Source organism: Salmo salar, chromosome 09 (genome assembly GCF_965601325.2).
Source record: "Salmo salar chromosome 09, fSalSal1, whole genome shotgun sequence".
In the NCBI taxonomy this organism is placed as follows: Eukaryota; Metazoa; Chordata; class Actinopteri; order Salmoniformes; family Salmonidae; genus Salmo; species Salmo salar.
Window position 1 is genome coordinate 7,296,417 of NC_138299.1, and position 60,948 is coordinate 7,357,364.

Consider the following 60,948-nt stretch of genomic DNA (forward strand, 5'->3'; position numbering starts at 1 on the left):
ATTCTCTCAAGCTCTGTCAGGTTGGATGGGGAGTGTTGCTGCACAGCTATTTTCAGGTCTCTCCAGAGATGTTCGATCAGGTTCAAGTCTGGCCTCTGGCTGTGCCACTCAAGGACACTCAGAGACTTGTCCTGAAGCCAGTCCTGTGTTGTCTTGTCTGTGTGCTTAGGGTAATTGTCCTGTTGGAAGGTGAACTTTCGCCCAGTCTGAGGTCCTGAGCGCTCTGGAGACGGATTTCATCAAGGATCTCTCTATACTTTGCTCCGTTCATCTTTCCCTTGATCCTGACTAGTCTCCCAGTCCCTGCCGCTGAAAAACATCCCCACAGCATGATGCTGCCTCCACCATGCTTCACCATAGGGATGGTGCCAGGTTTCCTCCAAAAGTGACGCTTGGCATTCAGGCCAAAGAGTTCAATCTTGGTTTCATCAGACCAGAGAATCTTGTTTCTCATGGTCTGAGAGTCCTTTAGGTCCCTTTTGGCAAACTCCCTTTTGGCAAACTCCAAACTCTGTCATGTGCTTCCGTCTGGCCACACTACCATAAAACCACTACTTCTAAAATTGAATAATTTTAGTTGACCTTGCCTTAAGCTAAAAGAACAAGTTTGAAGTGAAACATGGTTTTATGTAACCAGTATAATTCACACACTTTGACACACACGAGCTACATGCTCCCACCTGTACCCACACGCATTTCACACGTCCCGTCCCTTCTCTCTCTCTCTCTCTCTCACACACACACACACACACACACACACACACACACACACACACACACACACACACACACACACACACACACACACACACACACACACACACACACACACACACATCTCAGCCCCTGCCACGATGGCATTGGAACAAATTGGCAGGTATGGTTTTGATCAAAGGCTTTGAGTGTGGAGGGGTCTCTTCCCTCTCCTACCCTCTCTTCCCTTCCCTCTTCTCCTCACTCTTCCCTTCCTGGTGATGCAACAATGCAACCCATGGAATCATGCAGGCCCACCAGCCTCATCACAGCACCCCCTCCGCACATCCGCCCTGACAGCCTGCTGCTCTGGCAAAGTAATCCCCTTCCTCCATAATGTCATAGCTGAGAACATTGGGGCCCGATGGCTCACTAATGCATTGTGAGAGAGAAAAGAGGTTAAGAGGAAGAATGCTCACGTGCGCATTAATGGGGTTCTATTATACAATGCTCAAAAAAATAAAGGGAACACTAAAACAACACATCCTAGATCTGAATGAATGAAATAATCTTAATAAATACTTTTTTCTTTACATAGTTGAATGTGCTGACAACAAAATCACACAAAAATAATCAATGGAAATCCAATTTATCAACCCATGGAGGTCTGGATTTGGAGTCACACTCAAAATTAAAGTGGAAAACCACACTACAGGCTGATCCAACTTTGATGTAATGTCCTTAAAACAAGTCAAAATGAGGCTCAGTAGTGTGTGTGGACTCCACGTGCCTGTATGACCTCCCTACAATGCCTAGGCATGCTCCTGATGAGGTGGAGGATGGTCTCCTGAGGGATCTCCTCCCAGACCTGGACTAAAGCATCCGCTAACTCCTGGACAGTCTGTGGTGCAACGTGGCGTTGGTGGATGGAGCGAGACATGATGTCCCAGATGTGCTCAATTGGATTCAGGTCTGGGGAACGGCGGGCCAGTCCATAGCATCAATGCCTTCTTCTTGCAGGAACTGCTGACACACTCCAGCCACATGAGGTCTAGCATTGTCTTGCATTAGGAGGAAACGTTTTGTTTGCACTCATCCCTGTGTCCTGCGCCTGACTCCGATACTTCTCCTATGAAAAGCATTAGAACTATGACGATACATTACGTATATCATAAGGCTTTATTTTGATAGACTAGTTTTATCCTAACATAGTGGTGTTAGGAGAATCCTGGTTTACAAATTACAGGCCGCCATCAGGCCTGCAAGTCGCATTATGCTGGCTGGTAGTGATGTTACGTTTGATAAAGCAGCCCTGAGGCATTTGTCAACATCATTAAGCAGCTAACTTTGAACCAATGTGCCGATGCGTGTCACTTTATCAGAAGTACGTCATCAATGACATCTGAAGCTTTGTTTGATCAACGTGCTTTTTCAAACCGTTAGTCCCACAGATATCGCTGTGGTTCCAGTGCTTTCTTTGGTTCCAAACTGCTTTCAAACACGACCTCTACTGGACACCATACTTATAAATATAGGTAGGATTTTGTACATAATATTTCATATGACTATGACCTTAGCAGGTAGAGTAGGGAACTATGGAATATTCAGGAACCTGAGGGATTGAGGTCAAATCCTGTTGAAGACACACTATTTTGAAAATGTTTTATGTGAAACCACACTTTCTGCACTGTTGTTCAAATAATTTGTTTAATTTTGTATAGTATAAGCTTCTTTTTTAAGCATCCTAAATAATTCCATAGATTTCGTTTTTGAAAAATAGTAAACTTCAAGGCAAAAACAGGCTAGGGACTCTGGTAAAGGGGTGCAATAAATATAACTAACTGATTGGATTAGTTTATAAAATGGTATGTTATTTATCTTTGTGTAGCATAAGAATGATCAATCAATCAATGTATACTGACCAAAAATATAAATGCAACATGCAACAATTTCAAAGATTTTACTGAGTTACAGTTCATACAAGGAAATCAGTCAATTGAAATCAATTCATTAGGCCCTAATCTATGGATTTCACATGACTGGGAAGGGGTGCAGCCATGGGTGGGCCTGGGAGGGCATAGGCCCACCCACTTGGCAGCCAGGCCCACCCACTGGGGAACAAGCCCCAGCCAATTAGAATGAGTTTTTCCCCACAAAAGGGCTTTAAAACAGACAAATACTCCTCAGCACCTCACTAACCCCCTCTCTCTCTCTACCAAGCTAGCCTCCGTTCTCTTCTATTTCCTCACAGCTGTGTCCTTGGAAGATAGTAAAAGAACAAGATGGACTGAAGAACTGTGTTCAATCTCAGAGGCTCTTTGTCTTATGCCGGGCGCCTAGGTTTCTCAGAAGCAAAGATGATTGTAAACAATACAGGTCAATCTGTTCCTCAAGTTTATCTCTATCCCATGTACTTGACTACACGCCTAGACCACCTGCGGGAAGTGAACGTGTAAGAGATTAACCATTCTTTCTCAGAAGCACATCATTGGCACTAAATACATGTATTTACTATTGTTAAGCATATTAGGTGTTAACTATTAATATTAAACAAATCAGGTAAGTGTGTGTGTGTGTGTGTGTGTGTGTGTGTGTGTGTGTGTGTGTGTGTGTGTGTGTACACGAGTGTGTTAGTATAATTGTGTGAATGTGTTGGCATTTTTATTGCTATTTACCAGCTGAAAAGGGAAGCTGCTTCCATTCCACATCCCTGGCTTGGGCTCAGCATACAGAAGTAATTGCACCTAAGGGCTATTCCATGCACACAGACTTCTAAGCAATTACTCCCGGGCTAGCCAATTTTTATACTGACTTGCTATTGAGTGTGTGTACCTGACTTTATCCCACACATGCTGTTAGCAGAAGACGCAGGAGGACAAGCCTCTTCCAATTTCATGGTTTTCTACCACTGACTTCTACTTAATTATTTGTCCGAATAAATTACCCATGGACCACAGCAGTGTCAGTGTGCCAACAGGGGGCAAGGGCCGGCAGCTTCAAAGGGGCCTTTGCCAGTCCTATGGGCTTCATTCCACTTAATAGGAGTCACATAGTATATACTGTATATGTTCAGTCCTCAGCGCTTAAACAGCACAAGGTTCTCAAGGGTTATCCCTGTTCCTCTCGTGATACGAAGAAGTGACATACATGTTAATTGGCCTGCTTGGCCCAGACTTTCCAAATTGAACAAGGAGGGTGTACAACAGGGATACATTTTGGGGCCCGATTTAAATTATTTGCATTTCAGTGGTAACTCTTTCAGAGGTTAATTCCTATAGGTAGATAGTGTTTACCATCTTCTCCCATGCTATGCCAGGATAGATTATGCTAGTGTTGGGTAGTGTAATTTGGTTAAAAAACAACTATTTCTTTCAGCTACTATTAACATTCTGTCATAAAGGGTTCAACATGTTTTCCCATCTCATCTCAAGAGGTTAAATTAAGAAAAAATACTAAAATAAGTGCCAATTAAAGAAACAGGGATGACATACAGGTAACAGGGTTGACGTGTTATGCTCGACCCACTCAGTTTTCCACTACAAAACACGAGAACATTTACAGAAAAAGTAGAACCAGCTCACCTGATTTGACTACTGGATGTTCAATGTTTCTTTTGGAGAAAAAAAACATCTAAGGAATAATTTCACCATATTAAAATGAGAGTTCAGTTCACATAACAGATCTTAAAATGAGGGACAAATGTAAATGAATCACTAGTCACGTGAAATGACTTTGTCAAAGTAACGAGGGCTTTACTAGGATGGTGAAAAGTTATTATTTTGGTTTAAATGTGTTAAAATCTATTGTCAGGAAAACTTGAGGAGCGACATGTCAAAATGCAGATTTTTGGCGCTTCAGCAAGTCTTTTATTCATATAAAAATGTTGATTTATAGAATTTTCCATGTGGTCTGTATATAGTTATATCCATGTGGTCTATATTTCCATATGGCACTTCATTTAATATAACAGGCTTTTAAAATCCAATATTGATGCACAATTTCTACATGGAACAACCGTGTTACCTACATGTAGTTTGGCTAAGATTCAATGAAGCAGTTGCTTCTTGCCCCACTCTTTTCTAATGCCCCATGTTTAACTGTTTTAGCCATTTATGAGTGCTTCCTGTGCTCATGCCTAATAAAAGAGCAAACATTGTACAGCGGATAACGAGATAATACGTCGTAATATAATATTGACTTTATGAGGAATTACTTTTATGAAATCAGAGCATAGTGTCTCAGGGAGAGGTAATGGGGAGAAGAGAAATATGTAAATGTGAATACTTCTTCGATTGAGAAAGCAATTAAAAGCCTCTGAATCTGTAAAGCAGTTTAAATGATCCACCTTTGCTATCACTGGGATTGTATTTAAAATGTTTACACATTCCAAGTCTACTGAGTACTTTTAATTTTAAGAAGTCAAACATATCAGATTAACCTTTCTAGGGTCGGGGCAGTATCCTGAATTTCCGCCTGTCTGATGTGCCCAAAGTAAACTGCCTGTTACTCAAGCCCAGAAGCTAGGATATGCAAATAATTGGTAGAATTGGATAAGAAACACTCTGAAGTTTCTAAAACTGTTAAAATAATGTCTGTGAGTATAACAGAACTGATATAGCAGGCGAAAACCCGAGGACAATTGATCCGTAAATTAGTTTTTTGGAGCTCCGAATGACTTCCAATGCAATGCTATTGAAAGATCTAATTACCGCCTCCCAGATTGCAGTTCCTATGGCTTCCACTAGATGTCAACAGTCTTTGTACAGGGTGTTAGGCTTGTTTTTTTGAAAAATGAAGAAGTATTTGTCAAAGTACACTTCGATAGCAGGAGGGGTGAAGTCAGGCGCAGGAGACTGAAGTCCGTTAAACGTATGTTTAATAATCAAAATAGAAAAATGCCGCAACAAGGCAGGGTGCACAACAATAAGGCATGAGGACAGCTCCAAAGATCCAAAAGGACGGGGCGCAGCCCGGCAACCCTAATGACAAAAATTACGCAGAGTAACTGGGAAACATACAAATATTCCCGACTATCACAAAAGGCATGACAATCAACAATCCCGCACAAATCCCCAAACGAAACAGACAAACTAAATACCCCACTAATTGACTAACACAAAACAGACAACCAAACGACACAGAAACATAGATCGGTGGCAGCTAGTAGGCCGGCGACGACAACCGCTGAGCACCGCCCGACCGGGGAGAGGCGCCACCTTCTGTGGACGTTGTGACAGTACCCCGCCCTGACGCGCGGCTCCCGCAGCGCGCCGACGCCGCCCTCGAGGACGACCCGGAGGGCGAGGCGCAGGGCGATCCGGATGGAGGCTGTGGAATTCCCGCAGCAGAGCTGGATCCAGAATGTCCCCCACCGGGACCCAGCACCTCTCCTCCGGGCCGTACCCCACCCAGTCCACGAGGTACTGCAGGCCCCGTACCCGACGCCGAGAGTTCAAGATGGACCGGACTGTGTACGCCGGGGCCCCCCCGATGTCCAGGGGGGGTGGAGGGACCTCCCGCACCTCAGCGTCCTGCAGCGGACCAGCTACCACCGGCCAGAGGAGAGACACATGAAACGAGGGGTTAATACGGTAATATGAAGGAAGTTGTAACCTATAACACACCTCGTTTATTCTCCTCAGGACTTTGAACGGCCCCACAAATCACAGACCCAGCTTCCGGCAGGGCAGGCGGAGGGGCAGGTTCCGGGTCGTGAGCCAGACCCTGTCCCCAGGGGTAAACACGGGGCCCTCACTGCGGCGGCGGTCAGCGATCTCCTTGTGCCGTCCTACAGCCCGTTTAAGGGACTCCTGGACGGCACTCCAGGTCTCTTTTGAGCGCTGTATCCATTCCTCCACCGCAGGGGCCTCCGTCTGGCTCTGATGCCATTGCACCAGGACCGGTTGGTAACCCAACACCACCTGAAAGGGCGACAGGTTAGTAGAGGAGTGGCACAGAGAGTTCTGCGCCATCTCGGCCCATGGCACGAACTCGCCCACTCCCCTGGCCGGTCCTGGCAATAGGACCGCAAAAATCTGCCCACATCCTGGTTAATACGCTCCACTTGCCCATTGCTCTCGGGGTGAAAACCCGAAGTCAAACTGACCGAGACCCCCAGTCTCTCCATAAATGCCCTCCACACCCAGGACGTGAACTGGGGACCTCGATCAGAGACGATGTCCTCGGGCACCCCGTAGTGCCGGAAGACATGCGTAAACAGGGCCTCCGCGGTCTGTAGGGCCGTAGGAAGACCAGGCAAAGGGAGTAGACGGCAGAACTTCGAGAACCGATCCACAACGACCAGGATCGTGGTTTTCCCCTGAGACGGCGGGAGATCCATGAGGAAATCCACCGACAGGTGGGAACATGGTCGCTGTGGAACGAGGAGGGGCTGTAGTTTCCCTCGAGGCAGGTGCCTAGGAGCCTTACACTGGGCGCACACCGAACAGGAAGAGACATTGCGCCTCACATCCTTAGCCAAAGTGGGCCACCAGTTCTTCCCTTTCAGACCTCGCACCGTCCGTTCAACACCAGGATGACCCGAGGAGGGTAGAGTGTGCGACCACCGGATCAGACGATCGCGAACACCGAGCGGGACGTACTTCCGACCCGCGGGACACCATGAGGTTGAGGGGTTCTGACTGCACCGCCCGCTTGATGTCCGCATCCACCTCCCAGACCACTGGTGCCACCAGACAGGAGGAAGGGAGTATGGGAGTGGGATCAATGGCCCGCTCCTCGGTGTCGTGGAGACGCGGCAGTGCATCGGCCTTCAGGTTCCGGGAACCTGGGATGTACAAGAGGGTGAACTGAAACCTTGTAAAAAAACATGGCCCACCTGGCTTGACGAGGGTTAAGTCTCCTCGCTGCCCGGCTGTACTCCAGATTACGGTGATCAGTCCAGATGAGGAAAGGGTGTCGTGTCCCCTCAAGCCAATGTCTCCACACCTTCAGGGCCTTGACCACGGCTAGCAACTCCCTGTCCCCCACATCATAGTTACGCTCCGCCGGACTCAGCTTCTTAGAAAAGACGCACAGGGGCGAAGCTTCGGAGGCGCGCCCGAGCGCTGCGACAGCACCACTCCTACCCCAGCCTCGGACGCGTCCACCTCCACTATGAATGGCAAAGAGGGGTCCAGATGCACCAGCACCGGAGCGTCGGTAAACAGAGCCTTCAGACGACAAAAGGCTCTGTCCGCCTCTGCCAACCACCGCAGCCGCACCGGACCCCCCTTCATCAGTGAGGTAATGGGAGCCGCCACCTGACCAAATCCCCGGAAAACCTCCGGTAATAGTTGGCAAACCCCAAGAACCGCTGCACCTCCTTCACCGTGGTTGGAGTCGGCCAATTACGCACAGCCGCAAAGCGGTCACATTCCATCACCACCCCAGAGGTGGAAATGTGATATCCCAGAAAGGGGCGGCTCGTTTGGAGAACTCACATTTCTCAGCCTAGACGTACAGGTCATGCTCCAGCAGTCGCCCAAGCACACATATCGTTTATTTAGATATTAGACAACCTGAGGATTAATAAAAAACATAGTTTGACTCGTTTGGACAAACTTTGCTGGTAATTTTTTGGAATCCTTTGTATGCATGTTGAAGGACTGGATTATTGAATTCAATGGCGCCAACTAAACAGCGTTTTTGGGATATAAAGAAGGACTTTATCGAACAAAACAACCATTCATTGTGTAGCTGGCACCCTTGGGATTGCAAACAGAGGAAGATCTTCAAAAGTAAGTGATTTATTTTATCACAATTTGTTATTTCGTGACGCCTTTGCTGGTTTGGAAAATATGCTAATGTGAGGCGCTGTCCTCAGACAATCGAATGCTATGCTTTCGCCGTAAAGCCTTTTTGAAATCGGGCAATGCAGTTCGATTACCAAGATTCTAAGCTAAAGAATCATGTATGACACTTGTATTTTCATGAATGTTTAATATTACCATTTTGAATTTGGCGCGCTCCGATTTCACCGGATGTTGTCGAATTTGATCCCGTTAGCGGGATCTCCGTGCTAATTATCAAATGCACGTTTTATCAACATCTTACATGTGAGTGGCCTATACTGTCAGTGCACTGTATGGAATCTGTAACAGCTGGAGTCAGGAACATGTAAGTGGCACAATAGGGAAAGTAACAACCTTATGATGTTACAGTTTTTCTCATACAGTCTTAGAAGTAAAGGAGCCTGGAAGAACCCACACGGGGAACCTTTTCAGTTCAAAAAACCTCTGAAAAATGTCTTCTTCTTCTTTGGGATTGGGTTGGCGGATCGCATCCAACTTTAACCTGTCTGGGCTAGGGGGCAGTATTTTCACGGCCGAATAAAAAACGTACCCGATTTAAACTGGTTACTACTCTTGCCCAGAAACGAGAATATGCATATAATTAGTAGATGTGGATAGAAAACACTGAAGGTTAGCATTGTGGTTAAGGTTAGGGTTAATTTTAGGTTCAAAATTACATTTTAAGATGAGAAATTGTAGAAATAGGCACGGTTTAAGACTTTGTGGCTGTGGTAACTAGTGACGACCGCACACAGTTCCTCCATGCTGTTTATTCTCTCAGCATGCTGTCAATTCATGCACAACAGATTCTTACAAAACAAGAATGATGTTGCTTTCCACGTTGCTTGCGAGCATAAATCCAGATGTTTTCTCTATTATAAGCTACTATTAGTTTCTGTATATTTCTCTCTGCAAAATGTGACATGAGCCAAACATAATGCTAATCACTATTATGGCTGGCTAGCTAAATGCCATTTAGCTAAATGCATTATCTAGGACAAAGAAAACCTTACATCTAATACAGGTTGCTACCAGTGGTGGTGTAGATCAGCATTGTTTGTGCAATGGCATGTTCTGAATCAAATAGCATATTTTAAAATCTTTGTTTAACCTGTTGGGGCTAGGGGGCAGTATTTTCACGGCCGGATAAAAAATGTACCCGATTTAAACTGGTTACTACTCTTACACAGAAACGAGAATATGCATATAATTAGTAGATTTGGATAGAAAACACTCTAAAGTTTCTAAAACTGTTTGAATGGTGTCTGTGAGTATATCAGAACTCAGATGGCAGGCCAAAACCTGAGAAGATTCCATACAGGAAGTGCCCTGTCTGACAATTTGTTGTCCTTCTGTTGCATCTCTATCGAAAATACATTATCTGTGCTGTAACGTGACATTTTCTAAGGCTTCCATTAGCTCTCTAAAGCCGCCAGAAAGTGGAATGGGGTGTCTGCTGTCTCTGGGCAAAGAACAGCAGCAGAATTTGTAAGTGGTCAGCCTGGGGACAGTGAGACTGAGATGCGCATTCACGAGACTACTCCATTTTGTTCTTTCAGCCTTTGAATGAATACAACGTTGCCCGGTTGGAATATTATCGCTATTTTACGAGAAAAATAGCATAACATTTGATTTTAAACAGCGTTTGACATGCTTCTAAGTACGGTAATGGAATATTTTGAAATTTCAGATCGTGACCTGAATGCACGAACAAAACGGAGCTATTTGAATATAACTATGGATTACTTGGAACCAAAACAACATTTGTCGTTGAAGTAGAAGTCCTGGGAGTGCATTCTGACAAAGAACAGCAAAGGTAATCCAATTTTTCTAATAGTAATTCTGAGTTTAGGTTGTCCCAAACTTGGTGGGTGTCAAATGAGCTAGCCTGTGATGGCCGAGCTATGTACTCAGAATATTGCAAAATGTGCTTTCGCCGAAAAGCTATTTTAAAATCTGACACCGCGATTGCATAAAGGAGTTCTGTATCTATAATTCTTAAAATAATTTATGTTTTTTGTCAACGTTTATCGTGAGTAATCAAGATGCTGAGAGTAATTAACCCCCGGATAAACCTCCGGTAGTAGTTGGCAAAGCCCAAGAACCGCTGCACTTCCTTCACCGTGGTTGGAGTCGGCCAATTACGCACGGCCTTAACGCGGTCACACTCCATCACCACCCCCGTGGTGGAAATGCGATAACCCAGAAAGGAGACGGCTCGTTTGAAAAACTCACACTTCTCAGCCTTAACGTATAGGTCATGCTCCAGCAGTCTACCAAGCACCTTGCGCACCAGGGACACATGCGCGGAGCGGGTGGCGGAATATATCAGAATGTCATCGATGTAGACAATCACGCCCTGCCCGTGCAGGTCCCTGAGAATCTCGTCAACAAAGGGTTGAAAGACGGCTGGAGCATTTTTCAACCCATACGGCATGACGAGGTACTCATAATGGCCTGATGTGGTACTAAAGGCGGTTTTCCACTCATCTCCCTTCTTGATACGCACCAGGTTATACGCGCTCCTGAGATCCAATTTTGTGAAGAACTATGCTCCGTGAAATGATTCCACCGCCGTAGCGATAAGAGGTAGTGGGTAACTAAACCCCACCGTGATCGCGTTTAGACCTCTATAATCAATGCAAGGACGCAGACCTCCCTCCTTTTTCTTCACAAAAAAGAAACTCGAGGAAGCGGGTGAGATGGAGGGCCGAATGTACCCCTGTCCCAAGGATTCCGTGACGTATGTCTCCATAGCCGCCGTCTCCTCTTGTGACAAGGGGTACACGTGACTCCTGGGAAGCGCAGCGTTAACCTGGAGATCTATCGCACAATCCCCCTGTCGATGAGGTGGTAATTTAGTCGCTCTCTTTTTACAAAAAGCGATCGCCAAATCGGCGTATTCAGGGGGAATGCGCACGGTGGACACCTGGTCTGGACTCTCCACCGACGTGGCACCTATTTAAACTCCTAGACACCTCCCTGAACACTCCTCCGACCACCCCTGGAGAACCCCCTGTTTCCATGAAATGAGGGGATTGTGACCAGCCAGCCAGGGGACCCCCAGCACCACCGGAAACGCAGGTGAATCAATAAGAAAAAAGTTAATGCTTTCCTTATGATTCCCCAGCGTTACCATGTCCAGCGGCACCGTAGACTCCCTGACTAGCCCTGACCCTAATGGTCGGCTATCTAAGGAGTGCACGGGGAAGGGGGAATCTATCGGCACCCGTGGAATGCCCAGCTTAATGGCAAGTCCACGGTCCATAAAGTTCCCAGCTGTGCCTGAATCGACTAGCGCCCTATGCTGGGAAGAGGGAAAAAATTTAGAAAATGAAACAGGCAAAAACACATGACCAACAGGGGGTTCTGGGCGAATCTGGTGCTGACTCACCTGAGGTGACCGAGAAGTGTTCTGCCTGCCTTCTCGACTCCCAGACTGGCTCCTCCAGCACCGGTCGGCCGTGTGTCCTCTCCGACCACAGCTGGTGCAGGAGGAGCCACCTACTCCGGTGCCCCTTGGCACGGCCCCCCCTACCTCCATAGGGGTAGGGGCGGGGGTGCACGGGGGTGGAACGGGCAGGACCCTCTCCGAACACCCGCGGGCAGCCAGCAAATTGTCCAACCGTATGGACATATCAATGAGTTCGTCCAGGGATAGATTGGTGTCCCTACAGGCCAGCTCACTGCGGACGTCCACCCGGAGACTACACCGGTAGTAGTCTATGAGGGCCCTGTAATTCCACCCCGCTCCAGCAGCCAAGGTCCTAAACTCCAGCGCGAAGTCTTGAGCGCTCCTCGTCTCCTGCCTGAGGTGGAACAGCCGTTCACCCGCCGCTCTACCTTCTGGGGGGTGGTCGAAAACAGCCCGAAAGCGGCGGGTGAACTCTGGGTAGTGGTCCCTCGCCGAGTCTGGAGCGTTCCAGACCGCATTAGCCCACTCCAGAGCTCGGCCCGTCAGGCAGGAAACGAGGGCACTCACGCTCTCCTCTCCTGTAGGAGCAGGTCTGACGGTGGCCAGGTACAACTCTAACTGGAGAAGAAACCCCTTGCACCCAGCCGCCGTCCCATCGTACTCCCTCGGGAGTGCCAGGCGAAGCGCGCCAGAGCCAGACGTCGTAGGAGGAGGAGATGGTTGTATCGGGGGGGGGGGTGTAGGTGGAGAGAGGATACCACTCCTCTCCCATCGGTCCATCCTTTCCATCATCTGGTCCATGGCGGATCCGATGCGATGCAGGACCGATGTATTATGCAGGACACGTTCCTCCATCCAGGGTAGTGGAGTGCCCGCTGCTCCCGCTGATTCCATGCTCCATGTGGTGCGGGATTCTGTAACGTCTTGTCGGTAGTGTGGCGGAAAGAAGAGCAGGAAGCAGCGAACACTGTGTGGTAATTTTAATAAAACCACCTGTACAAAATAAAATGTCTCCCAACAACAGGGAAAAATACAATTGACAAGCACAGTCGAACAAACGCAGTCGACACACAGAAAAACAATCCCGCACAATAGGGTGCGGGCCAGCTGAACTAAATAGCCCTCTTAATTGCCTAACTCAGGGCAGGTGAGAAAACATTAAAAAAAGGGAAAAACAAAAAGGGAATCGGTGGTAGCTAATAGGCCGGTGACGACAACCGCCGAGCGCCACCCGAGCAGGAGGGGGCGCCACCGTCGGTAGGAATCGTGACACTTATGTACTACAACCAAACAAAGGTATGTCAAAGTGTGTCAAGCAATTGAACATTACGAAAATTGTGTCAACTGTTAGTACAAGGGATAACAGCTACATGATATCGAACTGATGCCATTGCATGAAGATGCACACAACCTGACAATAATTGACTATTTTTGACTGCTTTCATATCGACATTTATGTTAAATATGATGCCATTATTGCTTTTGTACCGAGTTTCAGTATTTATCAGGGCCACTTGGCGTCTTTTGACCAGGGAATTTAAATGTTGTTAATAAAAATAAGCTGTTACTGTGTTCCAACACATATGCTTTCTGTTTCATAGTCGTAACAAAGGCACTCCACAAATAAAATTGACTGAACACATGAATTTTTCTTTTTTTTTACATATAGCCTACAGTAACAAACTAATAAATGCTATTGTGTTATTTGAAATAAAATAAAAATCGTATTTTAATGTTACCCAAGGCCTTCATAAACACAACCAAGTTATTATTTTTGTGATAGCATATATGAAATATATGAATTACACTATATTACAATCAAAACCCCTAACTAGTTTCCCGGTTACTCCAAACAAGTTTCATTTTTTTTTAAACACAGTATTTTTTGCACTACAAGAATACACCAGTTTTGGATTTATACATGGCATTGTCATGCTGGAGGGTCAACAAAACAATATGTGTAAAACAAAAAGAAACAATAATAGTCCAAATTGTATGCCCGGGGGAGAAGAGGGCAGGAGAAGAGCAGAGAGATGAGAGACCAGGAGCGAAGTAGAGAGAGGAGTGGCTGAAAGGAAAAAGGCAGGACAGGAGGGTGAGGAGGTCAAAAGAGGAGCAGAGAGAGGAGGACACGAGGACTTCTAAGGAGAGAAGTCCATAAAAATAAATCCCAGTTGAGGGATTCTTCCAAAATACAGAGCGAATGGGCCAGCGGCTTCCATGCCAAGTGTGTGTGAAGATATGTAAGCTCACGTTGGAACCAGAGAGAACCATCAAAGTTCTTAGTGAGATGGATATTCTATACAGAGGGCTTCCTCTCTTGGTGCTGTTGTTGTCGTATCGGCTTCCATCTTTCCTACTTGATTCAGTATACAATTGAGATCCAATCCACCTTATTATTGTCATCGTCACAGAAATTTATTTTACACATTACTTATTACTTATGGGCCCTACTTGAATAGGGCCCATAATGTCTGCCTGTCAGATGTGCTTAAGATTCCCAGCTACATGAAAAGGGGTGGGAACGTAAACTCCTGCATTTAACTTTTTTTTGTGCTAAAGTTCCTGTCACCCCTGGGTCAATTCCACATATCTCTCCCTCTATAGCTCATCCTATGTGGAACCGAAGTTCAACCAATTAATCATTGTAGTGCCAAGCGGCTAAACAGTCTCCCACTGAACTGACAAGAGACACCATTAGTTTAGTTGCGATAAATGCCAGCTTCCTGACCGAAACGGCAAATCCAATTCTTGCTTACTTATTCTTCTTCACTGGTCATAGAGATCCTGTCTGAGGGTCACTGATCCCTCCCGATCCCAACTTGTAAGTCGCTCTGGATAAGAGCGTCTGCTAAATGACTTAAATGTAAATGTAACTGACCTTGGTCCTGAACATCCAACCGAACCACTACTGATTTAAGAATAGACCAGCTTTTAGAGTGGTGCAGGAAATACTTAGTCTTTGAATACAAAAAAACAAGGGATGTTATTTTTTACTTCAGAATCCAGACTGGATGGAAAATCTGGATGGAAAATTACTGAGGATGATAGCAGACGATATTGCCACATCTTCAATTTATGCCTGCTACAAAGTGTGTGCCCTCAGGCCTGGAGGGAAGCTAAAGTCATTCCACTCCACAAGAATAGTAAAGCCCCCCGTTACTGGCTCAAATAGCCAATCAGGCTGTTAACAACCCTTACTAAATGTCTGAAAATAATTGTGTTTGACCAGATACAAAGTTATTTCAGACTTTCAGCATGCTTATAGGGAAGGACACAAGGACAGCACTTACACAAATGACTGATGATTGGCTGAGAGAAATTGATGATAAAATGATTGTGGGGGCTGTCTTATAAGACTTCAGTGCAGTTTGATATTATCGATCATAGTCTGCTGCTGTAAAAACGTATGTGTTATGGCTTTACACCCCCTGCTATAATGCGGATAAAGAATTACTTGTCGAACAGAACACAGGGGGTGTTCTTTAATGGAAGCCTCTCAAACATAATCCAGGTAGAATCAGGAATTCCTCAGGTTAGCTGTTTAGTCCACCTTACTTTTTCAATGTTTACTAACAATATCTGGTCAAACCTTTTTAATTCTATGTGCTATGCATTTCGCCAGGATTTTTGCATCCCAACATTGAAGTGTAAGATGCCTCCAGTTTTTAAATGGACTGAATCTTTATAATTACCACCTGGGTCCTGTTTCAGTAATATTTAAAATCAGACCTTCTTGATGGGTAGCTGATAGTATACCATTTTTTGTGTAGGAAAAAAACATGCTAATAATGGATCTTTGAGTACATCAAAAAAGGTTTGATATACCTCTACTGATATGCTATCAAGCCCTGTGGCTTTTCCCAAATGAAATAATTTAAATGTCTCAAGAGGTTCCTCCTCTGTAAGTTGGCCTTCACACAGGTCTTTCTGTATAATTGTTAATTTTACATCATTAATATTAGGGGAAAAATAGTTAATATCATTCAGTGGAGAAGGAGGATACTGAAAAGAAAACATTTGCCTAAAATAATTTGCTTCCTCTTTCAAAATAGTTTAGTTTATTAATTCGACCATTTTAAAAAACAAGCACACATAAAACTTAAAAGCCGTACATGCACATGAATAAAATCATCGAGGATAACACACAATAAAGTCTGGGACTTATTTCCATTGTGGTCCTCTTTAGACAAGATGGCTAGACAAGATCAAACACAGTATGGCAATAAAATAATAAAACAAAAACATAGAACATCTATCTCGTCATTCCAGTTACATCATAGGGGTTATTCATATGGGCACGGAAGACATCAAACATATTTTTACTTTATTTTTAAAGCTGTCCAGAGAGGACATTGTTTTCGATGATCGATGATTTCGATGATCCTTTTGGTTTGTGCCAAGGTGCTATGAAAATTTGGTATATAACATTCCTTCCAAATCCGAAGTTCTGGATGCCATCAAAAGTCTTTGCATGACTGAGAAGTTGCTGAGAATTTACTATTCTTTCATCTAAATAACATTTAAAACAAACACATAAAGTAAAAGTGCTGCCATCATGCCGAACTTGCCGGTCGCCATGTTGTTTTCATATGGTGAATCATGGATGACTCCGTCATTTGTACATTTTCTGTAAAAAAAATTGGTAGCATTTCGATGTTGAATAGTCAAGAAAGATTGTGCTTTTTTTTATCATCCAATTCACTTTATTTTTGTAATAGATGACTATAGATCGTTTTTAAATAAGTTCCTCCAGTTCATTTAGTTTTTCATTTAATAACCTTAAAGGGAATGAGTCTGGTCCGAATTTCACTTGACATTTTAATGGACATTTTTAGTATGTCTGACCATTCTTTCTCTGAGAAAGTGACCACTTCCCATTATTAAGTAGAGGTCTCAATGCACTCCTTTATTAGCAGGCCATAATTAACTCAGAATTTGTAAATGTCTCCAAAGTTGTTGCCTCAGTAATCCAAATTCCTCCTGCAGGTCCCGAAATGATTTAATGTTACCTTCCAGGTAGAGGTCATCTAAGACCATAATACCTTTCTGCAGCCAACCGTTCCAAAAAAAGGGAGATTCGGTAATACTCCTGGCTACCCCAACACCGACCAACAGCTCCGCACCCCCCGCGGCTACTTGCCCAAGCCTACCCAGGTTCTCCTTCACTCAAATCCAGAGAGCAGATGTCTGATAGAGCTGCAAAGCCTGGACCCGTACAAATCAACTGGGCTAGATAATCTGGACCCTCTCTTTCTAAAATTATCCGCCACCATTGTTGCAACCCCTATTACTAGTCTGTTCAACCTCTCTTTCGTATCGTCTGAGATTCCTAGATTGGAAAGCTGCCGCGGTCATCCCCCTCTTCCAGACCCAAACTGTTACAGACCTATATCCATCCTGCCCTGCCTTTCCAAAGTCTTCGAAAGCCAAATTAACAAAACAGATCACTGACCATTTCGAATCCCACCGTACCTTCTCCGCTGTGCAATACGGTTTCCGATCTGGTCACGGGTGCACCTCAGCCACGCTCAAGGTACTAAACGATATCATAACCGCCATCGATAAAAGACAGTACTGTGCAGCCGTCTTCATTGACCTGGCCAAGGCCAGACCCTATCCCCACAGTGAAGCATTGTGGTGGCAGCATCATGTTATGAGGATGTTTTTCATCGGCAGGGACTGGGAAACTGATCAGAATTGAAGGAATGATGGATGGCACTAAATATAGGGAATTTCTTGAGGGAAACCTGTTTCAGTCTTCCAGAGATTTGAGACTGGGACGGAGGTTCACCTTCCAGCACTACAATGACACGAAGCATACTGCTAAAGCAACACTCGAGTGGTTTAAGGGGAAACATTTAAATGTATTGGAATGGCCTAGTCAAAGCCCAGACCTCAATCCAATTGAGAATCTGTGGTATGACTTAAAGATTGCTGTACACCAGTGGAACCCATCCAACTTGAAGGAGCTGGAGCAGTTTTGCCTTGAAGAATGGGAAAAAATGCCAGTGGCTAGATGTGCCAAGTTTATAGAGACATACCCCAAGGGACTTGCAGCTGTAATTGCTGCAAAAGATGGCTCTACAAAGTATTGACTTTGGGGGGGGGGGGGGGGGGGGGGGGGTGAATATTTATGCACGCTTATTTCTTGTTTGTTTCACAATAAATCATATTTTGCATCTTCAAAGTGGTAGGCATGTTGTGCAACTCTAATGATACAAACCCCCCCGAAAATCAATTTTAATTCCAGGTTGTAAGGCAACAAAATAGGAAAGATGCCAAGGGGGTGAATACTTTTGCAAGCCACTGTAAGTAGCATAGTTGTAATATTTTATTCCAAGAAACACTATGTTTCTATATTAAAAAAAGAATCTAGTTGAGGCCTACTTACAGCAAATATGTTATTGGGCACAACATGGACATCTATAAATGATCAGTTCTTCCATGTTGAGTGAAGTCCACGGGGTTCCTTCTTCCAGCCACTTATTTTTTATGACGAGAGACAATGGAACTACAACTTCCGTTTAAGAACGAAACGAATTCAAACCTTGATTTTCAAGCAGATTTAAGTCAGGACTGAGAATGGACCCCTTAGGAACACTCATCACCTATTGGAAAGCCATTCTGGTGTGTCTTTGGCATTACAATGTGTGTACAGTCTGGACGAGACTCAGTTTGTTGATGCAATATTCGCCCAGAAATTGATCGAGCTTTGATTGGTTCTGTCAAACTTTTTTTTTTTCTGGCGGTTGCAACCTCTTTTTGTTTGAATTTGAAAATCCAACAGTTGTAATGGAAGGGGGCAGCACTCAGATCCTGTGTGTGGGTGTTTGAGTGAGAAAGACACAGAGGCTAATCAACCATTAAAAGCGGAGCCCCCTTCACTAACGACACATCATGCCGACAACATAAAAGCGCCGTTCCAGACTATGAATTCAGGAAGACTAGGTATTTGGTGTCAGCCAGACTAATTGCCATCTTCTACACTGAAAACCTGACCATGTTGTATGCAATACCAGAAGTTTCAACTAGATGACACCATTCTCACAAAAGATAGAGGTGCAGTGTTACTGACACACCTACTGTCAATGCTTCAACAATAGATAATGTGTAAGAATCAAATAATAACAGTTTCAATTTAATTGTGAATCTCCACTGAAGATGTGTCCTAGCCAATAAAGGGCGGTAGACTTTGTTTTGTGCTGTATACATGGGATGTATACTTTGTCTGGGCTGCTCCTCTATGTACATTTGAGCACGTACCCTACATTTTAATCTCGTTCTTTTTCGAGAACATAATTTACATTCCCCTTACATATTTTAATTGTTTATATGAATAGAAAGGATTGAAATTGAGGCGTGAGAGGAATACATATTTAGTTGTGTTACCTATTAACCCAAACTCTAGCAACCTTGCTATGTAAATGACCAGCGGCCTGGCCTTGGTCTCAAGTCAGAGCAGGTCCACTGTGAGACACAGGTGCCGGGCCGTGGAGGTGGAAACACAAAGTCTGAGCCTTTTTGGTAAAACAATGGGATAAGTCTCAGGTGGAAATTTGCCATTAGCTGTAACAAGTGAGTTGGTGTGTGTTGGTGAGAAGAATTTCACCAAATACAGTCAAACTCCAAAATCACAGTACAACTCCTTTAGCAGCGTCATCGGTCTGCATTCATGAATCATTGACAACCTCCTAAGTTTGTAGCAGATTCTATAGCTGTGTATTCGTTACGCCTGTAGGGTCTTTTCCACTGATAAATTAGGCCAATAAGTGAAAATATACATCTATAGGTGGAGCATTATTGGATGAACTGAGGACACATTTACATTATAACATGGAAGAAGTCGACAAAGTTTACAGCACAATATATTATTTAGCATTTGGAGGAATGTGAATAATTAATGCATTAGTGTTCCTGCTTCACCCACTAGGAGTGTCTCTTTGTATAGTATTTCTCTAGTTGTTTAATGGAGATTTAAGTGACATAAACGTCAGCACGGGTCATCGTTAAACTTTATTATTGGTTACATAATAGGCTACAAGAGGACCACAATGACTTCTTGACCATAATAAGTCAAGAGGAAACAAGTCTTCTGACATTTTTGTGTACAGTAATATTTGTATATGTTGCCTGGTGTAACATTTTTATGTATTTTAAATTGTCAAATCAAATACAAAACCCTGATTGGTCAGCTGACTTTGAATGACAGTTGATGTGGAGAGGGGTGGTAGGTGGTGGGGATATATATATATTTTTTTACAGCTTCTTTAACAGACCCATTCCCCCCATGGAGGTTCAAACACAAAACTTAAAACAGTATGTCACCAACAGGTGCTTTCCCTGCCCTATGCTTACCCTTGTATATTTATTTTATATCACTGAATCTACAGAATGACTCAGAAAAAACATGTAGCCCTGAACAGTATGATAGAACAAGAGTTATTGCCTTCCCTTGTTTGTTAGGGCTTGTTGTCACATAGTTCATAAAAAACATTTGTTAAGTGCCTCAGTTACATTTTTCCAGCACCATTGTTAGATTATCTCCACTTGCAGACTGCCCGTCCCAAATGCTTTCAATTCACAGTCAATTATTGTCTCAAATCGTTTTTGAAGGCTCCTCGTCATTTCCATGTAGGCTATCAATGAATTACACAATTGCTCTTAATCAGACTTCAGGCTGTTTGTAATGACTTGTATGTTATTCTATAGCAGCCCATTAACGCCAATGTCACTAGCTATGTTTCCATTAACTTAGGTAGCCTAGTGGTTAGAGCGTTGGGCCAGTAACCGAAAGGTTGCTGGATCAAATCTGCGAGCTGACAATGTAAATATCGGTTCTTCTGCCCCTGAACAAGGCAGTTAACCCACTGTTCCCCGGTAGCCCGTCATTGTAAATAAGAGTTTATTTAACTAGGCAAGTCAGTTAAGAACAAAGGTTAAATAAAATTAAAATAAAAACTTGTCCAGTGATTTTCTTGTGGACATTTAACAAGTTTTCTTAGAAAATAGATGTGACAATTGCCTGCTACGGTGCGTTTCCATTGAACTGTCTTGTGTCGATAAAAACAGCTGGATATAATGACGTCACACCTATTAAAAAAGCACTTTTTTGCAAAAACCTAGTGTTGAATAAAAATTAAGTGGTTGAAGTGTTTACATTATCCATAGCAAATCTGAAATAATTGGATGGTGAAACAACCAGAAAGCAAGGCGAAGAAATTCAGGCATTCTTGAAAGACAAGACAATCTTTGTCCTGCAATGAAACATTATTTGTGACCCGATTGCGGAAACTAGGTGTATGTTGCAAGTCACGACTTCACAGGAGCTCCGTTTGAACGTAAAAAAATATTTTTTTTTATCAAAATGCGTTTTTTTGGCAGAAATGCCTTCTCGAACATATGAACTTTCATGTGCCTTAATATCAAACTTGTATGCCATCTGTAAATACAATTGTTAAATTACGAGCCTAGTTGGTTAAGCCACAGAAAAAGTGAGCAACCTTCCTGCACGCCATGATTGGCTGAGATAATGAGTGGGCTGGACATGCCGAGAGATGAGTTTGGATTGGTCTACCACAAAGCACGCGTCTGTCTATTGGAGCTGGTCAGTATGTTTAGGTAATCGTGTCGAATGTGGCTTTAAACATTTTTTTTTATTGCATAGTAAAACTGCATAAACCTAATGTCAAGTTAAAGTGTACAGTTAGCTGGCTGGCTCGCTAGCTAACGTTATGTGTATGCTCTCCACTTTCTGGAGGACCGAGTTTTGAAATCAGTGGAATTCGAGTATTATAGCTAAGGAGATAACACCAGTCTGGACTACATCGTCAAACTAAGGCATCAGACAGGAGACACGTCCAACCATGATGTATACTAATGGTAAGATTTTCAGATATTACACGTTTCTAATTTTGACAGAAAGTGGTTTCATTACAAGTGTACTGTTAGCTCGCTAATGTTAGCTGGCTGGGTCGCGAACTAACGTTATGTGTATGAGCTTATTCTTCGTATCTCAGACACATTTGCTTGACTAGTTATAGCCATAGAACCTGGTTGGTTAGCTACCTGCAGATTCACGCAGTGTAGTAACGTCATGAGTTATTATTATGATTATGGTCCATTGTTTAGCTAGCTAACTAGCTACATGACTTAACAAAAGATTCCACTCTAATTGTGACAAAGTATTTTAATTTCAAGTGTACTGTTAGCTAGCTAATGTTAGCTGGTTGGCTCGCTAACTAACGTTACATCATGCGTTGGGATTCATTGTTTCCCTAGCTAGCTACATTTCTTAACAAAAGACTCTTGTCTTAGTGTGCCAGAGCGCAGAATAACTGATGCAGTTCTGAACGCTCAACACCCTTGGAATATGTCCGGTGTCAGTAAACGTCGGCAACAAAGCATAATTCAATTGTTGCCAGCAGCACAGTTACAGTCACCAATGCTCTGGATAACATGAAAAAAAGCCTAACCAGCTCTGCTAGGGCGAGTAAAATGGTCAGAGTGGTGTGTTCTCTCATTATGTGTCTGGAAGTAGCTACCCAATGTTAGCCAGTTAGCTTGGGTGCTTGACTGTAGTTGTGAGGTCAGAGCTTTCAGAACAAACCTACTTATTGCCAGAGCGTCCAGGGTGCGCTCTGAACTCGAAACCACAGATAGGGCGAGTAATGTTCAGTGAGTTGTTCTCTCTCTTTTAGATGTCTGGAAGTAGCTGGCAAGTCAGTTGAGAACAGTTGGATCAACCCTTAAAGAGATGGGTGGGGCTAAGGCTTAAGAGGGTGTGAACAATGCATGAATGAGTGTAGACAAAGAAGGGCTCTTCAATAGTAGTATCAAAACATTGAAAGACGGTTTTCTCAAGTGAATTTACAAGTTGATAAACTTTCAAAGCAGAATTACTTTCCCATTGTTTCCTCAAATGCAGTGTATGATATACCATTTTGTAGCTCTGAGTCTCTACTTTTATCCAATGTAAAAAAACAGAAGTTCAAACGTTGCTTCATAAGACCGAATCCAGGATCCATTCATGTGATTTTTGGTCAGAACAATTCTTCAAACAATACAATTTTAACTAGTGAGGTTACTTATAACATTGCTTGTAATAAAGTTATCTAACTTGCTTAACATTGACAATATGGACCCTGTCTTTCAAAGAGAATTCATGAAAATCTAAATAACTTCACAGATCTTCATTGTAAAGGGTTTAAACACTGTTTCCCATGCTTGTTCAATGAACGATAAACAATTAATGAACATGCACCTGTGGAACGGTCGTTAAGACACTAACAGCTTACAGACGGTAGGCAAGTAAGGTCACAGTTATGAAAATTTAGGACACTAAACATTCCTTTCTACGGACTCTGAAAAACACCAAAAGAAAGATGCCCAGGGTCCCTGCTCATCTGCGTGAACGTGCCTTAGGCATGCTGCAAGGAGGCATGAGGACTGCAGATGTGGCCAGGGAAATAAATTGCAACATCCATACTGTGAGACGCCTAAGACAGCGCTACAGGGAGACAGGACGGACAGCTGATCCTCCTCGCAGTGGCAGCCCACGTGTAACAACACCTGCAGGATCGGTACACAGGATCGGTACATCCAAACATCACACCTGCAGGACAGGTACAAGATGGCAACAACAACTGCCCGAGTTACACCAGGAACGCACAATCCCTCCATCAGTGCTCAGACTGTCCTCAATAGGCTGAGAGGCTGGACTGAGGGCTTATAGGCCTGTTGTAAGACAGGTCCTCAGCAGACATCACCGGCAACAACGTCGCCTATGGGCACAAACCCACCGTCGCTAGACCAGACAGGACTGGCAAAAAGTGCTCTTCACTGACGAGTCGCAGTTTTGTCTCACCAGGGTTGGTCAGATTTGGGTTTATCGTCGAGGGAATGAGCATTACACCGAGGCCTGTACTCTGGAGCGGGATCGATTTGGAGGTGGAGGGTTCGTCATGGTCTGGAGCGGTGTGTCACCGCATCATCGGACTGAGCTTGTTGTCGTTGCAGGCAATCTCAACGCTGTGCGTTACAGGGAAGACATCCTCCTCCCTCATGTTTTATCCTTCATGCAGGCTCATTCTGACATGACCCTCCAGCATGACATTGCCACCAGCCATACTGCTCGTTCTGTGCGTGATCCTGCAAGACAGGAATGTTAGTGTTCTGCCATGGCCAGCAAAGAGCCAGGATCTCAATCCCATTGAGCACATCTGGGACCTGTTGGATCGGAGGGTGAAGGCTAGGGCCATTCCACACAGAAATGTCCGGGGACTTGCAGGTACCTTGGTGGGCAACAACATTTCCTCAGAGTTTCCCACTTGTAATTCTGACTTGGATGGTGTTCCAAGTCAAACTTCCCAGTCGAACCTAGGAACTTCCAATAACTCCGATAGCATGTGAACACAGCATGAGCTCCCACATGCTGACCTCTGACATCACTTTCCCCACATGCTGAGCTCCCACATGCTGACCTAACCACCATGCTTCTACACCTGCATTGCTTTCTGTTTGGGGTTTTAGGCTGGGTTTCTGTACAGCACTTTGTGATATCAGCTGATGTAAGAAGGGCTATATAAATACATTTGATTTGATTTGATCACCTACTAAGGAAATTACCTCGGTAACAGCATTTTTGGCAGTTAAATGCAACAATAATTAGTCTATAATTAATTCATCACTATAATTAGTCTTCAAGCATGATAGCAGTACTTTAGTTTATGGTTTACATAGCTTGTTGGTCATTAGCCAATCAGCGTTTCTCAATGAGTTCAAAGCATCTGAATGCATACATCTGGTATTTAGGACTTCACAACTGGTAAATTCCCACCTCCCACTTGGTTACGAACGTAGCATTATAGTTAAGCTATGTGATGACCTAACATGCCCTGCATACCTTCAAAATTATTCGGCAAATATATTTTTTTTATTTTTTTTAAACACACTTTCCATCATAATTTGTAGCAGGAAAGAAAGTTAGACAAAAGAAAAATCCACCTCTGCTGAACGGATAAAGATTTTGTAAATCTTTAGAACAGTTCTATAGTTGCCGTTTGTTGTTTTTGGCGACGTTGCTTTTGTGGAATAAACCTGACTCAATGGAAGGAAACCTGTCTTTGGTAAAACTACACTTACCAGACGGCAACAAAATCGAGGTTTCAAATGATTGGCTGAAGCTGCCCACTCCCCCTCGAATATGACTGCAGTGACTCTGAAGACGTTATGCGATCCTCCGACATCACCATTGGATGCGAAGTGTCTTCCTTTGATACTTTTAGGACGATTAACATCGAATTCCACTGCTACATTTAATTTATGCGATGGCTTTTCATGCCAGCAAGTGCTGCCGCATTGTACTGTGCAACCATTACGTTGTCAAGGCCCTGTCAACGCAGCACATGAAACTATTTGCGCCAGGCTCTACAGCCAAAATGCTGCGGTTCTATTCCAGTGACACGCAAGAGGAAAATGAACTTGAACTCGTAACTCTTGCACACTCAAGTGCAGCTGTCACCGTAACGAAAACTGGGACGACACAGGTAAGAAAGTACACCTATAACGGCTGCCCAGGCTAGTAAAGAAAGGCTTTACCAACATTTCAAACTACTTAAGTTATAACGTACGTTCTTGCTAGCTGTCAACCTTACCAGTGGCGATTTTAGCATGTAAATATTGGTGGGGCAACAACAACAAAGTGGGATGCATTCCAGCAATGTAACTACACTAAACAATACATGAATTGTCACCATTTATAGTGCAAACGGTGCCTAAATAAAGCTGTCGCAACATCTTAACACTGCTAAATCTGGCTATCAGCCTTATCTGGCAGCAAAACAGTTCATTCAGTCACATTTACTGACTTAAAAAAACATGGCTGACTTGCTTAAACATGTGGTTTCTAATGACATTTAAGATGTACAAACTATGGCATTAGGGGACGACAACCTGATGAGAGGCAATCCGTAATTTCGATTAAGACATTAATTAGCGAGATAGGACGGACGTAGTCAATACAACTTTGTTTACGCACAATAGACTGCCTGGGAAGGTGATTTCCAACAAAGTCCAGCAATAAGTGTTAAGATGTTCATATTTCTGCAAACTCTACATAAATACGGGGTTCCACACTAACATCGTCATATTCAACAGCGTTGAAGAATTATTACCATCAAGTGTCATCTTGTGATCAAGCCATCAATGTTTTGTGTTTATTGGTATCATAAAATTATCAGCTAACGGGTCAGAAATTAGCATGTTTGACATTTAAGTGGAAATACTAACATACCAGCTTTTTGATAAACGGCTTAGCAAAAAAATAAAAAATATATATATTATCGGCCACCTTACTATTTTGCTCAATGATAGATAGTTGGCTAGCTTTCCGGCTTGCATTGTCAACTTTTAATTAATTGCGTAGCCTGTTGCGCCGCCCTCTGGACTCTTAAATGGTTCTTCACCAACATATTGAGTGTTGTAACCAAATAATGTCTCATTTGTTTTACATATTAATCTTGGTTTGAGAAAGTAGATAACAGTACTAAAATATACATGAGTTTAAATAAATACAACTTCAGTCACGTGCATTGACATAAACAATTAAAACACTGTTGGAGTTTGTTGTAGAGATGCACTTGGAAAGTAAAGGAAGAAATACACAAGATGTTTGATTAAATATATATTATATTTTAGACATGTATTTTTTTAAAACAAAGAAATAATCATATGAAAACAAACAATTAAATCTTTACCTCCATCCCTATATTGTCACAAAAATCCAGATCCACCGCCACCTCTAGATCCCACAGCACACACTTGCAGTGGAACCAGTGCTGGCAGAAGTCACAGCACACACCTGCAGTGGAACCTTGGATGTACACTCTGCGGGGAGCTTGCAGGTGGATCACGCTCCCCGCAGTGAGCACAGCAGGTGGTGTCTTTAATTTGGAGAAAAAAAACCCACATCAAATTGATTAATATGTTTCTGCAATATGTAGAAGTACTACAGCAACAATAGTAATTGATATAACAGAGAGAGAAAAATTAAGATTATGAAGTACCTGAGAGTGCCATGGGTGGCGTGACAGAGGTGGCCGATGGCGCTTTTCTCTTCCTTATCTGTGCTGCATTTAAGAGAGGAAGTAGTGTTAGAGCATGTTAAATGAAACCCTTCAACTTTTTTACATCAATACCTCTGGAGGAAGCTGCAGAAGTTTAGGAGGAAGTGGACATGCTTTGAGGGCTTGTGCTGTGGACTGTAGATATGTAAAGAAATAAAAAAAACTTGAAACATTGCGGTTTTATAAAACACGTCATTTTTTGGGGAATTTAACGTGTTTACATCTGGAGGTGGCTATATTCAAATTGCAGGGGGCAGGGACACCAGACAGTGTCGTTATGGTGGTGTGACCAGGGGAGATGGAGGAGGCAGTTGGTCCAGAGGAGGCCGTGTTGGGGGTGACAGACGGGGGGTGGTGTGCATCGTGGTGGTGGTGGACGAAACCGCCGACGATGGCTTGGAGGAGCTGGTGTTTGTAATGGTGGGGTTGAGGGGCCGATGATGGTGTGGCCGGGAGAGTAGGCACGTGGCCTTCTGTAGCTGAGGGCTCCGGCAGCTCCGACATGTGTGACACACTGGGAGGCACTGGCGGTGGTGATGCAGCTGTCCGGAGTGGTTCCAGCGGGAGGTCCAGCAGAGGCGATGGCGTCAATGGTCTCATCCATTCTGAGGGCTGCCGGATGCTCTTTCTCCTCTGCCCTCTCCTTCTCACCCCTCTCCTGCCACTGGCATGTGTATTCTTTCCCAGTGAGGCATGTGGCGACCACGGGGAGTCTTCTGTATCGGTCTAGCCGATACTTCAGGACAGTAAGGATGTGCCCCAGGTCCTTCGCTATCAGCCCCCCTCTTTTAGTGGGTGCTTTTCTGGGACTGGAGCAGGGACTGGAGCAGGGTCTGAAAATCCTCAAGTGGTCTCTGGGGAGGAGGTGCTGATGGACGGCACAGTGCTGCTGGTTCCAGGAGAGGCGGTAGTGGGACCCGGTATGGTCAAAAGGGAAGAGGCCACACTTCTTAAACCCTTCCACCACAGCGCATGCCCTTGCAGCGCTGGTACGGGTAGCAGAATACTCTGACAAATTCTGATTTGTTTACAATGTAGGAGTGGTTAAAATTGCTGAGGTCTCCAGCTACCTTGGGGAACTCAGCCTTTCAAGAGCCAAAGTATGCCATGTCCAGCAGCTGCAGGACATGGGTGCAGTGTGGTGGAAGACAAAGAAGTATAACCCCTACCCTTAGTGCCGCCATGAGCACCTCCGGGTCCATGTGGCTCTTGTGTCCGTCGAAGAGGAGAAGTAGAGGGCGCTCCGTCACTGCATGCTGAATGAAGTGCTGAAACCACTTCCTGAATTGGTCTCCGTCAATGTAGCCACTGTTTGACCGTCCATACAAGGCTTGGCTTGGGGGGGCATCCCAGTGTGTAGTGTCCACCGGGGAAACCTCCTCCCCAGCTGCGTTGAAGCAGGCCAGCACTCTGATGTGCTCCTTGGTCCCCGGAGCCAGCTGGTACATGTTTTGCGCCCCAGGGAGCCAGCACTTTGTGCCTGCTCTGGTTGCTACGAAACCTAGACTCATCGCCGTTAAAGATTTGTCTGGGTTTCTCCATCAACCCACTCTCCTCCAAGTGCTTCTCGTAAGAAGTAAAGAAGGTGTCCATCGTCGGACGTGTGGCACACTCAGCTCTCCCCCTGGCTAGGGTGTCCGGCCTCCTCATGCTCAGGTTCTTGTCTCCTGAACGTTTCCCACAATCTCTTCACTAGTGGTGGGATTGTTTCCCTGGGTGCCGAAAGCTACAATAGAATAAAATATGAAATTGTCCATCAGGATGAAAATGTTTGTTTTGTCATCACCATACACATCCACATTTACATCACACACATTGAGAACAGTCAGTCCAGCATTCTACATACATAAACACATAGAACACCAACTACCTGCGTATTTTGTATTTCATCAGCCTCTGTCTGGTGAAGGGGAACTCATGGCTGGCGCAGTAGATGCAGTACTACACCAGAGGAGTTTCATCCTCTGGTGCAAGCAATCTGGGTAGTCCACTGCGACAACCATGGGTCACCCGGCCGCTCAGCCAGTCCGCCAGGGTCTGACGAGGTACACCATGCACCTTGGTAGAAAAGAAAACTGTTACTAGCAGATAATCTCCTAAAAAGAAAAGATGCCTAACCTTGGTAGCCTGGCAGATAGCCATCCCTGCCCCGCCGTCCTCCATGGCATGGAACATGTCCACCTTGCTCCACTGCTTCATCTTGACTTTCTCCGTGCAGTGGTGGTAAACACGTCGCTAAATAACTTGGCACATTTTAGAAAGATAACTCGATCTGAATATGTATAAACATTTGCATTTCAGAGCTAAGGCATTGAAAGGTGATGAACATTTTCACAACTGAAAGTATACCCACGTTTTTTGTTTATCTGTATGAAAATTTGCATTTACATTACATTTGAGTCATTTAGCAGACGCTCTTATCCAGAGCGACTTACAGTAGTGAATGCATACATTTCATTTCATGCATTTTTTTGTTTTTGTTTGTACTGGCCCCCCGTGGGAATCGAACCGACAACCCTGGCGTTGCACACACCATGCTCTACCAACTGAGCCACAGGGAAGACTTAGTCAAATGTAACATTTGACTAAATACTGCCTCTATGTAGCTGTTGTAAGATGAAACATAGCCTATAGTGAGTGATAGTTCTCAAAAAGTTAATGGTTCCAAATACATTTTTGCAGATTGTGCAAAACGCCCCCGTCAGGACTCCAATTTTGATACGGTAATGCTTGACAACATTCAGTTGTTTTTGTGATATGTATTATCTAACGCTTACAATTTATTTTCTTTTTGCTTACTATATGAACATTTAGCCACCAAGCTAGCAACATTAGCAAATCCGTTAGCTATATTTCAGAGGTAAAAAGTTGATGTTAAATGATGTGTGGTCTGTTGCGCAGTCGAATTTAAAGATGTACAGCGTGTCCTACAAAATGTGTGTACATGTTACTTTTTTGAAAACTCTAAAAACCGAACTTACATGAATTGCAATAAAAATCGGGGGTCAGCTAGCTAGAAGTGTCTTTAGTCTTTTTTTTACAGTCCATTTAAATATTGAGCTCAAGGTGATTTAGTTGAGCTCGAGGTGATTTTGTCTGAAGTTAGGGGGTGGCTGATTTTGGGGCAAAATTAGCTATGTTCTGTGGGTGTTACCCCATTTCATGGGTGCACAATTCAGAGGTAAGGCAGCGTAGTGCATACGGTGGGGCAAAAAAGTATTTAGTCAGCCACCAATTGTGCAAGTTCTCCCACTTAAAAAGATGAGAGGCCTGTAATTGTCATCATAGGTACACTTCAACTATGACAGACAAAATGAGATTTTTTTTTCTCCAGAAAATCACATTGTAGGATTTTTAATGAATTTATTTGCAAATGATGGTGGAAAATAAGTTATTCTCAAAAATATTCATTTGTCAGATTGTGTGCAGTCCAGGTGGTGCTTGTACAGGCAGACCATCTATGGGAGGAAGGAGCATCGACACCGTAAAACAGGAAAATAGACAAAAAAGAAGACATTACAACCTTGCATAACATCAATTGACCTCCCAAATGTAGATAATAAGAATAACCTCATACAATGCAATGAAAATGATATTCAACCGAAGTGCTGGAACTGTGGCCTGAGCACAGTCAGGTGTCGTTGCCAGCCAATACTTTCCACCAGCACTATAGCATCCTCCTGTCCAACCAGCTGTGGGATGTGTGGAGGAAATAAATATTCATTACATACTATACTGTTTAATTAGGCATACTATGCTAATTTTTACTTAAACATTGTCCATTGATATGCTAGTATTTGTTTTACTGATAAATATATGTTTATTTGTAACATGCGCAGAATACAACAGGTCTTGATACAAACTGGTCTAGTGTGACTTAGTCATAAATCTGAGCATACCGCAGTATGGGCGGCCGCAGTATGTGACCTCCTGTGTTTACAATCGGCAGGAATTTAGCTATGTTGGAATTACCGGGAGGAACACCGAATGGTGGTGATATCAGCTATCTGGATCTGCACAGATGAGTTAAATAACTTTTTACAACAGTGTTCACCGGCCCTGTTTCTGCATTCTGCTAACTGTCAAATAGATAAGAGGATAGGGGCTGCTCCCTTTCCTGTTTCATGAAGTCCACGATCAGCTCCTTGTTTTTGTTGAGGAAGAGGTTATTTTCCTGGCACCACCCCGCCACGACCCTCACCACGTCCCTGCAGGCTGTCTCGTCATTGTTGGTAATCAGGCTGTTGTGTCGTCTGCAAACTTGATGATTGAGTTGGAGGCTTGCATGGCCACGCAGTCATGGGTGAACAGAGAGTACAGGAGTGGGCTGAGCACGCAGCCTTGTGGGGCCCCTGTGTTGAGAATCAGGGTAGTCGAGGTGTTGTTCCCTACCTTCACCACCTGGGGGCGGCCGTCAAAGTCCAGGACCCAGTTGCACAGGGAGGGGTTCAGAACCAGTGCCCTGAGCTTAATGATGAGCTTGGAGGGTACTATGATGTTGAATGCTGAGCGTTAACATACTTCAATATCTTACTCATGTCGGACACGGAGAACAAGAGCAGGCCGCATCGGTGGCACTGTTATCCTCAAAGTGGGCGAAGAAGGTGTATAGCTTGTCAGGAGGAAAGATGTCGGTGTCCGTAACGTCGCTGGTTTTTCATTAGTAATCCGTGATTGTTTGGAGACCGCGCCACAAACGTCTCGTGCCTGAGCCGTTGAATTTTCCTGTTTGATCAAATCAAATCAAAGTTTATTTGTCACGTGCGCCGAATACAACAGGTGTGGACCTTACAGTGAAATGCTTACTTACAGGCTCTAACCAATAGTGCAAAAAAGGTGTTAGGGGAACAATAGGTAAGTAAAGAAATAAAACAACAGTAAAAAGACATGCAACATACAGACACCGGTTAGTCAGGCTGATTGAGGTAGTATGTACATGTAGATATGGTTAGTGACTATGCATATATGATTAACAGAGAGTAGCAGTAGCGTAAAAGAGGTGGTGGTTGGACACAATGCAGATAGCCCGGTTAGCCAATGTGCGGGAGCACTGGTTGGTCGGCCCAATTGAGGAAGTATGTACATGAATGTATAGTTAAAGTGACTATGCATATATGATAAACGGAGAGTAGCAGCAGCATAAAAAGAGTGGTTGAGGGGGGCACACAATGCAAATAGTCCGCGTAGCCATTTGATTACCTGTTCAGGAGTCTTATGGCTTGGGGGTAAAAACTGTTGAAGCCTTTTTGTCCTAGACTTGGCACTCCGGTACCACTTACCATGCTGTAGTAGAGAGAACAGTCTATGACTGGGGTGGCTGGGGTCTTTGACAATTTTTAGGGACTTCCTCTGACACCGCCTGGTGTAGAGGTCCTGGATGGCAGGCAGCTTACCCTCTGTAGTGCCTTGCGGTCAGAGGCCGCGCAATTGCAGTACCAGGCAGTGATGCAACCAGTCAGGATGCTCTCGATGTTGCAGCTGTAGAACCCTTTGGGGATCTCAGGACCCATGCCAAATGTTTAGTTTCCTGAGGGGGAATAGGCTTTGTCGTGCCCTCATCACGACTGTCTTGGTGTGTTTGGACCATTCTAGTTTGTTGTTGTGGACACTGAGGAACTTGAAGCTCTCAACCTGAAGCTCTCAACCTGCTCCACTACAGCCCCGATGATGAGAATGGGGGCGTGCTCAGTCCTCCTTTTCCTGTAGTCCACAATCATCTCCTTTGTCTTTGCTACGTTGAGCGATAGGTTGTTATTCTGGCACCACATGGCCAGGTCTCTGACCCCCTCCCTATAGGCTGTCTCGTCGTTGTCTGTGATCAGGCCTACCACTGTTGTCATCTGCAAACTTAATGATGGTGTTGGAGTCATGCCTGGCCATGCAGTCGTGTGTGAACAGGGAGTACAGGAGGGGACTGAGCACGCACCCCTGTGGAGCTCCAGTGTTGAGGATCAGCGTGGCAGATGTGTTGCTACCTACCCTCACCACCTGGGGGCGGCCCGTCAGGAAGTCCAGGATTCAGTTGTAGAGGGAGGTGTTTAGTCCCAGGATCCTTAGCTTAGTGATGAGCTTTGAGGGTACTATGGTGTTGAACGCTGAGCTATAGTCAATGAATAGCATTCTCACATATGTGTTCCTTTTGTCCAGGTGGGAAAGGGCAGTGTGGAGTGCAATAGAGATTGCATCATCTGTGGATCTGTTTGGGCGGTATGCAAATTGGAGTGGGTCTAGGGTTTCTGGGATAATGGTGTTGATGTGAGCCATTTGCAACCTTTCAAAGCACTTCATGGCTACGGACGTGAGTGCTACGTGTCTGTAGTCATTTAGGCAGGTTGCCTTTGTGTTCTTGGGCACAGGGACTATGGTGGTCTGCTTGAAACATGTTGGTATTACAGACTCAATCAGGGACATGTTGAAAATGTCAGTGAAGACACCTGCCAGTTGGTCAGCACATGCCCGGAGCACACGTCCTTGTAATCCGTGTGGCCCCGCAGCCTTGTGTATGTTGACCTGTTTAAAGGTCTTACTCATGTCGGCGACGGGGAGCGTGATCGCAAAGTGGTCCGGAACAGCAGATGCTCTCATGTATGCCTCACTGTTGCTTGCCTCAACGCGAGCATAGACGTGATTTAGCTCATCTGGTAGGCTCGTGTCACTGGGCAGCTCGCGACTGTGCTTCCCTTTGTAGTCTGTAATAGTTTGCAAGCCCTGCCACAAGACGAGCGTCGGAGCCGGTGTAGTATGATTCAATCTTAGCCCTGTAATGACGCTTTGCCTGTTTGATGGTTCGTTGCAGGGCATAGCAGGATTTCTTGTAAGCTTCTGGGTTAGAGTCCCACACCTTGAAAGCGGCAGCTCTACCCTTTAGCTCAGTGCGAATGTTGCTTGTAATCCATGGCTTCTGGTTGGGGTATGTACGTACAGTCACTGTGGGGACGACGTCCTCGATGCACTTATTGATAAAGCCAGTGACTGATGTGGTGTACTCCTCAATGCCATCGGAAGAATCCCGGAACATTTTCCAGCTGTGATAGCAAAACAGTCCTGTAGTTTAGCATCTGCTTCATCTGACCACTTTTTTTTTATAGACCGAGTCACTGGTGCTTCCTGCTTTCAGTTTTTGCTTGTAAGCAGGAGTCAAGAGGATAGAGTTGTGGTCGGATTTACCAAATGGAGGGCGAGGGAGAGCTTTGTATGCGTCTGTGTGTGGAGTGCAGGTGATCTAGAATTGTTTTCCCTCTGGCGGCACATTTAACATGTTGATAGATATTTGGTAGAACTGATTTAAGTTGCCCTGCATTAAAGTCTCCGGGCCGCTAGGACTGCCGCCTCTGGGTGAGTGGTTTCCTGTTTGCGTATTTCCTTATACAGCTGACTGAGTGCGGTCTTAGTGCCAGCATCTGTCTGTGGTGGTAAATAAACAGCCACGAAAAGTATAGCTGAAAACTCTCTAGGCAAGTAGTGTGGCATGCAATTTATCACAATATACTCTACTTCAGGCGAGCAAGAGCTAGGGACTTCCTTAGATTCCGTGCACCAGCTGTTTACAAATATGCACAGACCCCCCCCCCCGTACCTCGTCTAATGTATTGTCCAATAATTGCACGTTGGTGAGTAGTATTGAAGGCAGCTTTCCAAGTCGCCTTCGCCGGGTCCTGACCAGGCATCCGGCTCTTTGTCCTCTGTACCTGCGTTGCTTCCTCTTGCAAATAACGGGGATGTCGGTCCTGTGGGGTGTTTGGAGAATGTCTCTTGTGCATCGTCTTTGTTGTAGAAAAAAATCTTTGTCTAATCCGAGGTGAGTGATCGCTGTCCTGATATCCAGAAGCTTTTTTTTGCCGTAAGATATGGTTGCAGAAACATTATGTACAAAATAAGTTACAAATAACACAAAAAAAAACACAACACACTTGTTGGGGAGCCCGTAAAACTGCTGCCATTTCTGGCGCCATTTTACTAGATTGCCTTACGGAGGGAATAACTATACTTTTGGTATTCAACCATATTCCCAGTCACCTTGTTGTTAAATGCGGTTGTACGCGCTTTCAGTTTTGCGCGAATGCTGCCATCTATTCACGGTTTTTGGTTTGGGTAGGTTTTTATAGTCACAGTGGGAACAACATCCCCTATACACTTCCTAGAGCTGGCCGCCCATCCAAACTGAGCAATCGGGGGAGAAGGGCCTTGGTCAGGGAGGTGACCAAGAACCCGATGGTCACTCTGACAAAGCTCGAGTTCCTCTGTGGAGATTGGAGAGCCTTCCAAAAAGAGCCTTGCAACACTCCACTAATCAGGCCTTTATGGTAGTGGCCAGAAGGAAGCAACTATTCAGTAAATTCACATGACAGCCCCCTTGGAGTTTGCCAAAAGGCACCTAAAGGACTCTGACCATGAGAAACAAGATTCTCTGGTCTGATGAAACCAAGATTGAAATCTTTGGCCTGAATGCCAAGTGTCACGTCTGGAGGAAACCTGGCACCATCCCTATGGTGAAGCGTGGTGGTAGCATCATGCTGTGGGGATGACCCCTGCCTCCTATACCTAGCTGCAGACATCATTGCTCCCCCTTAACATGTATTTTTAACCTCACGCTTGATGTTAAGGTAATGCTTTTGTACTGGCACCTGAAAGGTGGCGATCCTTCGCTATTTGACAACTATCGACCCATATCAAAATTGTCTGTACTGTCAAAGGTACTGGAGTCCTTAGTTAGTAGGCAGCTAAAGGTCTACTTCCAAGAAAACATCTTAAATGGAATGCAATCAGGTTTTAGGTCTGGCCACAGTACTGTTTCAGCAACATTGAAGGTTTTAAATGACATTCACTGTGCTCTTGATAAGAAGTTACATTGTGTGTCTGTTTTTATTGATTTGTCGAAGGCTTTTGACACCGTGGACCATGCGGTGTTAGTGCAAAGGTTGAAATGTTGTGGAATTACTGGTCATGCTATATATTGGTTTATAAACCAATCTATCAAATATGACTCCATAGCGCTGTCCTCAGGTCTTCCCCAAGGTTCTATTTTAGGCCCACTGTTGTTCATTTTTTATATCAACAACATTAGGGATCTTATTGAAACAGCGGATGTTCATTTTTATGCAGATACTGTTCTTTATTCAAGTGGTAGTAGTTTCTTTAGCTTTTGAAAATGCCCAAAGAGCATTTAACATCATACAACAGAATCTGTATGATTTTAAAGCTGATTCTAAATTCGGGTAAAATACAATGCATTGTATTTTCTAACACCAGGCATGTTACAAATCATGTCATTGCTACATTGGCTGGGCATACTATAGAGCAAGTTAAAGTGTACAAATATTTGGGTGTGTGGGTTGATGATAAGCCAAGCTTCACTGTGCATGTAGAGAACTTGATAAGGAAGCTCAAGCTGAGAATAGGTTTTTATTACCGGCATAAGGCTTGTTTTTCTTTTGAGGCCAGGAAGGAGCTGGTACGATGTACATTACTGTCGGTTTTAGATTTTAGTGATGAGATATATACTGAATCAAGTGCTCTCAGGGTAGTGGCTGAGGCATATATATACCTCAGCCACTACCCTGAGAGCACTTGATTCAGTGCATCATGCAGGGCTCCGGTTCATTACAAATCAGAAACGTCTAACACATTGTGATCTCTACAGCGCTGTTGGCTGGTCGTCATTGACCTTGCGTAGGCTTAAACACTGGTATACACTGATTTATAAGGCCATATTGGGTAAAATGTCATTTTATCTCTGTTCTTTTTTTAGTCAGGTCAGTAAATGAATATCAATTACGGTCCCATTCTGATTTGCTTCTAACAGTACCAAAAATTAGAACGGGTCATGGTAGAAATAGTTTTAGTTACTTAGCTCCGTGGTCCTGGAAATCTCTCCTGAACATTTTAAAATGTGATGATCTAGTTTTGTTGGTGGAGTTTAACCTCTTGGGGCTAGGTGGGACGCTAGCGTGCCACCTGTGGTGCACTCCATCAACAGCAGGTGCATTTCAAGAGCGGCAAATTTGAATCCAAATAAATGTCAAAATTCAAATTTTTCAAAAATACAACTATGTTACACCATTTGAAAGATAAACATCTCCTTAATCTAACCACGTTTTACGATTTCAAAAAGGTTTTACGGCGAAAGCATAAATTTAGAGTATGTTAGGACAGTACATTTACAAGAGTTGTGTGTAATGTTTTGTCAAGTCAAAGACAGGGTCACCAAAACCATAAAACCAGCTAAAATGATACACTAACCTTTTACAATCTCCATCAGATGACACTCCTAGGACATTATGTTAGACAATGCATGCATTTTTAGTTCTATCAAGTTCATATTTATATACAAAAACAGCGTTTTACTATGGCATTGATGTTGAGGAAATCGTTTCCCTCCAATAACCGGCAGTCAAGTCAGCGTCACAAATTAAATAATTAAAATTAGAAAACATTGGTAAAATATTATATTGTCATTTAAAGAATTATAGATTTACATCTTTTGAACGCAATCAACTTGCCAGATTTAAAAATAACCTTACTGGGAAATCACACTTTGCAATAATCTGAGCACTGTGCCCAGAAAAATACGCGTTGCGATACAGACTAGACGTCATGTTGGGGAGATCTAAAATCGAAAATACTATGTAAATAATCCATTACCTTTGATTCTCTTCATCAGATGTCACTTCCAGGTATCACAGGTCCATAACGAATGTAGTTTTGTTCAAAAAAGCTCATCATTTATGTCCAAAAATCTCCGTCTCGTTAGCACATGATGTAAGCCAGCCGGACTTCTCGTCATGAACGAGGGGAAAAAATATATTTCCGTTCGTTCAAACATGTCAAACGTTGTATAGCATAAATCATTAGGGCCTTTTTTAACCAGAACATGAATAATATTCAAGGTGGACGAATGCATAGCCTTTTATAACGTATTGGAACGAGGGTACCCAACATGAAGTAGCGCGCCAGGTGTCTAATGGGACATCACCGTTCCATGGCTCTTGTTCGGTCAGATCTCCCTCCAGAAGACTCAAAACACTTTGTAAAGGCTGGTGACATCTAGTGGAAGCAATAGGAAGTGCCAAAATATTCCTAAACCCCTGTGTTTTTCAATGGGATAGGTTTAAAGTCAATACAACACATCAGGTATCCACTTCCTGTCAGAAAATGTCTCAGGGTTTTGCCTGCCAAATGAGTTCTGTTATACTCACAGACACCATTCAAACAGTTTTGGAAACTTTAGAGTGTTTTCTATCCATATATAATAAGTATATGCATATTCTAGTTACTGGGTAGGATTAGTAACCAGATTAAATCGGGTACATTTTTTTTATCCAGACGTGCAAATGCTGCCCCCTAGACCCAACAGGTTAAACACTTGATCCATGTATATATCATAGAAGAGTGTAATTGTTTTTAGGCCCGCTGTTTTTAGTCAAGACGTTTGTTTTTAATGTCAAATGTTTTTGTTGTATTGTATGTGTTTATAGTTTTGTTTAAGGTTGTGTTAGTGTATGTAAGTTGTTCCCTCTGCTGCTATTGGACCAGGTCTCTCTTGGAAAAGAGATGTTATCTCAATGAGAAAAAACCTGTATAAATAAAAGGTAACATTTTTTTTTTACAATTTAGCGGTAGGGACTGGGAGACTAGTCAGGATTGAGGGGAAAAATGAACTGGGCAAATTACAGAGAGATCCTTGATGAAAACCTGCTCAGGACATCAGACTGGGACGAAGGTTCACCTTTCAACAGGACAACGACCCTAAGCACACAGCCAAGACAACACAGGAGTGGCTTCGGGACAAGCCTCTGAATGTCCCAGCTGAGTGGCCCAGCTAGAGCCCTTACTTGAACCCGATCGAACATGTCTGGAGAGACCGGAAAATGGCTGTGCAGCGACGCTCCCCGTCACACCTGACAGCGCTTGAGGATCTGCAGAGAAGAATGGGAGAAACTCTTTCAATACAGGTGTGCCAAGCTTGTAGCGTGATACCCAAGAAGACTCAAGGCTGTAATCGCTGCCAATGGTGCTTTAAGTACTGAGTAAAGACTCTGAATACTTATTTACAGTTAAAGTTGGAAGTTTACATACACGTTAGCCAAATACATTTAAACTCAGTTTTTCACAATTCCTGCCATTTAATCCTAGTAAAAAGTCCTTGTCTTATGTCAGTTAGGATCACCACCTTATTTTAAGAATGTGAAATGTCAGAATAATAGTGATTTTATTTCAGCTTTTATTTCTTTCATCACATTCCCAGTGGGTCAGAAGTTTACATACACTCAATTAGTATTTGGTAGCATTGCCTTAAACAATTTAAACTTGAGTCAAACGTTTTGGGTAGCCTTCCACAAGCTTCCCACAATAATTTGGGTGAATTTTGGCCCATTCCTCCTGACAGCTGGTGTAACTGAGTCAGGTTTGTAGGCTTCCTTGCTCGCACACGCTTTTTCAGTTCTGCCCACAAATAGGATTGAGGTCAGGGCTTTGTGATGACCACTCCAATACCTTGACTTTGTTGTCCTTAAGCCATTTTGCCACAACTTTGGAAGTATGCTTGGGGTCATTGTCCATTTGGAAGACCCATTTGCGACCAAGCTTCAACTCCCTGATTGATGATTTGATGTTCCTTCAATATAGCCACGTAATTTTCCTGTCTCATGATGCCATCTCTTTTGTGAAGTGCACCAGTCCCTCCTGCAGCAAAGCACCCCCACAACATGATGCTGCCACCCCCGTGCTTCACGGTTGGGATGATGTTCTTCGGCTTGCAATCCTCCCCCTTTTTCCCCCAAACATAACAATGGTCATTATGGCCAAACAGTTCTATTTTTGTTTTATCAGACCTCCAAAAAGTACGCTCTTTGTCCCCATGTGCAGTTGCAATCTGTAGTTTGGCTTTTTTATGGCGGTTTTGGAGCAGTGGCTTTTTCCTTGCTGAGCAGCCTTTCAGGTTATGTTGATATAGGACACATTTTTTGCTGTGGATATAGATACTTTTGTACCTGTTTCCTCCAGCATCTTCACAAGGTCCTTTGCTGTTGTTCTGGGATTGATTTGCACTTTTCGCACCAAAGTACGTCTATCTCTAGGAGACAGAATGCGTCTCCTTCCTGAGCGGTATGACGGCTGTGTGGTCCCATTGTGTTTATATTTGCGTACTATTGTTTGTACAGATGAACGTGGTACCTTCAGGCGTTTTGTAAATTGCTCCCAAGGACTCAAATGATGTCAATTAGCCTATCAGAAGCTTCTAAAGCCATGACATAATTTTCTGGAATTTTTCAAGCTGTTTAAAGGCATACTGGAATTGTGATACAGTGAAACAATCTGTCTATAAACTGTTGTTGGAATACTTACTTGTCATGTACAAAGTAGATGTCCTAACCCGACTTGCCAAAATTATAGTTTGTTAACCTCTCTAGGGTCGGCGGGACGAAATCGTCCCACCTACTCAACAGCCAGTTGAATCCTGTGGCGCGTTATTCAAATACCTTAGAAATGCTATTACTTCAATTTCTCAAACATATGACTATTTTACACCATTTTAAAGACAAGACTCTCGTTAATCTAACCACACTGTCCGATTTCAAAAAGGCTTTACAACGAAAGCAAAACATTAGATTATGTCAGCAGAGTACCCAGCCAGAAATAATCAGACACCCATTTTTCAAGCTAGCATATAATGTCACATAAACTCAAACCACAGCTAAATGCAGCACTAATCTTTGATCTTCATCAGATGACAACCCTAGGACATTGTTATACAATACATGCATGTTTTGTTCAATCAAGTTCATATTTATATCAAAAACCAGCTTTTTACATTAGCATGTGACGATCAGAACTAGCATACCCCCGCAAACTTCCGGTGAATTTACTAAATTACTCACGATAAACGTTCACAAAAAACATAATTATTTTAAGAATTATAGATACAGAACTCCTCTATGCACTCGCTATGTCCGATTTTAAAATAGCTTTTCGGTGAAAGCACATTTTGCAATATTCTGAGTAGATAGCCCGGCATCACAGGGCTAGCTATTTAGACACCCACCAAGTTTAGCCCTGACCAAAGTCAGATTTACTATAAGAAAAATGTTATTACCTTTGCTGTTCTTCGTCAGAATGCACTCCCAGGACTTCTACTTCAAAAACAAATGTTGGTTTGGTTCAAAATAATCCATAGTTATGTTCAAATATCCTCTGTTTTGTTCGTGCGTTCAAGACACTATCCAAATGGTAAAGAAGGGTGACGCGCACGACACATTTCGTGCCAAAAAATGTCTAAATATTCCATTACCGTACTTCGAAGCATGTCAACCGCTGTTTAAAATCAATTTTTATGCCATTTTTCTCGTAAAAAAGCGATAATATTCCGACCGGGAATCTGTGTTTAGGTTCAAAGACGATAGAAAATAAAAACATGGGGTCGACTCGTGCACGCGCCTCAGCCCATTGTCCTCTGATAGAGCACTTGCCAAAAGCGCTAATGTGTTTCAGCCTGGGGCTGGAATTACATCATTCAGCTTTTTCCCGCCTTCTGAGAGCCTATGGGAGCCGTAGGAAGTGTCACGTTACAGCAAAGATCCTTAGTCTTCAATAAACAGTCAAGAAGCTCAAGGAATGGTCAGACAGGCCACTTCCTGTAAGGAATCTTCTCAGGTTTTTGCCTGCCATATGAGTTCTGTTATACTCACAGACACCATTCAAACAGTTTTAGAAACTTTAGGGTGTTTTCTATCCAAAGCCAATAATTATATGCATATTCTAGTTACTGGGCAGGAGTAGTAACCAGATTAAATTGGGTACGTTTTTTTATCCGGCCGTGCAAATACTGCCCCCTATCCCCAACTGGTTAACAAGAAATTTGTGGAGTGGTTGAAACTAGTTCATGTAAACTTCCGACTTAAACTGTAAATGTGGCATTTCTTTTTTTTATACAATTGCAAACATGTCTGTTTTTGCTTTGTCATTATCGGGTATTGTGTGGAGATTGAGGGGGGCGGGGGGGGGGGAACGATGTAAATCATTTTAGAATAAGGCTGTAACGTAACAAAGTGGAAAAATTCAAGGGGCCTGAATACTTTCCCGAATGCACTGTGTACAGGTAATAGTCTAGCTACATTTTCTAATATTGTCAAAGTTAGTTTTCATTGCAAGTTAAAGTGTACTCTTAGCTAACTAGCAAATGTTAGCTTGCTGTCTCTCCAGCTAAAATTATGTGTATGATCTGTGTAGTAATATTGTTCGAATCAGAAACCCATTTGCATTGCTTGCTAACATCGAACCTTTTTGGTTAGCTTTAGCCACCTGCATATTCATACTACAGCTATAGCAATGTTCGTTTTGGCAGTAGTATGATTTGGGATTATGGTGATTACGGCCATCTATTGTATTTCATGAACATGTGTACATGTCTAAACAATAGTGACCCATCCACTTAGCTAGATGTGGCTGGGGGGGTGGTTATAGCATTTCCTTCACATGACCCATCAATTTAAATAAGTGTGTCGGGTAAGCGTCATCTAAAATATTTTTATCTTGACACTTTTTGTTTTTCATATTGCTACTATGCAAGTAACCATTTCACTGTACCGTTTACACATTCTGTATTGTGTGTGTTTACCAGAGATAGTGTGAAAAACAACCTGACCTGTTCCAAAGTCAGATTAGGATATATGCCAAGGACTAGATAAAGTGTATTTTTTACCTGGAGTGTTACCACTTTTAGTTTTAATCTTTGGTTGTTTACGAAACTACTCGGCCTCACGTGAATCCTTAAAGAGATGGTTGGGGCTAAGGTTAATGCTGAATGGATGTAGACAAAGAGCTATCCAGTAGGTGTACCAAAAATATTCAAGGGCCATTTTCTCAAAAGTGTGGTTGATCAACTTTCAAAGCAGAATTACTTACCCATTACTTACTTACTTCTCTAATTTTATCCAATGTAAAAAACACTTTCAAATTTTGCTACATAAGATCGAGGCGGTCGGTCACAAATAGTGAAGAGAACAGGTCCAACAATCGACCTCTGTGGTGCACTTCAAGAAATTCAGACTTTACCCCATCCATCACGATGGCCTGAGTTCTGTCACTAATATAATAATGAAACCAAGAACAGGTGTCAAAACTCAGGCCTATCGTGGATAACTTATTCAATAAACTAGCATGATCAAAAGCTTTTGACAGGTCCTCAATCAAAGCAGCACATTTCATTTGAGTGTTTTGAAGCATTGACAAGATCATTAACTACTAATGTGGTTGCTGTAATAGTGCTATGCCAAGGCCTAAACCCTGATTTGGTTGACATTCAAAATACATTTCTCAGATAAAGATCAAAGTTGTACATTTACCAAGGATTTGAGAATCTTTGCTTGAGAAGGAAGACCTGAAGTGGGGTGACAAGGATTAAAATCACTACGGTCTCCGCTTCCAATGTGACAGCACGAGCTAATTTCCATAATTTTGGAATATTTCCTGATAATAATGTTAATTAAAAAAGCAGACCAGGATCCAATTGGTCGGCCCCTGTGGATTTGTTGTCTATTGCTAGCAATGCATTCAGGACTTATTTTTCTGTCAATAACTTTTTAAAGAAAAGCTTTGAATACCATTTCTGATCATTAAGCAAATTTCCCCTATCAGCTACCAGCCCTATCATTGTGAATAGGCTTAGAAGTTATTTCAGAGAGAGCCTGCTGAAATAGTGGTGATTAAATGTATCAATGATGGCGCTTTTTTTCTTCCATAATGAGGCCAGTGTCTGAGTTAATTTGTTGTGGTAGAGAGGAGGAAGTACAACCCTTCAGGGATTTGATTTATTTATTTATTTTCCAGAATTTAGTATGGTTCCCATTACAATCTGAAAGATCGGTTACATAATTCAATTTACATAAGCTAAATCCAGTTCAGGGATAGCTGAAATACAATTAAGGTCATTAAAATAAAGAATGTAAAAACAAAAAGATAACATTTTGATTTTAAATGCTTAGATTTGTGTATTCTCACATCTCTAACACAAGCAACTGGGCAATGGCTACTATTGCCTTGGGTGAAGACACCAGTAGAAACATATTTTGTTAATATAAGATCAATCAGAGTTGACTTTGAAGGACCTCTAAGGTTGGAACTTGTAGGCTTAGTCACCAGCTGGGTTAGGTTAATATTATTACATGTTTTAGATTGTCTAAAGCCTGCATTTCCTAATCATATTTTAGGTAACCTTGGACAATAACTTCTGATTTAGTCAAATAACTTGTTTCTTAACTCCTCAAGTGCACAAAGGTTAGCCAAGGGAGGATGGTAGACCCCTATAACAGTTATGGATACATGTTTCTCCAGACAAAGGCTTAAAGATAATAGCTGAAATTTTTGGGCAAGGGAAATGGATTTCAGCTATGAGACAGCGAAATTATTTTGTATAAAAATTGCCACTCCACCACCTCTACCCTGTATGTCAGCTCTGAACACATGATAACCCTCAATATTGATATCAGAGTCCAGAATGTCCCCTGAGATCCAAGTTTCAGTCAATACCAGAATGTCTGGATTTGTCTGCATAGTCCAGGTCTTGATGTAATCCAGTTTAGGAAGTAAACTCCTAATGTTCAGATGCATCAACACAAGTCTTTACGAAGTCCCATGGAAACTCCAACTCAAACAAGCTATGTTCACTAAAAGGGCTTGACATTAACTTTGTTAGCCACATGTCTTTCGGACTGAGTGGGACAAGATAAAATCTCTTGTCCCAAAGAAACACATTCATTTTATTTTGTAAAGTGGCATCTTTACAAAATGATGTAAAAATACAATTTTTACCATAGAGAATGACAAAGATGTAGGCTACACTATGTCTATTGTCTTCTTTGCATATTCAAGCCTGTCTCAAAAAAACAACTCTCCTTTTAAGGCTCTCCTGGAGGATGGTTGGCCACCCTTGGTAGCCTATAAAATATTGCAACCTAAAAAAAATACAACCAAATACTTTTTGTCTTTATAAAATATTCCCTTCAGGGCTCGGAATTAAGGGTGTCCTGTCATCTCCGGGATGATGATGATGATGATGATGATGATAAAAAATTTTTTTTTTAAATGTCTATGGTTTAAAAAAGATTCTGGGGCAATTCTGGGATGACCGATCCAAAATGCATACAACCATTGTACATAATAATAATAACAAAAAGCTGATGCTACAGAAAATATCCATTAGAAATTAAGGGAGATCTAAAGATGCATTAACTAGCATGGGTTACGACTAGGATTATGCCTTTGGCTGCTGGACAATAAAAAAAAATGATGTTGATGGTAACCAGTTTATAATAGCAATAAGGCACCTTGGGGGTTTGTGGTATAAAGCCAATATACCTCACCCCCTCGGGCCTTATTGTTTAACAATAATAATAATGCACAGTGCTTTACAATTGTACCCTATACAATTGTCTTGTCAGTGAAAGAACACTGGATGCAAAACCATTCGCTGTATTTGTCCATGTAATTGATCACAAATTTGACACTTCACATTTATTTTTAAATATCTTTAGACTGGTATTCAGTATGCGTTGCATTAGTTTCCTTTACAATTATGCAATCCAGGTTTTCATTGACAGACTCATCTGGAGAACATAGACATTCAACCCGAGAGACTAGCTGAATCCCTGATTTTTGTATTATTGCTGCTTTGCTCCCACATGAAGAACATAGTGCCTCGACCATGTTGTTCCATACACACCTATGCATTTTCACTTATTTTCTCCCCTATGAAAAATATACTACCATCAACTTGCCAGGTTGTCATTGTAAATAAGATGTTGCTCTTAATTGACCTGCCAGGTTTGCAAAAGGTAAAAGAAACATGACTGAGTAAAGGGACAAAGTTGCATGTTGGTTTCCTTACCCTGTACGCAGTCACTAGGCAACCATGTTTTGGTTTTGTTTACCTGCATCTCCAAATGCTGTCTCTTTAATTTTTGGGCCACAAATGCTAAAGTCAATATCCCTGATATTAGCATTTTTTGTGTTTCTTGTCCAAATCATCCTAAAGTTTCGAAAATTGATTGTCTAATTCAATAAAGTGAGCCTACTTTAGATGTTTGCTCACGGTTTCTTTTGTCTTTTATTGTTATTGTCCAGGAGGTGGCTGTCCCAGGGGGCCGGAGGCAAAGGTTAAACGAGGACGTTCTACCCTTCTCTGCCTTCCTGACAGGTGACTTTTGTCGAAGGCACAGCTACCTGTGCGTCTCCTTGATGGAAGAATGCAACCTTCGCTGTAAGCATGAAGAAGGTGGCTTTAAGGCACCATAATAATTGGTTTTTGAACAATAGAAAAATTTACAAAAATTATTCAATTTCTCGCCAATAGTGGGTGATTGATCTCTGTCACATTAACTTTGGTCTTTCATTCATGAGAACTGTCCTGCATTTGTAATTCACCCCTTACCCCCTGAAAGAATCAGATAAACAAAATGCTGGCCTAATAGCTCTGTCTTGCCTTCCGATAGCCTAGGTCAGGGATAGGCAACTTTGATAGGGGTAGGAGACACAAAATCTGATATCATCATGAGGGGCGCAGTTGCCCTGCTGATGCACAAGTAGGGCTGTGGCGGCCACGATATTTCGTCAACCGATGATTGTCAAGCAAATAACTGTTGGTTTCATGGTAATTGACTGTTAATTAACAAACACATTTATCACTTTCACACACCGCCTACAAGCCACTGATGCTGACCTTTGGAACACTTACATTAAAAAAAATCTAATAAATCAAAGTAATATAGACACAATAAATCCATTATTTATTTTAGACCGGTCTAAAGAAGCATGATATGAAGAAAATGTCTTATTTCAGAAGAACAGAATAGCATACTCTGAGTTGTCCTTAAGTTAGGTCCTGATCTGGCTCTATGCCATATGGCTGTGGGCTACACTAGTTCATTTAGCAGACAAGATTTGCTTAGAATTCCGTGGCAGTATTTTATTATGAAAAATACAATTGATCAAAGCTGAATAAAATACAAAGGATATTTTCTCCAAATGATTTAAGGGAGTGCGCACATGCTGCTATTCTGTGTTGAGCGGTTAACAAAGAAATATATATTCCTATATGCTTCATTGAGTTATTAATGTAACTTTAGTTATACAAACGTTGGGCTATATGTTTTGATTTTTAATACATTGTAAGGCTGCATGATGCGACTCTAATGATCATTTGAAAAAAGTTAGTCACTTGAAAGGCATCTGCCCTGCTTTGTTTTTGTGCGCAGGCTCTACACACACCATCAGTCACTCATTCACAATTTGACAAGCACTTGATAATGACTAGAATTTCACGGCAGCATCCCCTTTGTGTGGCCATAATGCACACCTCAAAAAATCCATGCCTTTTGTGGCCAGTGGCTGTTGTGCACTTCTCCCTGAGTGCTGCGCTCCATCACGTGATCAGGCATTTCTCACAGGCTACAAGTGAAGACAGACACATCGGGGACACAACTGCGCGTGTCCTTATTGTGGGGCGGCAGGGTACCCTAGTGGTTAGTGTTGGACAAGTAACCGAAAGGTTGCAAGTTCAAATCCTCGAGCTGACAAGGTACAAATCTGCCGTTCTGCTCCTGAACAAGGCAGTTAACCCACTGTCCGTAGGCCGTCATTGAAAATAAGAATTTGTTCTTAACTGACTTGCCTAGTTAAATAAAGGTTAAAAAATAAATAAAAATCAAATTCTGAGGTAGATATTGGAAGAACTGTCCACATTTTTGTCAGCAAACAAGATGAGCAGGCCTAACGAATAGCAAAAGCACTAGCCTATGTCAATCCACTATCTCCCATATTACAAAGGTCGACCTATTCTGTGCGAGAAATAAATATTCCAAACATAGTCTGGTCTGGAACAGTTGTGTGATGCGAAAAAAAATTATGTAACGTGGCTGACGGCTATTTCTTCACATTATAAGCGTAGCAATGCGCACATGGTAATAGGTGATAAGCGCAAATGTTCTATTAGCGGAAAAAACACTTATCAAAAGTGACCGCAAATGCAATTATGCATGTAATACTTTTATTATAAAGGTGCATTTTTATGGTGAAAATTGTCTTCCCCAAACTTGAAACTCGTGCTGTTTATATATTCCAGTTGGGCTCTACACCCCTTGTAAAGTGGATTAATGTGCTTAATTTTAAGAAGTTATTTGGCCTGTTTAGTGCCTATGGGCTAGGCTACATGAGGTGTGTGACCATGATTAAAAAAAAATAAAGGCATTGCTTCTTATGCTAGGCATCATTCACAAGTGATAATATATAATTCACAAGTGATAGGCTAATATTATCAACCATCAGACTATTCTTGATTTAATCTTGTCTTTACGTATACTAAATAATGTGTGAAATTGTTTTGATTTAGAATGGACCATTATCATGCACCTGTATCGAAACAGGGGCGTGGGAAAAAATACATGTCATCTATGCGAATGGAGGACAGCTTTTCCCGGTGGTTTATTTTCATGCAAGCCAGGTAGTCTATAAGCAATGTGTTTAATATTAGGAAAGTTTAGAAATAAATATAGTAGAACCTAGCCTATAAAAAGCTTATCCTCCTCTTTTCAGTAGAGGCCATCACTGTTTTCTTGCAAATTGCATAGCCTGAAGTGATTGGATTTTCGAATACATTTGCATCGACATCAGAGTGATTAGAGGGACAATAAAGTGCTGAATACCAGGCAGTTAGCAAGTTTGGTAGGCTACTAATGACCATCAGAGCTTGGAGAAGCCTAATTATTTGACTAAACGATCACGTGGAATTTGACTGGCTTCATGACTCGTGATCGCCGGTGTGGTGGTAATACGGTCACCGCAACAGCCCTACGCACAACCAAATTTTGAAATTGCACCTTGTATATTCTAACTCGCAAAAGGAAGTTGAGATCCCGATTGAGTTCCAAATTGTTTTTATTATTTTGGTGGAAATTCATTCGAGGGCCTTCAAAAGGGGCCAGGCCGCCAGTTGCCCATCCCAAGCCTAGGTTGACCTATCCACTATATCCTTTCAGATCTATGCAAGTGCCTAGTCTAGGGGCTAAGGTGTAGGGATATGTTTGAAATTGGTTGCACTGTGAGGTAGTGGCAGTTTACGTTTTCCTTTGCACTTGTAATATGTGACCGACCGGCTCAAGTCGGTCTTGTGTAGCAAAATTAGAATGTGTTTTTTACATTGGATAAAAGTAGAGACTCCGAGCTAGAGAATGGTACTATATCATACGCTACCGTTGGGAAAAGTAATTCTGCTTTGAAAGTTGATAAACTCCAGAAAATGACCCTTGAATGTTTTGGTACACGTAATGGAGAACTCTTCTTTGTCTACACCCATTCAGCATCGTTCTTAAGCCTTAGGCTCACCCATCTCTTTAAGCATTCACATGTGAGGCTAAACAGATTGAGTAAGGTAGAGTACTAAACACCAAAGATTTCAAGACTAAAGGCTGGTTTATACTACGTCTATCAACATGTTTGTATACAGTTGTCGCAGTGACATTATGAACATTCGTCATCCCACATCAAACTTGTCGTTATGAAAAAGTAAACACAAATACGACAGGTTGCGTGACATCAGCAGCCTGGTGGTCCAGAATAGCATAACTTGTGTATTTTAACACCAATAAACCCATCTGTTTTAAAAAATGAATTCAGTCTACCGTATGTCAATCTAGCAAACCAGGCTAGAAAAGCAACTACTAAACAATGTTTTGGTTAGTTTCTAGCTTGCTAGCCAGTTCAAATAATGACCATATCATATAACTGACAACGTCTTTACAGGAAAATAAACTCGCAACAATATCATTATTTACAAGTTAATGGCAAGCTAATTACAGAAAATAGCTTACGGTTGTGAGTGAGACGAAATAAAAGCAAGGCCTTCTTCTTTTCGAACTTGGACACTAGTTATAGCCTAATTCGACTTTGGTGCAGGTCATGTTCTTCACATTACCATCTCTGGTAAACACTCCCAATATCAAAATAAAAGTTTATTTGTCACATGCACAGGATACAGAAGGTATCTAGCTAACAGTACACTAACTTGCAATGAAAACAACAATTTGAAAACTTTTAATATCTGAAAATGTAGCTAGTCTCTCTTACCCATATACATGGATGAACGCTTCTCCCTCTCTGTCACGGATGCCATGGTTGCCCTTAGTTTTGAAGATGTAATCCAGTGTTTTATACAACAGCCTTCTGTGTTCTCTTTTCGACTCCCTCCGCATATTTGCAATTAAACTGCATAATTTTCTCCATCTACTTAGCTATCATACTCCCACTGATTTCAAAACTTAGTCCTCCAGAAAGTAGAGAGCAACACTTTTGCAGTTCTTCATGATATCTTTAAACCACGTTAGGATTACCTTCACATGCTGAGCAGCTCATGTTATAGACGGAAGTGTGCTACATGGCAGACCAATCCAAACTCCTATCTCAGCCAGTCATGGCCAGCGGGAAGGTTCCTGACTTTTTCCATGGTGTTAAAAAGAAAAATGCTATTGCAACCTCTTTGCAATAAGGAATTGAGACCAAAAGCTCAAGAGAAGTTCCAAATATCAAGGATGTCGTCAGCTGGGTTTAGAAAGTTCACAACACATCTTATACTCTTCCCTCCTTTAGGTGTCACCTCCATAGCTATACATTTTATGACCCCAATGAGTTTGCCATATCTCCCCTGTGGAATGTCCATGGTCCTCTCTTGTCCTGGGCCTGACCCTGCTGTCTGATCGTAGGCAATTCCCTCATTTGATTAGGTCAACCTTTCCAAATTAGCATGCACACAGTTTAATGGCCTGAACTCCATTAATACTCACAGTAATCATTCACTAAACAGGATTCAAACGAACTACAATTTAACTTGAAACATGTTACATTTTAACAGAATCCATCAGTGGCTAAACCAACTATGATAGTTAAATTACAATTTTATTCATATTTACAGATGGCATACAAGTGCATTATTAAGGTATTTCGTTTTTTATATATAAATACGTTCAAATGGCTCTCCTGTGAAGTAGTGACGCGCGACATACGCCTAGTTTCCTGAAACGAGTCACACATTTTATTTATCACATACACATGGCTAGCAGATGTTAATGTGAGTGTTGCGAAATGCTTGTGCTTCTAGTTCCGACCATGTAGTAATATCTAACAAGTAATCTAACCTAAATTTGACTCGTTTCAGGAAACTAGGCGTACGTCACGCGTCACTACTTCACATGAGAGCCATTTGAATGTAAAACATTTTATTTTTTTAAATCAAAATGCATTGCTGCAGAAATACCTTTTGGAACATGTGAACTTTCATGTGCCATCTGCCCCGTAGCACTCACTTTTGTCATCATGAAGTGCTTTGAGAGACAAGTCAAGGACCATATCACCTCCACCCTACCTGACACCCTAGACCCACTCCAATTTGCTTACCGCCCCAATAGGTCCACAGACGACGCAATCGCCATCACACTGCACACTGCCCTAACCCATCTGGACAAGAGGAATACCTATGTAAGAATGCTGTTCATCAACTACAGCTCAGCATTTAACACCATAGTACCTTCCAAACTCGTCATTAAGCTCGAGACCCTGGGTCTCGACCCCGCTCTGTGCAACTGGGTCCTGGACATCCTGACGGGCCGCCCCCAGGTGGTGAGGGTAGGTAACAACATCTCCACCCCGCTGATCCTCAACACTGGGTCCCCACAAGGGTGCGTTCTCAGCCCTCTAATGTACTCCCTGTTCACCCATGAATGCGTGGCCATGCACGCCTCCAACTCAATCATCAAGTTTGCAGACGACACTACAGTGGTAGGCTTGATTACCAACAACGACAAGATGGCCTACAGGGAGGAGGTGAGGGCCCTCGGAGTGTGTTGTCAGGAAAATAACCTCACACTCAATGTCAACAAAACAAAGGAGATGATCGTGGACTTCAGGAAACAGCAGAGGGAGCAGGCCCTATCCATATCGACGGGACAGTAGTGGAGAAGGTGGAAAGTTCCTCGGCGTACACATCACGGACAAACTGAAATGGTCCACCCACACAGACAGCGTGGTGAAGAAGGCACAGCACTCACAAACTTTTACAGATGCACAATCGAGAGCATCCTGTCGGGCTGTATCACCGCCTGGTATGGCAACTGCTCCGCCCACAACCGTATGGCTCTCCAAAGTGTAGTGAGGTCTGCACAACACATCACCGGGGGCAAACTACCTGCCCTCCAGGACATCTACACCACCCGATGTCACCGGAAGGCCAAAAAGTTCATCAAGGACAACAACCACCTGAGCCACTGCCTGTTCACCCTGCTATCATCCAGAACGCGAGGTCAGTACAGGTGCATCAAAGTGGTGACCGAGAGACTGAAAAACAGCTTCTATCTCAAGGCCATCAGACTGTTAAACAGCCATCACTAACATTGAGTGGCTGCTGCCAACATACTGACTCATCTCTAGCCACTTTAATAATGAAAAATGTATGAGAAAAATGGATCACTTGCCACTTTATATAATGTTTACATACCCTACATCACTCTATACCATCTCCTGCATCTTGCCTATGCTGTTCGGCCATCGTTCATTCATATACTTTTATGTACATATTCTTATTCATTCCTTTACAATTGTGTGTGTGTGTGTGTGTGTATAAGGTAGTTGTGAAATTGTTAGGTTAGATTACTTGTTAGATATTACTGCATGGTCGGAACTAGAAGCACAAGCATTTCGCTACACTCGCATTAACATCTGCTAACCATGTGTATGTGACCAATAAAATTTGATTTGATATACACTACCGGTCAAAAGTTTTAGAACACCTACTCATTCAAGGCTTTTCTTTATTTGTACTATTTTCTATATTGTAGAATAATAGTAAAGACATAAACTATGAAATAACACACATGGAATCATGTGTTAAACAAATCAGTATATTTGAGATTCTTCAAATAGCCACCCTTTGCCTGGATGACAGCTTTGCACACTCTTGGCATTTTCTCAACCAGCTTCATGAGGTAGTCACCTGGAATGCATTTCAATTAACAGGTGTGCCTTGTTAAATTGAGTTTTTCCACCAAGTACTAAGTCATGTTTTTCAGAGGGGTCAAATACTTACTTCCCTCATTAAAATGCTAATCATTTTTGACATGCGTTTCTGTATTTTTGTTGTTATTCTGTCTCTCACTGTTCAAATAAACCTACCATTAAAATTATAGACTGATCATTTCTTTGTCAGTGGGCAAACGTACAAAATCAGCAAGGGAATCAAATACTTTTTTTCTCTCACTGTACAGGATAAAGGACAGAACAGTAATAGACAAGAACATAAGATATTTCATTAAATAAAAATTTGTACAAAGTGCATTTGGAAAGTCTTCAGACCCCTTCCGCTTTCCACATTTTGTTACGTTACAGCGTTATTTTAATATTGATCAAATGAAACGTCCTCAATCTACACATAATGGCCTATGACAAAGCGAAAAAGTGTTTTTTTTAGACATTTTTCACATATATAAAAAACTTAAATACCTTATTTACACCCTATTCTATGAGACTCTATTGAGCTCAGGTACATCCTGTTTCCATTGACCATCCTTGATGTTTCTACAACTTGATCGGAGTCCACCTGTGGTAAATTGAATTGATTGGACATGCTTTGGAAAGCACACACCTGTCTAGGTTCCACAGTTGACAGTGCATGTCAGAGTAAAATCCAAGCCATGAGGTCAAAGGAATTTTCTGTAGAGCTCCGAGACAGGATTGTGTCGAGGCACAGATCTGTGGAAGGGTACAAAAGAATGTGTGCAGCATTGAAGGTCTCCAAGAACACAGTGGCCTCCATCATTCTTAAATGGAAAAAGTTTGGAACCACCAAGACTCTTCCTAGAGGTGACCGCCCGGACAAACTGAGCAATCAGGGGAGAAGGTCCTTGGTCATGGAGGTGACCAAGAACTGGCTCTGTCTTGATCTTAACTTAAAGAACATATTCTGGGCGTTCTGCCAGATGTTCCTATGGAGGGGGCCCTCCCCCTCTCTTGACCAGACACAGGCAAGAACCAAGGATTGTTTATGACACCAAAGATAAGATGCACAAAGTACATTTCATTCATTACAGCTTAGTGGGACTATCATTTGTTTTTCAACAAGACAAATCAAGTCTAATTTTATTTGTCACATGCGCTGACTCAACGGGTGTAGACCTTACTGTGAAATGCTAACTTACAAGCCTTTAACAAACAATGCAGTTCAAGAAATAGAGTTAAGAAAATATTTACTAAATAAACTAAAGTAAAAACTTTTTGATTTAATTTAACACAAGAAAATTACAACAATAACGAGGCTATATACAGGGGGTACTGGTACAGGTTAGTCAAAGTAATTTGTACATTTAGGTAGGGTTAAAGTGACTATGCATAGATAATAAACAGCGAGTAGCAGCAGCGTAAAAACAAAAGGGGGGGTCAATGTAAATATTCCGGGTGGCCATTTCATTAATTGTTCAGCAGTCTTATGGAGCCTTTTGGTCCTAGACTTGGCACTCCGGTACCACTTGCCATTCGGTAGCAGAGAGAACAGTCTATGACTTGGGTGACTGAAGTGAAGAAGCCGGATGTGGAGGTCCTTCACATCCCTGTTAGTGAGTATTTCTCCTTTACCAAGATAATCCATCCACTTGGCAGGTGTGGCATATCAAGAAGCTGCTTAAACAGCACAATCATTACACAGGTGCACCTTCTGCTGGGGAAAAAAGGCCACTCTAAAATATGCAGTTTTGTCAAATGCCACAGATGTCTCAAGTTTTGAGGGAGTGTTAAATTGGCATGCTGACTAGTAATGTCCACCAAAGCTGTTGCCAGGGAATTGAAGGTTAAGTTCTCTACCATAAGCCACCTCCAACGTTGTTTTATATAATTTAGCAGTACGGCCTCACAACTGCAGACCACGTGTAACCATGCCAGCACAGGAACTCGACAGCCGGCTTCTTCACCTGCGGGATCTTCTGAGGGAGGAGGGTGGATGTGCTGAGGAGTTTTTCAGTCTATAATAAAGGCCTTTTTTATTAGAAAATAAATATTCTGATTGACTGGGCCTGGCTTCCCAGTGGGTGGGCCTGGCTCCTACCCATGGTTGCACCCAGCCCAGTCATGAAATCCATAGATTTGGGGCCTAATTAATTTATTTCAATTGACTGATTTCCTTATGAACTGTAACTCAGCAAAATCTTTTAAATTGTTCCATGTTGCGTTTTTATTTTTGGTCAGTATATGTTGGTACCCTTGCACTTTTCTTATTTTTTGTAGAACCTATTTTATTTAAAAAAATAAATAAAATACAAAAACGATTGTCACCCCAGAGCTAGTATTTGGTTGGACAGTCTTTGACCAAGATAACTGCCGACAAACACTTATAATAATACAAAATTGGTGAGTGCTTATATTTGTCCTATTGCAATTTAAAATAATTTTTGGGCATATTCTAACTCCCCGAAACACCCGTAGAGAGTGGGGTCATGGCCAGGGTCTGCCATTAACCCTAGTTGCTCCAATAATGATAAGTGCCTTGCTCAATGAGTTCACGTGCGAGCCCACAAATCAAGACACTGACCACCGGCGTTAGCAAAGCAGAGGACCGTGTTGCATCATTGGAGAATGGCACTGTCACAACGAAAGGTCCAGCAGATGAAATCCAGATGGAATTGCAAAATTTTCAGGACCATGTTGATAATTTGCATACCCGTAGGCGTCACTGTAATTAAATCTTGGGCGTTCCCGAATATGCTGGAATGCCAGTTTGAGAGGCCACTTGATATTGAGGGCACCGCCCAGAAGAGAACAGGACTAGAACTTGTGGTCAATCCTGAAGAGGCGGGTGGACACACAAAACCCCACAAATTCTGACAAACTCCAAGCATTGATTATGCAAGAATGGGCTGCCATCAGTCAGGATGTGGCCCAGAAGTTAATTGACAACATGCCAGGGCCGATTGCAGAGGTCTTGAAGAAGGGTCAACACTGCAAATATTGACTCTTTGCATCTACTTCATGTAATTGTCAATAAAAGCCATTGACACTTATGCTAATAGTCCAGGTAGCCTTTTGATGAAGTGTTCTGCAGTCTTATTGCTTGGGGGTAGAAACTGCTCAGAAAACTTTTGGTCCCAGACTTGGCGCTCTGGTACTGCTTGCCATGCGGTGGCAGACTGAACAATCTATGGCTTGGGTGGCTGGGGTCTTTGACAATTTTCCGGGCCTTCATCTGACACCGCCTGTTAGAGGTCCTGGATGTCAGGGAGCTCGGCCCCAGTTAATATACTGGGCCGTTCGCACCACCCTCTGTAGCACCTTGCCATGCAGTTGCCATACCAAGTGCTGATGCAGCCAGTTCGAGATGCTTTCAATGGAAGTTCACTAGGCAGCATGCCGTGTGCGCAATACCCGGACTGCCGCATCTGGCGGGGTCAAGTCTGGGTAGTCTGCCATGGTTTCATTTAATATCCGTTGGGATCGGCTTGGGGCGTGGTTTTATTCCCCATAGTTTGTTGTACTGAAGTTGACTGACTGACAGGGAACGTAATGTTATGACTAACTACTGTTCCCTGAAGGAGGGAGATGAAGTACAACACCTATTTGGCCCCGCACCGCCCGTTCCTGGGCTCGGTGAAGATTGGAATTAAATTGAGGGAATTAATCTGAGCCTCTTATCACCTGTGGAAGGCAGGGCTTCCAGGGAGGCGCAGATTTCATTGGTCTTGTCAGCTGTGGTTTTAGCTCCTTCAACCAAGTGTGCGACTCCCCATAGTATGTTGTACCTCTTTTCCCTCCTTCAGGGAACAGTAGTTAGTCATAACGTTACGTTTTGATCGCATACTGATCCCGATTTCAAATAAGGTAATTGTTACCTCTTCCATTTTCTCTCTCCCCTGACTCATCTCGCCTTCCTTTTAAAAAAAATATATCTCCAGACCCATGATCCTCATCGGTGGGTGGTGCGGCTGTACATAACACTCACGCACTCGCTTTCCCCCTCTCCTAATCTTGTCCCCTCAGTCCATTATGATTTGAATTTGATAAAGTGTACCCATAGAAATGTACTAGAGAGCTCATATAATTTATTTTTACTTCTATGAGTAAATTGAAGTTTGTAAATTAACTGAAAAGGTGCATACCACCACCTATTGTGCTGGAGTGTGTGAAGTCTGAACAGGTATAAAGCCAAGGTAGGTGATTTACTGCCACCTGCAGTTATGGAATGTTCAGTAGTATAATTAAATGGCTAAGCCATCCTGGTGACCTGGATAGAATTCTGTTATCCTTACTTAACTCATTAGCATGTCCCACCCAATTGACGACTTCAAAATGGTGAAAGCCCTCAGTGGCGCTGCCCATGTTGTCAAAGAAGTGGAGATGTGCATCTCCATGAGTTGTGTTTTCAGATGCATCGTATTCTTCTGGCATGCAAAATGGGAAACATTGATATTCTGCTTGGATAGAGGCCTTTTTGACCTCTAAGTCATGTGGTAACTTTTAAAATAAAATCACTAACACTGATTGATTGTAATATGGTAATGCATTGTAATTCAATCTTGTTTGACTATATTTTAGAGTTCCCTTCCTAACCCTTCATCTTAATTTCCTCCCTGTCTCTCAGGCACCACAGCCAAAAGGCCTCTGTCCCTGCCCAAGACCAGAATCAGCCAGGGGTCCTCTCCCCCCCTCTCCTATGTCCCCCATCCTAGAGTCCTCACCTCAGCTATGGCCCTCCAACAGTACCGCTCCAGAAGTGGGGGAGGCCAACTCAGTAAGGATGTATTGTGCCTTTCAGGCTACACTGTTTCAACAGTGCAGCCTGATGTCAGCTGCTCGGGAACCCACCAGTGTAGAAGAATCCCTCAGTGGTCCCATATTGTCAAAAGAAGCCTTTACGGGGGTGCCAGTGCCTCTAGTGTAGCCCCCCGCAGCAGATATGGGATCGGTGACTTACTGGCAACCCCCAGTTATCAAACCAAAGCTCCTGGTTCTGACACACACACAAATGTGTTGAGTCCCAATGACATAGACTGCCACAGGTACACACTTACCAGGGGTCCAAACTTAATTAAGAATTCCTCTACAAGGACCTCTGGGATTCCTTCCCTTTGCACACTACTGAGAAGCGCGAAAACAGGGCCCTTCTTAGGCCAGCATAGCATAAGGCTGTGCCACAGACAAACCTCCAGAGATGTCCCCCAAGCCAAACTCAAACAACCCACACAGGAGCACTTGGGGGCGGACGCAAATTCCTCTCACTACCCTAAGCCAGACAACCCCACCACCGCCCAACTGACACACACTGACGCCCAAGGCCGGGCCTCCATGGTGAATGTGGGCAGCAAGTCTCCCACACGGCGAAGCGCCACAGCCACAGCTACCGTTCATCTGGGCCCCACCACTTTCCGCCTGCTCCATGACAACCAGTTAGCTAAGGGCGACGCGCTAGCCGTAGCGCAACTAGCGGGAATCATGGCCGCCAAGCAGACTAGCGCCCTCATCCCGCTCTGCCACCCGCTGTCCTTAGACCATATCTCTGTCACCTTCAACCTCGACGCCAGCCGACTAGCAGCCGTTGTCACCGCGACTGCCCACACTACAGGCCGCACCGGCGTGGAGATGGAGGCACTGACGGCGGTCACGGTGGCGGCGTTGACGCTTTACGACATGTGCAAGGCGGTGAGTCATGACATCACCATTACGGACGTCAAGCTGGTCAGTAAGACCGGTGGGAAGAGGGACTTCCACCGTGAACCCTGACCTCTAACCCCTGCCCAAAACCTGATTTCCACACAGCACCAGGTTTGGGAGTCAATACCATTTTTATTTAGGTAAGTTTAACTCAGGAGACTTCCTGATTTGACTGAACTGAAATTGGAATCGAGCCCCCAATCCTGCATGGTATATCTCCTTTCCGACCCCCTAATCTCTGTTCACCTTAGAGAGGATCAAGAAATGCCTCACTGTAAATCCTCCACTGATTAAGTTTCCATAACCTATGTGAATCAAATCAGCGTGCCGATGGCACTGTCTGCCTGGTAGGCCGTGCCACGACTTGCTGATAGTATTGTTTTTTTCATTGTACCAGATAACAGGGCATGGGTACGATCAGAAATGCTTACTCTGGCTATCTGTACTGTACATTTTGTTAAATATCAGTCGCACACTCTCCCTTAAAATATTAAATGTAGGAAATGTAAAATTGCAGTTTTGCTTTTGCTTTATTTTATAGTCTTTTTTTAATCTGGGGCATCATTTATGAAATGTTCTTACACACAGATTGTGAATTGTTTGTACGTTGAAATCCATGGCAGCATTGATTCATAAACCTTAAACTTGATGTGAAAAAATGATTCATTGGATTTTTTTTTTATAAAAGGGTGATTTATTAATGAAACATGCTTGTGATTCCCACACCTTTTAACAATGCTTATACATTTTTTTTAATGATTTGTGTGCTGAAATTTAGTATAAAATTGAGACCCCTTGTATGTACTAAGAAAGTCTTAAAATGGTATTTGCATAATAATGACCTAGTAACACTGCACAATTCATATTGGATCAGTTATTTCTGTATACCAGAAATAACTAGTTTGTTAGTGAATACCAGGTGGAAATGGCAACAATATCAACAACATGGTAAATACAGTGCCTTCGGAAAGTATTCAAACCCATTGACTTTTTCCACATTTTGTTAGGTTACAGCCTTCTTCTAAAATTGATTAAATAGTTTTTTTCCCCTCATTGATCAACACACAATACCCCATTTTTCCCCTCATTCATCCAAACTTCCGAATACTGCCCCCTATCCCAAAGAAGTTTTGACGTCCGGATGAAAAGCGTGCCCAAAGTAAACTGCCTGCTACTCAGGCCCAGAAGCTAAGATATGCATATAATTGGTAGATTTGGATAGAAAACACTCAAGTTTCTAAAACTGTTAAAATAATGTCTGAGTATAACAGAACTGAAATGGCAGGTGAAACTCCGATGACAAACCATTAAAATATATATATATATATATATTTTATATATTTATTTATTTATTTTATATATATATATTTTATATATATATTCAGCATACCACTGATTTCAATGGCTGGCACTTTTATAATAGGGTGAAATTGTCCCCGGTTGCAGTTCCTAGGGCTTCCACTAGATGTCAACAGTCTTTAGAAAGAGTTTCAGGCTGGTTTTTGGAAAAATGAGGGAGAAGTTGTAGTTTTTCTAAGTGGCTCCCATTTTGGCTGTAGTGTTTCCAAGCGCATGGCCGAGAGAGCGAGTTCTTTTTGTTTATCTCCGGTAAAGACTAACGATTCTCCGTCTTAAATTGTATTGTTTATTTGCGTATTAGGGTACCTAAGGATTGATTATAAACGTTGATTGACTTGTTTGGATAAGTTTATTGGTAACGTTTGGGATTCATTTTGAATGAGGGAAACCGAGTGGATTATTGACTGAAGCGCTCCAGCTAAACTGAGTTTTTATGCATATAAAGGACTTTATCGAACAAAAGGACCATTTGTAATGTAACTGGGACATTTTGGAGTGCCAACAGAAGAAGATCTTCAAAGGTAAGGCATATAATATCGCTATTTTGGACTTTCGTGTCGCAACTCCCTGGTTGAAAATGATTTGTTATTCATTTGTGTGCTGGACGCTGTCCTCAGATAATCCCATGGTTTGCTTTCGCCCTAAAACCTTTTTGAAATCTGACACCTTGGCTGGATTAACAACAAGTTAAGCTTTATTTTGATGTATTGCACTTGTGATTTCATGAAAGTTTAATATTTATAGTAATTTAATTTTAATTTGGCGCTCTGCCATTTCACCAGGTGTTGGCCAGGTGGGACGCTACCGTCCCACATATCCATAAGAAGTTAAAACCTGTTAA

General features: G+C 42.8%; 1 protein-coding gene across 1 annotated transcript; it reads left to right on the forward strand.

Moving 5' to 3' along the window:
- Positions 1–25,080: 25,080 nt before the first annotated feature.
- Positions 25,081–59,410, forward strand: LOC106610594 (uncharacterized). The gene is made up of 3 exons (XM_014209987.3): positions 25,081–25,448; positions 46,143–46,278; positions 57,679–59,410. The coding sequence occupies exons 1-3, from the start codon at positions 25,230–25,232 to the stop codon at positions 58,815–58,817; spliced, it is 1,494 nt and encodes a 497-aa protein (XP_014065462.1). The 5' UTR covers positions 25,081–25,229; the 3' UTR covers positions 58,818–59,410.
- The last annotated feature ends 1,538 nt before the right edge of the window (positions 59,411–60,948 follow it).

What these genes read in the sequence shown, in the direction of transcription:
- LOC106610594 (XM_014209987.3), top strand. Translation starts at nt 25,230, where the DNA reads ATGGCTTTTCATGCCAGCAAGTGCTGCCGCATTGTACTGTGCAACCAT. An exon ending in CGAAAACTGGGACGACACAG is followed by an intron (nt 25,449 to 46,142) that starts GTAAGAAAGTAC and finishes GTTATTGTCCAG; the next exon opens with GAGGTGGCTGTCCCAGGGGG. An exon ending in GGAAGAATGCAACCTTCGCT is followed by an intron (nt 46,279 to 57,678) that starts GTAAGCATGAAG and finishes CCTGTCTCTCAG; the next exon opens with GCACCACAGCCAAAAGGCCT.